Here is a 69884-nt window from a genome sequence, read left to right as displayed (position 1 = left end):
AACACTACCATATAGAGAACACTACCATAGAGAAACACTACTATAGAGAAACACTACCATAGAGAAACACTACCATAGAGAAACACTACCATAGAGAAACACTACCATAGAGAAACACTACCATAGAGAAACACTACCATAGAGAAACACTACCATAGAGAAAACACTACTATAGAGAAACACTACCATAGATAGAAACACTACCATAGAGAAACACTACCATAGAGAAACACTACTATAGATAGAACACTACCTAGATAGAAACACTACTATAGAGAAAACACTACTATAGAGAACACTTCTATAGAGAGAAACACTACTACATAGAAGAAACACTACTATAAGAAAACACTACTATAGAGAGAACACTACCATAGAGAAACACTACTAGAGAAACACTACTATAGAGAAACACTACTATAGAGAGAAACACTACTATAGAGAAACTACTATAGACAAACACTACTATAGAGAAGAACACTACTATAGAGAAAACACTACTATAGAGAGAAACACTACTATAGATAGAAACACTACCATAGATAGAAACACTACTATAGAGAGAACACTACTATAGAGAAACACTTCTATAGAGAGAAACACTACTATAGATAGAAACACTACAATAGAGAGTAACACTACTATAGAGAAACACTACTATAGAGAGAAACACTACTATAGAGAAACACTACCATAGATAGAAACACTACTATAGATAGAAACACTACCATAGAGAGAAACACTACCATAGATAGAAACACTACCATAGATAGAAACACTACTATAGAGAAACACTACCATAGATAGAAACACTACCATAGAGAGAAACACTACCATAGATAGAAACAATACTATAGAGTAACACTACTATAGAGAAACACTACTATAGAGAGAAACACTACTATAGAGAAACACTAACATAGAGAAACACGACCATAGAGAAACACTACCATAGAGAGAAACACTACTATATAGAGAAACACTACCATAGATAGAAACACTACCATAGAGAGAAACACTACCATAGATAGAAACACTACTATAGAGAAACACTACCATAGAGAAACACTACCATAGATAGAAACACTACCATAGAGAAACACTACCATAGAGAAACACTACCATAGAGAGAAACACTACTATAGAGAGAAACACTACTATAGAGAAACACTACCATAGATAGAAACACTACTATAGATAGAAACACTACCATAGAGAGAAACACTACTATAGAGAACACTACCATAGATAGAAACACTACTATAGAGAAACACTACCATAGAGAAACACTACTATAGAGAAACACTACTATAGAGAAACACTACAATAGATAGAAACACTACCATAGAGAGAAACACTACAATAGAGAGAAACACTACCATAGAGAAACACTACAATAGATAGAAACACTACCATAGAGAGAAACACTACAATAGAGAGAAACACTACCATAGAGAGAAACACTACAATAGAGAGAAACACTACCATAGAGAGAAACACTACTATAGAGAAACACTACCAAAGAGAAACACTACCATAGATAGAAACACTACCATAGAGAGAAACACTAATATAGAGAAACACTACCATAGAGAAACACTACTATAGAGAAACACTACCATAGATAGAAACACTACCATAGAGAAACACTACCATAGAGAGAAACACTACCATAGAGAAACACTACTATAGAGAAACACTACTATAGAGAAACACTACCATAGATAGAAACACTACCATAGAGAAACACTACCATAGAGAAACACTACCATAGATAGAAACACTACTATAGAGAGAAACACTACCATAGAGAAACACTACCATAGATAGAAACACTACCATAGATAGAAACACTACTATAGAGAGAAACACTACTATAGAGAAACACTACAATAGAGAGAAACACTACCATAGAGAAACACTACCATAGATAGAAACACTACCATAGAGAAACACTACCATAGAGAAACACTACTATAGAGAAACACTACAATAGATAGAAACACTACTATAGAGAAACACTACCGTAGAGAAACACTACAATAGATAGAAACACTACTATAGAGAAACACTACCATAGAGAAACACTACCATAGAGAAACACTACCATAGATAGAAACACTACTATAGAGAGAAACACTACCATAGATAGAAACACTACAATAGAGAGAAACACTACCATAGAGAAACACTACCATAGATAGAAACACTACCATAGAGAAACACTACCATAGAGAAACACTACTATAGAGAAACACTACAATAGATAGAAACACTACTATAGAGAAACACTACCATAGAGAAACACTACCATAGAGAAACACTACCATAGATAGAAACACTACTATAGAGAGAAACACTACCATAGAGAAACACTACCATAGATAGAAACACTACCATAGATAGAAACACTACTATAGAGAGAAAACACTACTATAGAGAAACACTACAATAGAGAGAAACACTACCATAGAGAAACACTACCATAGATAGAAACACTACCATAGAGAAACACTACCATAGAGAAACACTACTATAGAGAAACACTACCATAGAGAAACACTACCATAGATAGAAACACTACCATAGAGAAACACTACCATAGAGAAACACTACCATAGAGAAACACTACCATAGATAGAAACACTACCATAGAGAAACACTACCATAGAGAAACACTACCATAGAGAAACACTACCATAGATAGAAACACTACTATAGAGAGAAACACTACCATAGAGAAACACTACCATAGATAGAAACACTACCATAGAGAGAAACACTACAATAGAAACACTACCATAGAGAAACACTACCATAGAGAAACACTACCATAGAGAGAAATACTACTATAGAGAGAAACACTACTATAGAGAAACACTACCATAGATAGAAACACTACTATAGATAGAAACACTACCATAGAGAGAAACACTACTATAGAGAAACACTACCATAGATAGAAACACTACTATAGAGAAACACTACCATAGAGAAACACTACTATAGAGAAACACTACTATAGAGAAACACTACAATAGATAGAAACACTACCATAGAGAGAAACACTACAATAGAGAGAAACACTACCATAGAGAAACACTACAATAGATAGAAACACTACCATAGAGAGAAACACTACCATAGAGAGAAACACTACCATAGAGAGAAACACTACAATAGAGAGAAACACTACCATAGAGAGAAACACTACTATAGAGAAACACTACCATAGAGAAACACTACCATAGATAGAAACACTACCATAGAGAGAAACACTACTATAGAGAAACACTACCATAGAGAAACACTACTATAGAGAAACACTACCATAGATAGAAACACTACCATAGAGAAACACTACCATAGAGAGAAACACTACCATAGAGAAACACTACTATAGAGAAACACTACTATAGAGAAACACTACCATAGATAGAAACACTACCATAGAGAAACACTACCATAGAGAAACACTACCATAGATAGAAACACTACTATAGAGAGAAACACTACCATAGAGAAACACTACCATAGATAGAAACACTACCATAGATAGAAACACTACTATAGAGAGAAACACTACTATAGAGAAACACTACAATAGAGAGAAACACTACCATAGAGAAACACTACCATAGATAGAAACACTACCATAGAGAAACACTACCATAGAGAAACACTACTATAGAGAAACACTACAATAGATAGAAACACTACTATAGAGAGACACTACCATAGAGAAACACTACTATAGAGAAACACTACAATAGATAGAAACACTACTATAGAGAAACACTACCATAGAGAAACACTACCATAGAGAAACACTACCATAGATAGAAACACTACTATAGAGAGAAACACTACCATAGATAGAAACACTACAATAGAGAGAAACACTACCATAGAGAAACACTACCATAGATAGAAACACTACCATAGAGAAACACTACCATAGAGAAACACTACTATAGAGAAACACTACAATAGATAGAAACACTACTATAGAGAAACACTACCATAGAGAAACACTACCATAGAGAAACACTACCATAGATAGAAACACTACTATAGAGAGAAACACTACCATAGAGAAACACTACCATAGATAGAAACACTACCATAGATAGAAACACTACTATAGAGAGAAACACTACTATAGAGAAACACTACAATAGAGAGAAACACTACCATAGAGAAACACTACCATAGATAGAAACACTACCATAGAGAAACACTACCATAGAGAAACACTACTATAGAGAAACACTACCATAGATAGAAACACTACTATAGAGAAACACTACCATAGAGAAACACTACCATAGATAGAAACACTACCATAGAGAAACACTACCATAGAGAAACACTACCATAGAGAAACACTACCATAGATAGAAACACTACTATAGAGAGAAACACTACCATAGAGAAACACTACCATAGATAGAAACACTACCATAGAGAGAAACACTACAATAGAAACACTACCATAGATAGAAACACTACCATAGAAACACTACCATAGAGAGAAACACTACAATAGAGAGAAACACTACCATAGAGAGAAACACTACTATAGAGAAACGCTACCATAGAGAAACACTACTATAGAGAAACACTACCAAAGATAGAAACACTACAATAGAGAGAAACACTACAATAGAGAGAAACACTACTATAGAGAGAAACACTACTATAGAGAAACACTTCTATAGAGAGAAACACTACCATAGACAGAAACACTACTATAGAGAAACACTACTATAGAGAGAAACACTACTATAGAGAAACACTACTATAGAGAAACACTACTATAGATTGAAACACTACTATAGAGAGAAACACTACTATAGATAGAAACACTACCATAGACAAACACTACTATAGAGAGAAACACTACTATAGAGAAACACTTCTATAGAGAGAAACACTACTATAGATAGAAACACTACAATAGAGAGTAACACTACTATAGAGAAACACTACTATAGAGAGAAACACTACTATAGATAAACACTACCATAGATAGAAACACTACTATAGATAGAAACACTACCATAGAGAGAAACACTACCATAGATAGAAACACTACCATAGATAGAAACACTACTATAGAGAAACACTACCATAGATAGAAACACTACCATAGAGAGAAACACTACCATAGATAGAAACACTACTATAGAGAAACACTACTATAGAGAAACACTACTATAGAGAGAAACACTACTATAGAGAAACACTACCATAGAGAAACACGACCATAGAGAAACACTACCATAGAGAGAAACACTACTATAGAGAGAAACACTACCATAGATAGAAACACTACCATAGAGAGAAACACTACCATAGATAGAAACACTACTATAGAGAAACACTACCATAGAGAAACACTACCATAGATAGAAACACTACCATAGAGAAACACTACCATAGAGAAACACTACCATAGAGAGAAACACTACTATAGAGAGAAACACTACTATAGAGAAACACTACCATAGATAGAAACACTACTATAGATAGAAACACTACCATAGAGAGAAACACTACTATAGAGAAACACTACCATAGATAGAAACACTACTATAGAGAAACACTACCATAGAGAAACACTACTATAGAGAAACACTACTATAGAGAAACACTACAATAGATAGAAACACTACCATAGAGAGAAACACTACAATAGAGAGAAACACTACCATAGAGAAACACTACAATAGATAGAAACACTACCATAGAGAGAAACACTACAATAGAGAGATACACTACCATAGAGAGAAACACTACAATAGAGAGAAACACTACCATAGAGAGAAACACTACTATAGAGAAACACTACCAAAGAGAAACACTACCATAGATAGAAACACTACCATAGAGAGAAACACTAATATAGAGAAACACTACCATAGAGAAACACTACTATAGAGAAACACTACCATAGATTGAAACACTACCATAGAGAAACACTACCATAGAGAGAAACACTACCATAGAGAAACACTACTATAGAGAAACACTACTATAGAGAAACACTACCATAGATAGAAACACTACCATAGAGAAACACTACCATAGAGAAACACTACCATAGATAGAAACACTACTATAGAGAGAAACACTACCATAGAGAAACACTACCATAGATAGAAACACTACCATAGATAGAAACACTACTATAGAGAGAAACACTACTATAGAGAAACACTACAATAGAGAGAAACACTACCATAGAGAAACACTACCATAGATAGAAACACTACCATAGAGAAACACTACCATAGAGAAACACTACTATAGAGAAACACTACAATAGATAGAAACACTACTATAGAGAAACACTACCGTAGAGAAACACTACTATAGAGAAACACTACAATAGATAGAAACACTACTATAGAGAAACACTACCATAGAGAAACACTACCATAGAGAAACACTACCATAGATAGAAACACTACTATAGAGAGAAACACTACCATAGATAGAAACACTACAATAGAGAGAAACACTACCATAGAGAAACACTACCATAGATAGAAACACTACCATAGAGAAACACTACCATAGAGAAACACTACTATAGAGAAACACTACAATAGATAGAAACACTACTATAGAGAAACACTACCATAGAGAAACACTACCATAGAGAAACACTACCATAGATAGAAACACTACTATAGAGAGAAACACTACCATAGAGAAACACTACCATAGATAGAAACACTACCATAGATAGAAACACTACTATAGAGAGAAACACTACTATAGAGAAACACTACAATAGAGAGAAACACTACCATAGAGAAACACTACCATAGAGAAACACTACTATAGAGAAACACTACAATAGATAGAAACACTACTATAGAGAAACACTACCGTAGAGAAACACTACTATAGAGAAACACTACAATAGATAGAAACACTACTATAGAGAAACACTACCATAGAGAAACACTACCATAGAGAAACACTACCATAGATAGAAACACTACTATAGAGAGAAACACTACCATAGATAGAAACACTACAATAGAGAGAAACACTACCATAGAGAAACACTACCATAGATAGAAACACTACCATAGAGAAACACTACCATAGAGAAACACTACTATAGAGAAACACTACAATAGATAGAAACACTACTATAGAGAAACACTACCATAGAGAAACACTACCATAGAGAAACACTACCATAGATAGAAACACTACTATAGAGAGAAACACTACCATAGAGAAACACTACCATAGATAGAAACACTACCATAGATAGAAACACTACTATAGAGAGAAACACTACTATAGAGAAACACTACAATAGAGAGAAACACTACCATAGAGAAACACTACCATAGATAGAAACACTACCATAGAGAAACACTACCATAGAGAAACACTACTATAGAGAAACACTACCATAGAGAAACACTACCATAGATAGAAACACTACCATAGAGAAACACTACCATAGAGAAACACTACCATAGAGAAACACTACCATAGATAGAAACACTACTATAGAGAGAACACTACCATAGAGAAACACTACCATAGATAGAAACACTACCATAGAGAGAAACACTACAATAGAAACACTACCATAGAGAAACACTACCATAGAGAAACACTACCATAGAGAGAAACACTACTATAGAGAGAAACACTACTATAGAGAAACACTACCATAGATAGAAACACTACTATAGATAGAAACACTACCATAGAGAGAAACACTACTATAGAGAAACACTACCATAGATAGAAACACTACTATAGAGAAACACTACCATAGAGAAACACTACTATAGAGAAACACTACTATAGAGAAACACTACAATAGATAGAAACACTACCATAGAGAGAAACACTACAATAGAGAGAAACACTACCATAGAGAAACACTACAATAGATAGAAACACTACCATAGAGAGAAACACTACCATAGAGAGAAACACTACCATAGAGAGAAACACTACAATAGAGAGAAACACTACCATAGAGAGAAACACTACTATAGAGAAACACTACCATAGAGAAACACTACCATAGATAGAAACACTACCATAGAGAGAAACACTACTATAGAGAAACACTACCATAGAGAAACACTACTATAGAGAAACACTACCATAGATAGAAACACTACCATAGAGAAACACTACCATAGAGAGAAACACTACCATAGAGAAACACTACTATAGAGAAACACTACTATAGAGAAACACTACCATAGATAGAAACACTACCATAGAGAAACACTACCATAGAGAAACACTACCATAGATAGAAACACTACTATAGAGAGAAACACTACCATAGAGAAACACTACCATAGATAGAAACACTACCATAGATAGAAACACTACTATAGAGAGAAACACTACTATAGAGAAACACTACTATAGAGAGAAACACTACCATAGAGAAACACTACCATAGATAGAAACACTACCATAGAGAAACACTACCATAGAGAAACACTACTATAGAGAAACACTACAATAGATAGAAACACTACTATAGAGAAACACTACCATAGAGAAACACTACTATAGAGAAACACTACAATAGATAGAAACACTACTATAGAGAAACACTACCATAGAGAAACACTACCATAGAGAAACACTACCATAGATAGAAACACTACTATAGAGAGAAACACTACCATAGATAGAAACACTACAATAGAGAGAAACACTACCATAGAGAAACACTACCATAGATAGAAACACTACCATAGAGAAACACTACCATAGAGAAACACTACTATAGAGAAACACTACAATAGATAGAAACACTACTATAGAGAAACACTACCATAGAGAAACACTACCATAGAGAAACACTACCATAGATAGAAACACTACTATAGAGAGAAACACTACCATAGAGAAACACTACCATAGATAGAAACACTACCATAGATAGAAACACTACTGTAGAGAGAAACACTACTATAGAGAAACACTACAATAGAGAGAAACACTACCATAGAGAAACACTACCATAGATAGAAACACTACCATAGAGAAACACTACCATAGAGAAACACTACTATAGAGAAACACTACCATAGATAGAAACACTACTATAGAGAAACACTACCATAGAGAAACACTACCATAGATAGAAACACTACCATAGAGAAACACTACCATAGAGAAACACTACCATAGAGAAACACTACCATAGATAGAAACACTACTATAGAGAGAAACACTACCATAGAGAAACACTACCATAGATAGAAACACTACCATAGAGAGAAACACTACAATAGAAACACTACCATAGATAGAAACACTACCATAGAAACACTACCATAGAGAGAAACACTACAATAGAGAGAAACACCACCATAGAGAGAAACACTACTATAGAGAAACACTACCATAGAGAAACACTACTATAGAGAAACACTACCAAAGATAGAAACACTACAATAGAGAGAAACACTACAATAGAGAGAAACACTACCATAGAGAGAAACACTACCATATCCCTCCTACAATATTAATAATACAAATATGGCTGCCCTGTAGTTAAGTTATTAGACCTACACATTCCATTCTAGTGTTGTAATTCTATCTTTATGGTGTGTACCGATCTGAGTCACGGCACCAATGTAACCGGTCGGCTTGTGCTGTACTCTTACTGTGTGTGTGCTCTCTCTCTCTCTTTCTCAGCAGCCAGTGCAGACAGCGGCGGCCAGGAGGGCTGGACGGGGACCCCGCTGATGATGCGTGGGGGCAGGAGGAAAGGGATGGGGGGAGCTCTCGGGGTCCAGGGGTCCACACGGCTGCAGCAGCCCAGGGACAGGGTCCTCCGAGCCAGGAGTCAGGAAGCCATGGAGGGGGGAGAGACCTCCCCTACAGAGAGTGAATCCTCTGACCAGGGTGAGTGGGCTGAGGTGACTGGGTGGAGGGGGAAGATGACCTCCTCTACAGAGATTGAATCCTCTGACCAGGGTGAGTGGGCTGAGGTGACTGGGTGGAGGGGGAAGATGACCTTCCCTACAGAGAGTGAATCCTCTGACCAGGGTGAGTGGGCTGAGGTGACTGGGTGGAGGGGGAAGAGACCTCCCCCACAGAGAGTGAATCCTCTGACCAGGGTGAGTGGGCTGAGGTGACTGGGTGGAGGGGGAAGATGACCTCCCCTACAGAGAGTGAATCCTCTGACCAGGGTGAGTGTGCTGAGGTGACTGGGTGGAGGGGGGGAGAGACCTCCCCTACAGAGAGTGAATCCTCTGACCAGGGTGAGTGTGCTGAGGTGACTAGGTGGAGGGGGAAGATGACCTCCCCTACAGAGATTGAATCCTCTGACCAGGGTGAGTGGGCTGAGGTGACTGGGTGGAGGGGGGGAGAGACCTTCCCTACAGAGAGTGAATCCTCTGACCAGGGTGAGTGGGCTGAGGTGACTGGGTGGAGGGGGAAGATGACCTCCCCTACAGAGAGTGAATCCTCTGACCAGGGTGAGTGGGCTGAGGTGACTGGGTGGAGGGGGAGGGGTAAGAGGGAGACAGGGAATGATAAGGTTGGATGAGTGGGACAGGGTGGCTCTCTTCTCCAGCCAGGTCAGGTACTCAACACACTGTACCCTCCACTCAGCACACTGTACCCTTCACTCAGCACACTGTACCCTCCACTCAGCACACTGTACCCTTCACTCAACACACTGTACCCTTCACTCAGCACACTGTACCCTCCACTCAACACACTGTACCCTCCACTCAGCACACTGTACCCTCCACTCAGCACACTGTACCCTCCACTCAACACACTGTACCCTTCACTCAGCACACTGTACCCTCCACTCAGCACACTGTACCCTCCACTCAACACACTGTACCCTCCACTCAACACACTGTACCCTTCACTCAGCACACTGTACCCTTCACTCAGCACACTGTACCCTTCACTCAGCACACTGTACCCTCCACTCAACACACTGTACCCTCCACTCAGCACACTGTACCCTCCACTCAACACACTGTACCCTTCACTCAGCACACTGTACCCTCCACTCAACACACTGTACCCTCCACTCAGCACACTGTACCCTCCACTAAGTGTGGAAGGCACCTCTAACCTGTCATCAAGCTTGTAAACAACCTTCTTCATTAGTCAACTACTTCTATAGAGCACAGGATGCATTTACATTACACTGTCTCATGCACTCTATACACAAGTTTGGGAATAAAACACACACACACACACACACACACACACACACACACAGACACACACACACACACACACACACACACACACACACACACACACACACACACACACACACACACACACACACACACGCAGAAGGCTGCCACTCGTGCCCTCGTGTGAGTTTTGTTAATTTGTTAATTCATCTGAAAGTGATCCCTGTCAGTGTTCAGAGGTGAGTGAGAACGTGTTGATGAACGCCTCGTAAATGACAAGTGGGGTCGGCAGCGCGCGGACACCCGACACCTCTGCTTGTGTGTGTGTGTGTGTGTGTGTGTGTGTGTGTGTGTGTGTAAGAAGCTAGGCCACAGCTGTGTACAGCTGCCTGTGAGAGGCTCTGACAGGCCATGGAGACAAGCAGGCTGGACCACAGAGCAGTTACAGGCTACAGAGACACACACACCACGTGCACTCAACACAAGAGCACATACACACGCACACGCAAGCGAGCTAGCATATGCATGCAAACCCACACACACACACAATCAGTCAGGTCCCAGTCCCAGAGAACAACAGTCAGAGCTCAGTACTCCAGACACACTTCAGGTCCCAGCCCCAGAGAACAACAGTCAGAGCTCAGTACTCCAGACACACTTCAGGTCCCAGCCCCAGAGAACAACAGTCAGAGCTCAGTACTCCAGACACACTTCAGGTCCCAGCCCCAGAGAACAACAGTCAGAGCTCAGTACTCCAGACACACTTCAGTTCCCAGCCCCAGAGAACAACAGTCTGAGCTCAGTACTCCAGACACACTTCAGGTCCCAGCCCCAGAGAACAACAGTCAGAGCTCAGTACTCCAGACACACTTCAGGTCCCAGTCCCAGAGAACAACAGTCAGAGCTCAGTACTCCAGACACACTTCAGGTCCCAGTCCCAGAGAACAACAGTCAGAGCTCAGTACTCCAGACACACTTCAGGTCCCAGCCCCAGAGAACAACAGTCAGAAGCTCCTGGTATCTCATCATTATGAATGGTTATTTGTTTTCCTCCAGGAAGACAACAAGATAACGAGGTAATTGCTAAACGTTAGAATGTAGAAAACAGGTTTTGGGGAAATACAAGCCTCTAAATATTTTCTAATGATAAGCAAAGGAAGTCTGTTAGAGGAAGTGGATAGGCTGGATTTAGACACAGTAGTGTGTATGTTGTTCTCTCTTTAGAAGAGGAGGAAGAGGAAGTGGATAAGCTGGATTTAGACACAGTACTATGTATGTTGTTCTCTCGTTAGAAGAGGACGAAGAGGAAGTGGATAGGCTGGATTTAGACACAGTACTATGTATGTTGTTCTCTCTTTAGAAGAGGAGGAAGAGGAAGTGGATAGGCTGGATTTAGACACAGTACTATGTATGCTGTTCTCTCTTTAGAAGAGGAGGAAGAGGAAGGAAGTTATGACAGTGACGAAGGACAAGACATCAAAGCACAACCCTCCCGAGACGTCTCATCACGCTCCACCGTGACTGGTCCATCCCCCTCGTCTGTCGTCAAGCTGGAGGCCAATCAGAAAGCCCGGAACAAAAAAGAGAGGCAGGAGCTTTACGGTAAGAAGACAAGCTTGGTGTGTGTGCGTGTGCGTGCGTGTACGTGCGTGTGTGTTACGCTGGTTCAATTCTGTCACCAAAATGAAGAATCTTTGACATGGTTACAATGTTTACTAAATATTTGTCATACACAAGTACTGATGCTCACAAGGTACATGGTACTATAAACATCTATACCCCCTAACATCTATACCCCCCTAATATATATATATATATTAGAATTATAATAATCTCCAGGAGAAGCATCTGTTTTATTTTAGTCTGTGGGGTCGTTACTGGTCTTAAATCTTCTCTAGTTCCTGATTGAGAGAAAAGAGAAGGGAACACTGGTTCAGGACTGATAATATACACTATCTGTTAGTCGGTACCTCATCGACTTTTAGTTCCTACCTTACTATTTCAGAGAGCACATTGACTCCCCTATCACTGTCCCTCTACACTCATACCTGTCTACCACTGACTCTCTACACTCATACCTGTCTATCACTGACTCTCCACACTCATACCTGTCTATCACTGCCCCTCTACACTCATACCTGTCTACCACTGCCCCTCTAAACTCATACCTGTCTACCACTGACTCTCTACACTCATACCTGTCTATCACTGCCCCTCTACACTCATACCTGTCTACCACTGCCCCTCTACACTCATACCTGTCTATCACTGACCCTCTACACTCATACCTGTCTACCACTACCCCTCTACACTCATACCTGTCTATCACTGCCCCTCTACACTCATACCTGTCTACCACTGACTCTCTACACTCATACCTGTCTACCACTGACCCTTTACACTCATACCTGTCTACCACTGACCCTTTACACTCGTACCTGTCTACCACTGACCCTCCACACTCTAACCTGTCTATCACTGCCCCTTTACACTCATACCTGTCTACCATTGACTCTCTACACTCATACCTGTCTACCACTGACCCTCTACACTCGTACCTGTCTACCACTGCCACTCTACACTCATACCTGTCTACCACTGACCCTTTACACTCGTACCTGTCTAACACTGACTCTCTACACTCATACCTGTCTACCACTGACTCTCTACACTCATACCTGTCTATCACTGCCCCTCTACACTCATACCTGTCTACCACTGACTCTCTACACTCATACCTGTCTATCACTGACTCTCTACACTCGTACCTGTCTATCACTGCCCCTCTACACTCATACATGTCTATCACTACCCCTCTACACTCATACCTGTCTACCACTGACCCTCTACACTCATACCTGTCTACCACTGCCCCTCTACACTCATACCTGTCTACCACTGCCACTCTACACTCATACCTGTCTATCACTACCCCTCTACACTCATACCTGTCTACCACTGACCCTCTACACTCATACCTGTCTACCACTGCCCCTCTACACTCGTACCTGTCTACCACAGCCACTCTACACTCATACCTGTCTACCACTGCCACTCTACACTCATACCTGTCTACCACTGCCCCTCTACACTCATACCTGTCTACCACTGCCACTCTACACTCATACCTGTCTATCACTACCCCTCTACACTCATACCTGTCTACCACTGACCCTCTACACTCATACCTGTCTACCACTGCCCCTCTACACTTGTACCTGTCTACCACTGCCACTCTACACTCATACCTGTCTACCCCTGCCACTCTACACTCATACATGTCTACCACTGACACTCTACACTCATACCTGTCTACCACTGCCCCTCTACACTCATACCTGTCTACCACTGCCACTCTACACTCATACCTGTCTATCACTGACCCTCCAAACTCATACCTGTCTATCACTGACACTCTACACTTGTACCTGTCTACCACTGACCCTCTACACTCGTACCTGTCTACCACTGACCCTCTACACTCGTACCTGTCTACCAATGACCCTCTACACTCGTACCTGTCTACCACTGCCACTCTACACTCATACCTGTCTACCACTGCCCCTCTACACTCGTACCTATCTACCACTGACTCTCTACACTCATACCTGTCTACCACTGACCCTCTACACTCGTACCTGTCTGCCACTGACCCTCTACACTCATACCTGTCTACCACTGACCCTCTACACTCGTACCTGTCTGTACCTGTCTACCACTGACCCTCTACACTCATACCTGTCTACCACTGACCCTTTACACTCGTACCTGTCTACCACTGACCCTCTACACTCGTACCTGTCTACCACTGACTCTCTACACTCATACCTGTCTACCACTGACCCTCTACACTCATACCTGTACCACTGAACCTGTACACTCATACCTGTCTGTACCTGTCTACCACTGACCCTCTACACTCATACCTGTCTACCACTGACTGTCTACACTCATACCTGTCTTTTCTTCCTGGCACTAATTTTACAGATTGTGGCTGTTTTGAGGAACTTGCAAAGACTGTAATATGAGGTTATTTTACCTTTAGTTGAATGCACTAATTGTATTGTAAGTCACACTGAATTTGAATGCTAAATGACTAAAATACTAAATGCAATTAGTGGTGTATTACTAAATATAAATCTTGATTGAACCATGCAGGTTCCCAGAGTCTGTCCGGGGCAGAGGGAGAGGTGAAGGTGAGGAAGAGGGCCCCCTGTAGGCTTGGCATGGTCACTGCAGCCAAGAAGCACCCAGAGTACCAGGACCCGTCAGAGGGGGTGAGGAGGGCCGGCGGACCCAGGCCCCAGGAGCCTCGCCGGGAGAGCCTAGGGACCAGGGGCAGCCTCTACCGGAGGACCATGGGGCCGGTCACCTTCCCCACCACCAGTGAGAGGCTGAAGAGGGCCACACGCAAGAACAACATGCTGAGGGGACCCATTAACAAGGTTAGTGTTAAGGACGTCACCCTGCTTGCTTGGCGAGTATCGCTTCCTCCTGTTTCGGCTCATACTAAGGCTCTAACCCAGGACCTCTGCCTCACAAAGACACCTGACCGCCCTCCTGAAGAGTCTTACCCAGTCGCTCCACCGAAAAGCTAGCTATTCACAGGGTATGTCCTAGAGATCAGGATTATTCACTCATTGATATGCACCTGAGTGATTTGTATGTGATGTATGGAATCAATCCAGGTGAAGGTTCCCCTAGGTACAGTGGTGGAAAAGTACTCAATTGTCATACTTGAGTAAAAGTAAAGATACCTTAATAGAAAATGAATCAAGTAAAAGTGAAAGTCATCCAGTAAAATACTATTTGAGTAAAAGTCAAAAAGTATTTGGTTTTAAATGTACTTGAGTATCAAAAGTAAATGGAATTGCTAATATATATATTTAAGTATCAAAATAAAACGTCAAAATAATTTAAAATACCTAATATTAAGCAAATCATACTGCACAATCTTCTGTTTTTTTAATGTACGGATAGCCAGGGGCACACTCCAATACCCTGTGTTTAGTGAGTCCACCAGATCAGAGGCAGTAGGGATGACCAGGGTGTTCTCTTCATAACTATGTAAATTTGACCATTTTCCTGTCCTGCTAAGCATTCAAAATGTTACTAGTTGTTTTGGGTATCAAGGAAAATGTATGGAATAAAAAATACATTATTTTCTTTAGGAATGTAGTGAAGTAAAAGTAAAAGTTGTCAAAAATATAAATATTAAAGTAAAGTACAGATACCCCCAAAAAATGACTTAAGTACTTTCCACCACTGCCTAGGTACAGATCTAGGGTCAGCTTCCCTTCTCCAAATCCTAACCTTAACCATTAGTGGGGGGAAATGCTAAACTGAACCAAGTTACAATGACACAACTTCAATCTCTTAGAACATGTGAAGTTAACCAAGAGTGTGATATACTCTTAGAAAAAAGGGCTCCAAAAGGGTTCTTCGGCTGTCCCAATAGAAGAACCCTCTGGGGTTCCATGTAGAACGCTCTGTGGAAGGGGTTCTACATGGAACCCAAAATGTTTCTACCACAAAACAAAAGCGTTCTATCTGGAACCAAAAGGGGTTCTTCAAAGGGTTCACCTATGGGGACAGCCGAAGAACCCTTTTAGGTTCTAGATAGACCTTTATTATCTAAAAGTGAATATTTTGAAACATTTAGAATTTAGACAATTACACAACTTCAATCTGTAACTCAATCTCTCATAACCATGACATAACCTGCCGCCTTTCTCTCCTCACACTGGGATGATTCATACTGTAGCACTAACTAGCCATGCAGAGATCCACACACACTCGCACACTCATTTACTCACTCACTCACACCTCTCTTCCTGGTCACATGTCACAGAGGAGAAGTTGCTGGTCAGACGGTGTCCAGTCACCTCAGAGTGATGACAACACTTGCAGGGGGAGGAGGATCCGAAACAAACAGGTAATCAGAATCACTCAATCGGCCCTCATTGCTCACCTCTGACCTCTAACCTTTCATTTGGCTGATCTGATTTACCATTGGTAGGTCCTATATTCGTAGGCTATATGACGCTATATGTATGTACCGGTATGTCAAAGCATTTAGCATATCACCATGGATATAGTACCAGGCCACATCCCACTCCCTCCCTGCTGAGTAACTGTGTGAAGGGGGGTGGGGGGCAGGTAATGGGGGGACTGGGGGAGTGTGGATCGCACCTTTCTATGTGGAAGAGTGAAACTATGTCAGGGAAAATTATTACCTCCAGGGGATATACTGTACATGTAGTGTTTAGTGTCAATCTCTGAGTTACATGCTAACTAACTACCTCTCTGTCTCTCTCTGTCTACCCCCCCCCCCCAGCCCAAGGGCCGTGCAGTGAGCCGTCTACTAGAGAGCATGGCGGCGGACGAGGGCTTTCAGATGGACGAGGATGATAGCAGCTTCTCCGAGGGGGATGAGGACAGTAACCCATCATACCCTCACAACCCCAGGAGTCCACTAGGTGAGGAGGGAACACAGTCACAGTTTTGTATTGCTATACTTCTGGGGACCAAATAATTGATTCCCATCCAAAGTCCTATTTTCCCTAACCTCTAACCCTAAATCTAACTGTAACCCTAAACTTAACCTTAACCCCAAACCCCTAATCTTAATTCTAACCCTAATTTCACCCTAACCCTAAACGTAACCCCTAAGCCTAAAATAGCATTTTTCCTTGTGGGGACCGGAAAATGTCCCCACTTGTCTGAATTTTCCTCGTTTTACTATCCTTGTGAGGACTTCTGGTATCCACAACAATAGTTAAACACACACACACACACACACACACACACACACACACACACACACACACACACACACACACACACACACACACACAAGCAAGATAGGAGGCAACAAATATGCACTTCCATACACACTGTTGATGTGTGCTGTCTTTCATTAAACAACTGTGTACGCCTTACCCAGCAGCCCCCAGCTGTGTCCTGACCAAACAGCTGCTGACAGATGGACTCAGGGTGCTGATCTCCAAGGAGGATGAACTTCTGTACGCAGCCCGGGTCCACACACTGGAGCTGCCTGACATGTAACTATACCTTTACATTTCAGTCATTTAGCAGACTCTCTTATCCAGAGCAACTTACACACACACACACACACACACACACAGTATATACAGTATCAGCCACTACTACCTCAGTGGCTGGGAGTCATGGTTGTTGGTCTTCTCTGCAGTGAGTGACTCAGTGTTGGCATCTTAACCTCTCACTCCAGAAGGAGTCCACACCCCCTGCAGAGCGCTCTCTCTTCCTTACACTCTCATTCTTTCTCCCTCTCTCCTCCTCCTCCCTCTCTCTCCTCCTCCTCCTCCTCCTCTCTGTTACATAACTCCATGTCTTCTCTCACCCAGCTCACTCTGAGCAGAAGAGTGTTGATAATGCTGCTCCGGCAGCAGGCAATAAAAAGTGGAACGGGGGAGTGGGACAGTGACACGTGAAACCAGGCAGGCATAATACCCACACAGCTGAAAATAGTTTTCTCTCTCGCTCCCTCTTCCCCTCTCTCTCTCTCTCTCTCTCTCTCTCTCTCTCTCTCTCTCTCTCTCTCTTTCTCTCTCAATCTCTCAATCTCTCAATCTCTCTCAATCTCTCTCAATCTCTCTCAATCTCCAGCTACAGCATTGTTATTGATGGGGAGAGAGGAAACCGCCCCAGAATCTACTCACTGGAGCAACTGCTGCAGGAAGCGGTGAGTTCAGTTCCTACCCCCTCTTTAGAAAACAATAGTTCCCCCCACACCTAGACCTCTGGGATGTGGCCACGCTGGACTAACTCACTCTGGATCCTCCTCAATCCCTCTCCCTTCCTTCCTCTACTGTCCTCTCCTCTTCTCTACTGTCCTCTACTGTCCTCTCTTCACCTCTACTGTCCTCTACTGTCCTCTCCTCTACTGTCCTCTCTTCTCCTCTACTCTACTCTCCTCTCCTCTACTGTCCTCTCCTCTTCTCTACTGTCCTCTCCTCATCTTTACTGTCCTCTACTGTCCTCTCCTCTGCTTTCCTCTCTTCTCCTCTACTACCCTCTCCTCTCCTCTACTGTCCTCTACTGTCCTCTCCTCTGCTTTCCTCTCTTCTCCTCTACTGCCCTCTCCTCTCCTCTACTGTCCTCTCCTCTACTCTCTTCTCCTCTACTACCCTCTCCTCTCCTCCACTGTCCTCTCCTCTACTCTCTTCTCCTCTACTACCCTCTCCTCTCCTCTACTGCCCTCTCCTCTACTCTCTTCTCCTCTACTACCCTCTCCTCTCCTCTACTGCCCTCTCCTCTACTCTCTTCTCCTCTACTGCCCTCTCCTCTACTCTCTTCTCCTCTACTACCCTCTCCTCTCCTCTACTGTCCTCTCCTCTACTACCCTCTCCTCTCCTCTACTGTCCTCTCCTCTCCTCTCTTCTCCTCTACTACCCTCTCCTCTCCTCTACTGCCCTCTCCTCTACTCTCTTCTCCTCTACTGCCCTCTCCTCTCCTCCACTGTCCTCTCCTCTACTGCCCTCTCCTCTCCTCTACTGTCCTCTCCTCTACTGTCCTCTCCTCTACTGTTCTCTCCTCTACTCTCTTCTCCTCTACTACCCTCTCCTCTCCTCTACTGTCCTCTCCTCTACTCTCTTCTCCTCTACTACCCTCTCCTCTCCTCTACTGTCCTCTCCTCTACTCTCTTCTCCTCTACTACCCTCTCCTCTCCTCTACTGCCCTCTCCTCTACTCTCTTCTCCTCTACTACCCTCTCCTCTCCTCTACTGTCCTCTCCTCTACTCTCTTCTCCTCTACTGCCCTCTCCTCTCCTCTACTGTCCTCTCCTCTACTACCCTCTCCTCTACTCTCTTCTCCTCTACTACCCTCTCCTCTCCTCTACTGCCCTCTCCTCTACTCTCTTCTCCTCTACTACCCTCTCCTCTCCTCTACTGCCCTCTCCTCTACTCTCTTCTCCTCTACTACCCTCTCCTCTCCTCTATTGTCCTCTACCCTCTTTGAGTTTCTGTGCCCGTGTGTGTGTACGTTAAACCAAGTCACTGTGTAGGGATAATCCCTCTAGCACCTGCTCCAGACGATGCAGACTTCCCCTCCTGGTAACACAGGCTGCCCATACTGATGGAGACACAGGCTGCCCATACTGATGGAGACACAGGCTGCCCATACTGATGGAGACACAGGCTGCCCATACTGATGGAGACACAGGCTGCCCATATAAAGGGAACACAGTGGTGGTTCCTGAGTTAATGAAGCAATTAACATCCCATCAGGCTTAGGGTCATGTATAAAAATGACACGTTGCCCATTATTTTGGCTACCATGGCTAGAAGAGATCTCAGTGACTTTGAAATAGGGGTCTCAAAGGAGCACAGGGGGTTTAAAAGGTGTGTGTGTGTGTGTGTGTGTGTGTGTGTGTGTGTGTGTGTGTGTGTGTGTGTGTGTGTGTGTGTGTGTGTGTGTGTGTGTGTGTGTGTGTGTGTGTGTGTGTGTGTCAGTCACCAGATCTCAATCCAGTTGAACACTTATGGGCGATTCTGGAGCAGTACCTGAGACATCGTTTTCCACCCAATTATGGATTTTCTTGTGGAAGAATGGCGTCGCATCCCTCCAATAGAGTTTCAGACGCTGTGCTGTGGGCCCAACGCCCAATTAAGACACTTTATGTTGGCGTTTCCTTTATGTTGTCAGTTACCTGTAGAGCTAGCAGAACATATAAAGGACAGCTCAGGGTCATGTTCATTAGGCCCCAACGGGAAGAAACCACACTGAAAAAGGGAGGGATTACCTGGACATGTGCAAGAAGAAACGCTCATTTGCGAAGCGCTTAAAAAACAAATATGTTGCGTTCTCTAATGAACACGACCCTGCTAATGATGAGCAGGGTAGGATAGCAGCCTTAGCCAGAGAAAATACATAGCAGATACCAGTTATTATTTCAATAAAACGGACAATCTCAACCCTCAGATTTTCTCTTTAGCACCTGGGTTTGAGTAGCGGCGTGTGTGTTTGCTGTCTGTAGTTCCTGATGGTGCTCCAGGCTAAGCTAACGTTACAGTTTATCTCAGACATCAGTGAAATGAAGCCTAATTATACACTGTAAACCACAGGGCATTCTTGGCTGGCATTCATTTGCGTTTCGCTGTGTAACTTGTTCAAGCCAGCTTACTCGTTCCTGTGTGTGTGTGTTTTTCCTGGGAGGAAAGCTCTGCTGATGTTTATTGTAAACTGAACTGTGACTTTTGCCCCACATTCTGATGACATCCTGGTGCTACGGCTCAGTGGCAGCTGGGTCATCTCATAACAGAGACCTCAGACCCACAACACACACACACACACACACACAGACACACACACACACATACACACACACACACATACACACACACACATACACACACACACACACACATACACACACACACACACACACACACACACACACACACACACACACACACACACACACACACACACACACACACACACACACACACATACACACACACACAGACACACACACACACACACACACACAGACACACACACACACAGACACACACACACACACACACACACACACACACACACACACACACACACACACACACACACACACACACACAGACAGACACCACATACACACACACAGACACCAGACACACAGACACCAGACACAGACACCACACACACACAGACACCACACACACACACACACACACACACACACACACACACACACACACACACTGTAGAAAAAGACCATGGAGTTGGTGGAATAATCCTTTAATTCATTGCCACTTACTCAGCTGGGCCAGGGGCGCTTTAATTAGGTCAGGTGGAAATGTCCGACAGATCTCCACTCCATAAAAGGAGGAAATCACCATCGCCTGATCGCGCTGCTTTCTCTTCCTTCACTCTGTCAAATCCAGAAGTTCTGTGCATCCATGAATCCACGTAAGTCCACCGACTCTGTTAACCTTTCATCTGAACTATCTGTTGCGATCGGGAGTGTGGGCCATCAGTTGTTGTTGGAGTTATTATCGCGGAGCGCGGCTTGGAGCGCACGCTTCAAACATTTTGTGTAATGTGAATGGTCAATGATAGGCCAATTATGTAATTGGTATGGTTAATATGTAATGGAATTCCGTGTACACATGAAGACACTTGAAAGGGTGAAATAAGAAAGTAATTGTTTGTTGAACTGATCGGCTCTGATATCCAACTAATGGTGTTTATAGATTGAATAACCGATCACTGTTTGTATTATTCTTTCATGATTTATGATAAATAGTTACGAGCCTAAATTACTCACCGATGATTCCTATTGACTTATTAATGAACTGGATTGTTGAATTCCCTAAATGATGTTAACCATGAATGATTGTTATGATTAGATCTTTGTGATGATGGATTTGATTGGATACACGTTATTCTGTTTCCTTTGTTATGCAGCACAGACTACTCAGTAAATATACCACTTTATGGTTAAAGGAATTCCTGCCTCAGTCTCATCCATTTCTCTGTCACCTGACCCGTGACCACCTGTTCACCCTCACTGTCAGTCATCTTACCTGTCCAGCTACCCACACAGATTTCACTAATCTTTCAATGGTCCTTCGAGCTGGATGATGACGGAACCAAAGACAGGTGGAAAGGGAATGAAGGGGGAGAAGGAGGAATTGTCTCCACTGGAAGGAGGGATAAAGGAAGAGAGAGCAGCGGAGGGAAAGGTCCTGGAACAACGAAAAGGTCCAGGAGCTAAGCCTAAAGTAACAAAGGCTTCATCCTCAACCACCAGTAGTACCAGGAGAACCAGGCAAGCACCTGGTTATCTTAAGGATTATGTGGTCGAGTTTCCCACATCCAAGGGCAAGCCCACCAGAGCTCAAAGTGGTGATGGATCAGCTGTACGTTTCAGCCATCAGCCATCCCCTCTGGGCCAAGGACCAGAAACTGCTTTGGGATGGGAAAGTGTTCTACAGGAAGAACCTATGGAGGTAACTCTCACCGCACAGGTCGACCAGCTTCCTGAGGCAGGCTCCGCTCACCCCTTAACTGAAAGGAAATCGTCGAGGCACTCTAGACGGAGTGAGAGTTCGACCAGTGGATACCCCTTTGGATGTGGACATGGCAGCCGCCATTCACTAGCCCTCAGCGAATCACAGACCGCTGCCCTACAAGAGAGGATGAAACTATTAGCGTTGGAGGAAATTGAGCGTCAGATTGAGGAGGAACGACAGGCTGACGAACGATGTCACCTATTGGATGTGCAAGCCCGTAGAGCTCTACAGGAAAGGGAATTCATTGCCAAGGACCTGGCACAGCAGCGACGGCACCATCAAGCAAGAAGGGAATTGGAGGAGGCACGGATGGTCTCATCCTTCCTGGAGAGGAACGAACAGGGAGCTGACCTGACCACCCTTCCAGATGGACCTGACCTGTCTGCCTTTCTTTCCCAATCTGCCCCTCTGGTACAGCATGGCGCACAGTCCCCGGAGGCTCCAAGGTCAACAGCCAACATGGAGCACGGGGGACAGACCACTCCGCAAACGCCCTCTAGGCCAGTGACAGAAGTTAGCATTCCTCCATCTGGACAAAGCATCACTGCTTCGCCTTTCCGCCAATTACCAACCACGGCAAATCATTCCTCTCGTCCAGGGCCTGGACCAGGCCAGTCCTCAGACGGCAGGTGGGAGGGCTCTCACCCAATTCCGGCTGCCACCCATGGAGGGTCTGGGACAGTAGGGGACAGGCCCAATGAGGCCACAGTGGGCTCATCAGAAGTCCCGGGTTTATCCTTCACGCAACCAGAAGATGGAGCCAACATTATGAAACTGCTAGTAGCCTCAGCCTATGGAATTCCCAGACCCAAACTGCCATACTTTGAGAGCGGAAAGGAGAGTGAATTTGTCCTTTTGGAAATGGCATTGGAGAGCCTACTGGGTATTCACAGTCATCTGTCAGAACGCTACAAGTACCAAGTACTAATGGATCACTTGCGGTTTCCCAGTGCATATAAGCTGGCCCAATCCTTTATGCACTCCGCAATACCATACACTGCCTCTCTCCAGGCCCTGAAAGCGAGATATGGTGAGCCACGCCAGCTAGTCCAGAATGAACTAAACACCATCCTGAACATGTCTCCAATTAAAATGGGCGACCCTGCTGCCTTCCAAGAGTTCTCCCTGGCTGTCCAATCCCTGACCTCGATGCTCCAATCCGTTGAAGGAGAAGACGGGAACGAGCTGAAATGTGGCTCCCACGTGGACAGGCTTCTTAGCAAGCTTCCAGCGTCCCTCAGAGACAGTTTCGTTGAACATTGTTTGAACAAAGGCATCCTGAAAGAGGGCTTGAGAAGCACCTATGCTCTCAGAGACCTAGCCGCATGGTTGCAGGTGAAAGCGAGGGCGAAGAGCATCGCTCACCAGGCCACAATCTCAGCCATAGTCTACAGGGGAAGGAAGGAGTTTGAACACCAGGAGGGACAGAAAAGGCCAACTCCCACTACTATGTATTTAAATAGTGAAGCTGAGGAGGAACCCAGGAAGAAGACCCCTCTCAAGAGCAAGAACATCAAATTTCAGCCTTACTGCCCATATTGCAATAGTAAGGGGCACTTCCTTGGCTCATGCCCCAGGGTAAAAAAGCTCACTCAACCTCAATTGAAGGCTTGGATCACTTCAGGCGAGCGATGCTACAAGTGTGCCCGTAGCCATAAGGCAGAGACCTGCACATTGAGGAAACCCTGCAATCGCTGTACGGAAATCCATCTCACAGTGTTGCATGATGTAATTCCCCAAGCACAGAAAGAGCAGAGTATGCTCATGGTAGGAGCTGTAAAGGAGCTCTACCTCGACCAGCAGAACCGGTCTCCAAGGGTCATGTTGAAGGTGGTCAAGGTCACTCTGTGGAGTGGAGGGAGAAGAATTGATACATTCGCCATTCTAGATGATGGGTCTGAACGAACAATCATTCTCCCGGCGGCCACCCGACAGCTTAACCTGGAGGGGATCCCCGAGACCCTTAATCTCAGAACGGTGCGACATGATGTTATCCAAATGAAAGGCTCTGCTGTGACCTTCAGCATTTCCCCTTCAGGAAACAGGGACGTGACCTATACTATCACCAATGCCTTCACGGCGGATGGCCTGAATCTTGCAGAGCACTCCTGCCCGGTAAGTGTTCTACAGAAACAATATCCTCATCTCCGAGGATTGCCTCTTCCTAGCCTGGCCAGAGTAGCTCCACTTATCCTGATTGGGTCAGACCACCCACATCTCATCACCCCGACTGAGCCTATACGAGCTGGACCAGAAGGCGGGCCCGTTGCTGTCCATACATCCTTGGGTTGGGCTGTGCAAGGTCCAGCCCATTTACTTCTCTCCACCCAAGCTGTACAGTCACAGCAAGTCCTCTTCACCAGAAGCAATCCAGCTCCATCCCCCTGTCCAGCTACTGACCTCCTTCGGAATGTTGAGATGCTATGGAAGATGGACACCTTCTCCAACCGGAAGCTACAGGAGGTCACTCGCTCTAAACAAGACTCCTATGCATTAGACCTCCTGGAGAAGCACACCACCACCACTGAAATGGATGGCGTTCGGAGGTACGCAACCCCACTGCTACGGGTGCCCAACCATCCTCCTCTGGCAACCATGACGCGGGCTGTACTCCCACTATTGCGTGGAACGGAGCGACGCCTGGTGAAGAATCCTGAGCTTGCTGAAGTTCATAACCGAGAGATTCATAACCTTGTAAAGGCAGGCTATGTCACCAAAGTGACAACTCAAGAAGAGGGAAACGCACTCAGCGAATCCTGGTATCTCCCTCATCATGTTATCCAGCAACACGGTGGGAAGTACAGACTTGTCTTCAACTGTTAATTCCAAGCTGCTGGTCAAAGCCTGAATGACTGTCTACTCCCCGGACCAATTTTAGGTCCTTCCTTGCTCAGTGTACTTCTCCGGTTCCAGCAGCACTCTACAGCCATCAGTGGAGACATCAAAGCCATGTTTCATCAGATTCGTCTGCTGCCTTCCGACACTACACTGCTCCGGTTCATATGGCGAGATATGGAATGAGACGCAGAGCCCACAATCTACGAATGGCAAGTACTCCCATTTGGCACCACCTGCAGTCCTTGCTGTGCCATATACGCTCTGCAGAGACACGCACGGGAGCACCCAGACAGTGACCCAGAAGTATGGGATTCAGTGGAAAATGCCTTCTATGTGGATAACTGCTTACAGAGCGTCCCATCCACGGCTGAAGCGAAAGCATTCCTTGACAAAGTACGGAATCTCCTGTCCAAAGGGGGATTTGAGGTTGAAAGTGGGCGAGTAAGAGAGCGGAGGTTATCCAGCACCTCCCGCCACAAGCCAGGTCTAGTAGCAGTGAACTATGGCTATCGCAGTATGGCGCTCACCCACAAGAGCCCACTCTAGGATTGAGATGGAGCTGCATACCGGATACCCTGGGGTACAAGCACCGCTCCGCCCTGAGTACCGAAACCCCCACTCTGCACACCATCTATCGGACCCTGGCCAGTCAATACGATCCCCTTGGGTATATTCTGCCATACACAACCCGGGCCAAAGTCTTAGTCCAGGACCTGTGGCAGACCAAGAGGGACTGGGATGAACCAATCCACCCGGCTGACCTAGTGGAACGATGGATCTGTTGGGAAACAGAGTTATCGGAGCTCTCTGAAGTCCAAATGCCAAGATGTTATGTACCACCCTGTGCTGACCAACTGGGATCATGCCTGGAACTGCATGTGTTCTGTGACGCTTCAGAGCGAGCTTATGGGGCGGTTTCCTATCTAAGAGTGGAGGATAAGGCAGGCCACATCCATGTATCCTTCGTCATGGCCAGGTCCAGGGTTGCACCCAAGAAGCAGTTGTCAATGCCTAGGCTGGAACTCAGTGCTGCCCTTTCCGGAGCCCAGTTGGCATCAACCTTGCGAGCCGAGCTCACCTTGCCAATCCAAAGGGTCATCTACTGGAGTGATTCAACTACTGTATTGACCTGGCTCAAGTCGGAGTCTTGCAGGTATAAGGTGTTCGTCGGAACTCGCATTGCGGAAATCCAAGACCTAACAGAAGTCCAAGACTGGAGGTATGTTGACAGCGTAAACAATCCTGCTGATGACGTTACTCGTGGTAAAACACTTAAGGAACTGGCTCAACCCCATCGCTGGAGTTTGGGGCCACCATTCTTGTCCCAACAAGAGAACGAGTGGCCGACAGCCCCCAGGCGTGCAGCCCCTCCGCAACCAACTGAAGCTCATGAGTTAAGGAAATCCACCCAATGCTACAGCATCTCTATGGAACCAACAACAGCTCTCCATGACATGACACAATCCCAAACCCTGCCGGATCTGATCACCGCCACAAACCAGACCTCAGATGGGGTGGCTTCCATACCCACCTCCCTCGCGGCAGAAACACTACTCCTCCAGCATGCACAAGCAGTTAGCTTCCCTGAGGAGCTAAAAGCTCTGAAAGCCGGTAGGGAGGTGGCTAAGGACAGCCGTCTTCTCTCTCTGGCCCCAGAATATGATCGAATCCTTGGAGTGATCAGAGTCGGAGGGAGGCTGCGCCAAGCAGAAGTTTTGGATCCCGACGCTATCCACCCAATTATCCTTGACTCCAGACACCCTAGTACCAGGCTCCTCATCAAGAGTTATGATGAGAGGCTTCTCCACCCAGGGCCAGAGAGAGTCTATGGGGAGATGAGGCGGAAGTACTGGATACTTGGACGACGAGGAGCCATTCGTAAGCACCAATACGCCTGTGTGGAATGTCAGAGATGGCGGGCCAGAGCCACGGTGCCCAAAATGGCAGATTTACCCCCTGCTCGCTTGCGCCTCCTCAAACCACCCTTCTGGTCAACAGGAGTGGATTGCTTTGGCCCCTTGACGATCAAGTTAGGTCGTCGAGTGGAAAAGTGCTGGGGCATTCTATTCAAGTGTTTGACCACTAGATGTGTCCACCTGGACCTACTGGAGAGTTTAGATACTGAAGCGTTCCTCATGGCCCTATGGCGGTTTATCTCCCGACGGGGGAAACCCTACGAGATCCTGGCTGACAGAGGTACAAACTTCAAGGCAGGAGAAGCCAGGTTGGAGGAAGCCTTCCAAGCCATGGAACCCAGCCTCCAGGATCAGCTGATGGAGCAACAAATCTCATTCAAATTTAACCCTCCAGGAGCTCCTCATTTTGGCGGAACATGGGAGCGAGAGATCAAATCTGTAAAGACGGCCTTACGAGTCGTACTGGGGGACCAAACTGTCACGGAAACTGTCTTGCGGACTGTCCTGATAGAGGTGGAAGGGATACTGAACTCCAAACCCTTGGGATATCTCTCTGCAGACGTCGCTGACCCCGATCCGGTTACACCGAATATGCTCTTGATGGGACGCCGAGATGCATCACTTCCTCAAGCCATGTACGCTGATACCAACCTCGTTGGCAGGCGCCGGTGGCGACACAGCCAGATCTTGGCTGACCATTTCTGGGCCCGATTCATTCGGGATTACCTACCAAGTCTACAGCACAGAGGGAAATGGCGGAGAGAAATGGCCAGCCTGGAAACTGGCCAAGTCGTAATGATGGTGGACCCTCAGCTGCCTCGAGCCTCCTGGCCTGTGGGCCGTATCACTAAGATCATGCCTGGGACCGATGGTCGTGTTAGATCGGTGGAGATCCAGGTAAAGAACCGGACATATATCCGGCCAGTTGCCCGACTAATTCCTCTCCCTGAGATGACAGAGGACGGGGAGCAATGAGCCTTTTTTGAGGAGTGTGGAAATTAACCAATTTCCGGGGTGGCTGTAGAAAAAGCCCATGGAGTTGGTGGAATAATCCTTTAATTCATTGCCACTTACTCAGCTGGGCCAGGGGCGCTTTAATTAGGTCAGGTGGAAATGTCCGACAGATCTCCACTCCATAAAAGGAGGAAATCACCATCGCCTGATCGCGCTGCTTTCTCTTCCTTCACTCTGTCAAATCCAGAAGTTCTGTGCGTCCATGAATCCACGTAAGTCCACCGACTCTGTTAAACTTTCATCTGAACTATCTGTTGCGATCGGGAGTGTGGGCCATCAGTTGTTGTTGGAGTTATTATCGCGGAGCGCGGCTTGGAGCGCACGCTTCAAACATTTTGTGTAATGTGAATGGTCAATGATAGGCCAATTATGTAATTGGTATGGTTAATATGTAATGGAATTCCGTGTACACATGAAGACACTTGAAAGGGTGAAATAAGAAAGTAATTGTTTGTTGAACTGATCGGCTCTGATATCCAACTAATGGTGTTTATAGATTGAATAACCGATCACTGTTTGTATTATTCTTTCATGATTTATGATAAATAGTTACGAGCCTAAATTACTCACCGATGATTCCTATTGACTTATTAATGAACTGGATTGTTGAATTCCCTAAATGATGTTAACCATGAATGATTGTTATGATTAGATCTTTGTGATGATGGATTTGATTGGATACACGTTATTCTGTTTCCTTTGTTATGCAGCACAGACTACTCAGTAAATATACCACTTTATGGTTAAAGGAATTCCTGCCTCAGTCTCATCCATTTCTCTGTCACCTGACCCGTGACCACCTGTTCACCCTCACTGTCAGTCATCCTACCTGTCCAGCTACCCACACAGATTTCACTAATCTTTCACACACCTTCCTCCAAGGAGACAGGAGAGGATTGTGTGTAGAGGATAACCTGGTGGTTCCTCAATTGTTTTTGCATCATTCCTACTTGGTATACTTTAGTAACTAGGAGGATCTTCTCACTGCTCCTTGATATACTTTAGTAACTAGGAGGATCCTCTCACTGCTCCTTGATATACTTTAGTAACTAGGAGGATCTTCTCACTGCTCCTTGATATACTTTAGTAACTAGGAGGATCTTCTCACTGCTCCTTGATATACTTTAGTAACTAGGAGGATCTTCTCACTGCTCCTTGATATACTTTAGTAACTAGGAGGATCTTCTCACTGCTCCTTGATATACTTTAGTAACTAGGAGGATCTTCTCACTGCTCCTTGATATACTTTAGTAACTAGGAGGATCTTCTCACTGCTCCTTGATATACTTTAGTAACTAGGAGGATCTTCTCACTGCTCCTTGATATACTTTAGTAACTAGGAGGATCTTCTCACTGCTCCTTGATATACTTTAGTAACTAGGAGGATCCTCTCACTGCTCCTTGATATACTTTAGTAACTAGGAGGATCTTCTCACTGCTCCTTGATATACTTTAGTAACTAAGAGGATATTCTCACTGCTCCTTGACATACTTTAGTAACTAGGAGGATCCTCTCACTGCTCCTTGACATACTTTAGTAACTAGGAGGATCTTCTCCCTGCTCCTTGATATACTTTAGTAACTAGGAGGATCCTCTCACTGCTCCTTGACATACTTTAGTAACTAGGAGGATCTTCTCACTGCTCCTTGATATACTTTAGCAACTAGGAGGATCTTCTCACTGCTCCTTGACATACTTTAGTAACTAGGAGGATCTTCTCACTGCTCCTTGATATACTTTAGTAACTAGGAGGATCTTCTCACTGCTCCTTGACATACTTTAGTAACTAGGAGGATCTTCTCACTGCTCCTTGACATACTTTAGTAACTAGGAGGATCTTATCACTGCTCCTTGACATACTTTAGTAACTAGGAGGATCTTCTCACTGCTCCTTGATATACTTTAGTAACTAGGAGGATCTTCTCACTGCTCCTTAATATACTTTATTAACTAGGAGGATCTTCTCACTGCTCCTTGATATACTTTAGTAACTAGGAGGATCCTTGCCAAGTCATCAATTTAATAAACTTTATTGATCTCCAGTGGGGAAGTAGCGTGCTCATGACTGTCACTCTAGGCATCGTGGCTGCTAGGACAACACCACACACACACACACACACACACACACACACACACACACACACACACACACACACACACACACACACACACACACACACACAGTGCTCAATCTTTCTCGTCTCTCTCTCTCTCTCTCACAATCACACTAGTATCCTTTAGTCAAAATCCTAACGATCTGTCTCTCCCTGACAAACATTTCTCAACTGGTGTTAAAGTGGGGGTTTCCCCTAAAGCCCAGTTGCATAGTCAGTCCATCAGTGCCCTACCCTTGGCAGCTGTGTCGTCCACTTTGTAATGTGTGTGTGTGCCTTCCGCTGTGTAGTGTGTGTGTGTGTCCGCTGTGTAACGTGTGTGTGTACATATCCGCTGTGTAAACAGCTGTCAGATAGCAGCTGTTCATGATTACACCATACTTCCACTTTCTTGTCTTTCAATTCTTCCAACAGCCATTCCATGAATACCTCCTACACCAAGACCCCATGTTCAACAGCCTTTCATGAATACCTCCTACACCAAGACCCCATGTTCAACAGCCTTTCATGAATACCTCCTACACCAAGACCCCATGTTCAACAGCCTTTCATGAATACCTCCTACACCAAGACCTCATGTCCAACAGCCTTTCATGAATACCTCCTACACCAAGACCCCATGTTCAACAGCCTTTCATGAATACCTCCTACACCAAGACTCCATGTTCAAAAGCCTTTCATGAATACCTTCTACACCAAGACCCCATGTTCAACAGCCTTTCATGAATACCTCCTACACCAAGACCCCATGTTCAAAAGCCTTTCATGAATACCTCCTACACCAAGACCCCATGTCCAACAGCCTTTCATGAATACCTCCTACACCAAAACTCCATGTTCAACAGCCTTTCATGAATACCTCCTACACCAAGACCCCATGTTCAACAGCCTTTCATGAATACCTCCTACACCAAGACCCCATGTCCAACAGCCTTTCATGAATACCTCCTACACCAAGACTCCATGTTCAACAGCCTTTCATGAATACCTCCTACACCAAGACCCCATGTTCAACAGCCTTTCATGAATACCTCCTACACCAAGACCCCATGTCCAACAGCCATTCATGAATACCTCCTACACCAAGACCCCATATCCCCTGAGCAGAGCCTGAGGTCCCACTCACACATATATGTATTCATGTGCGTGTGTGCGCAGAAACACACACAACCATGAACACACAAACACACCACCAAAACACACACATCCACACGCCCGCCTATACCCCACACATCATCAGTCAAGGGACCCCTCTCCATGGCACCTGTAAATGAAAACATCCTGAAAGGGGCTCCAGTGAGTGGCGGATGCTGGGCCCTGGCTGCATTGTCAGGGAGGAGAATCTGGCAACCTGCTATCACAGTCCCCCCATTCATCTCCTCCTTAGTATTACTTCAGTCAGGATCTACTGCATCACAGCTTCCGCTCCTTTCAGCTGTGACTGGCACATTGGCATGAGATAGTGCTGCTTGGCGGTGTGGCACAGTGACCAGCCCTGTGTGTGTGTGTGTGTGTGTGTGTGTGTGTGTGTGTGTGTGTGTGTGTGTGTGTGTGTCTTGCTGTCTCTCTGTAATGAATCTTGCTTGACTCAGTGTCTGTTTGACTTTCAGGTCCTGGATGTGCGTCCAGAGACAGAGTCGGTGCTAGCTGAGGGGACGAGGGTGTGTGCCTACTGGAGCGAACGCTCTCGCTGCCTATACCCAGGCAACATACGCCAAGGTGAGACATACTGGATCACTTTCTCTGTGTCCGCATTCGTCCATTTGGGTTATTATTTATTTGATTCATTTAGCAATTTATTCACTTTGACTATTTCGCTAACAATGCCTGTGGTTCCTCTTTAAATGTGTCTATACTTTCTGCTGATGCAGGTGGTTCAGGGGAGGAGGGGAAGCAGGGAGGTGTAATGGTGGAGTTTGATGATGGAGACAGGGGGAGGATCTCCCTCCTAAACATCCGCCTCCTCCCCCCGGGATACCAGATCCACTGTGAGTGTCTCTTTTTGTATCACTCTGTCATCCACCTTCTATGCTTACAGGGTTAGTAACCATACTAGACCTTCTCATTACAATTATTATGAGACCTTATAAGAAACCTTCCAGTCACATTATGAATCATGGACAATATCTTGCTGCATTTTAGACATTACCATGACTTTATTGACCAACTCAGTGGCCTTGACGTTAGTGTCTGCCCTGTAATTGGAAGGTTGGTAGTTCGATCCCTAGCCAAGGCATAACAAAGCCCGAAAAAATGGGCCCCAATGCGCCTCTGCGTGGCACTGAGCATTAAGGAGATAGATTTGGGGGTAAGGCCCTGCGATAGACTAACATCATGTCCAGGGGGTGTACTTGTACATCAAGCTGCCTCACGCTACAGAAACAGGAGATAGGCTCCTACTCCTATGAGCCATTCCGGCTCACACTAGCCAAGGCTACTCACTTATACGTATTACTTATGACAGTGATTATGCAGGTGTATGTTAGAGATGTATTAACCCCCACCTCCACTTCCTGTCCCTCTGTAGGTGCGGAGTCGTCCCCTGCCCACCTGGTGACTAGCGGCCGGGCGGCTCGGAGGAGCTTCAGTCTGGAAAAAGCCCCCCTGAGTGAGAGAGTCTCGGAGAGACAGGCCAGCACAGAGCCTGTCAGGAGACGACCAGGTCAGACAAGATCATCTACCTACATGCTTTATATCCACTCTGTTTAAAAAACAAATGGTAGTATATTTAGCCTAATGGGACGCAGAAAAAGTGTGTGTCATTCATTTCTTGATCTTGTAAAGGTATATGTAGTGTGGACTGATTGGTGACTTACCAAACATTCAATTGGTTTGTATTCCAGGGAGACCCAAAGGTTCAGGGAAGAAGAAGAACCTGTCAGACAGCTCCAATAAGAACGCAGCCCCTCTGCTCAGCTGGCCGGCTGTGGCCGTCCCCAGGAAGAGGGCCTGTGAAAATCTGTTCCAGCTCAACGGGACTCCCAGGAAGGCCCTGAGGGGGACGAGGGAGGCCCACCTGTTCCCCCTGCCCCCGGCCCCTGTCTCTGCCCCGACCAAGGGCCTGTTCAGCAGCAGCTCCTTCGAGGTTGACTCCTTCAGCAGCATCGCAAAGGGCTACTCCTCCTTCTGTAGCACCCAGCCCACCGGCATGACCCTGGGTTCCAGGACCGGGCCCTATGTCCAGAGACGGAGGCCCGGCGAGGTGCCGCGGAGCAGCAGGAAGAGCGGTCAGGAGTTCCTGGTCAAACTGGATCACGAGGGGGTGACTTCACCCAAGACGAAGAACAGCAAGGCCCTACTGCTGCTGGGCGGTGGCTCTGGGTTCGGGGCCAAAGGCGTGGGCGGCCTGCCCAGGCCTGAGGCCTACTCCCACCCAGTCCTGCTGGTCAAGGACAACAGGAAGGGAGGTTCAGCCTCGAGGGCTGAGCTCCTCCTTAAGGGTGCCCCTCCTCCACAGAGGAAGGCTTCTCCCTCCCTGGCTATGGGGGAGTACGGTGTCGGCGAGCTGGGTCTCAGCTGCCATCGTGACTGCCACAGCTCCTACTCAGACCTGGAAGACGAAGAGGAGGAGGAAGAGGAGGAGAGGAGGAGGAGAAGGGCGGCTGCGCTGGCCACTGCAGCCTCTGGAGGCCTGAGGACGGTGGGAAGCTTCCTCTCGCGCCTCTCTGTCTCGTCCTCTTCCTCTGGTTCCTCAAGTTCGTCCAGCTCAGGCTCCATGTCCAGTTCCAGCCTGTGCTCCTCGGATAACGACTCGTCCTACAGCTCGGAGGATGAGGAGAGCTCCACGCTGCTGCTACAGAGCTGCCTGTCCTCCCACCATGGCCTGCTGCAGTCCCCCGAGCCCCCGGCTGCAGCCGGACCCCACCAGGGCCAACAGTCCTTCGTGGCCAAGGCCATGGCTGTATCCAACACCAAGGGAGGAGGAGCCACCAACGACCACAGTGCCAACAACAAGCTTCTCAAAAGGAAGGAGTGTGGCAGCTCGTCGCCCTCCAAACCCCCCAGAGACCTGGTGAAGAGGCAGAGGATTATCCCCGATGATGCAGGACCAAGACCCAAGATGAACACGTTCCTACCGGGAAGACAGATGTGGAGGTGGTCGGGGAACCCCACTCAGGTGAGACGGGTTGATCTTTTTAAAAACGGAACAATTCTGTGGTCGTTAAGTTTATGCCAATCTATTCCTGCCCCAATCCTTCCCCAATCCTCCATATCATAGTTACATGAGACCCTAACTCTCTCACAATCCTCCATATCATAGCTACATGAGACCCTAACTCTCCCAATCCTCCATATCATAGCTACATGAGACCCTAACTCTCTCCCAATCCTCCATATCATAGCTACATGAGACCCTAACTCTCTCCCAATCCTCCATATCATAGCTACATGAGACCCTAACTCTCTCCCAATCCTCCATATCATAGCTACATGAGACCCTAACTCTCTCCCAATCCTCCATATCATAGCTACATGAGACCCTAACTCTCTCCCAATCCTCCATATCATAGCTACATGAGACCCTAACTCTCTCCCAATCCTCCATATCATAGCTACATGAGACCCTAACTCTCTCCCAATCCTCCATATCATAGCTACATGAGACCCTAACTCTCTCACAATCCTCCATATCATAGCTACATGAGACTCTAACTCTCTCACAATCCTCCATAGCAGAGGTACATGACCTTTAGAGCCGCACTATTGACCAGAGATACAAACTACTTAAGGTGACTTTAAGCACACCTAGACTGGTATTCAATCCAACACAAATAATCAACCTGTGCACTGAGGGTGACTTATAAAAGTGATTTCTCCTTGAGCTGACAGCCACGTAGTTTACAGCAAACAAACAAGCTTTTAAAAGTTTATCCTATTGAACAGGACGTTTATCTGAGTTGGATTGAATCCCACTCCCTAGTTCCTAGACATGACTGTGTGTACTGAGTGTTCCTGCGTCTCCACAGAGGCGGGGGCTGAAGGGGAAGTCCAAGAAGCTGTTCTACAAGGCCATCGTACGGGGAAGGGACATGGTGCGAGTGGGCGACTGTGCCATGTTCCTCTCTGCCGGGCGGCCCCACCTACCCTATGTGGGCCGCATCGAGAACTTCTGGGAATCGTGGAGCTCCAGCATGGTGGTGAAGGTCAAGTGGTTCTACCACCCAGAGGAGACCAAGTTGGGCAAGATGCACCGCGACAGCAAGGTACATCCACATTCAGGTTTAGACCACTCTATTGCCATTTGGGTTGTAAAATCCTGGTTTTAGGAACTGGGCATCCTTCAACTGGGTTTTCTGGAAAACCTGTGAATTTTAGTTGGGAATGTCCCTTGATGTTGAACAAGCAATAAAAAATCTGTTATTATACCAATCGTAGTGCACAGGTTGTTCATCTGTTTGAAACGCGACCATAGTGTAACATTACAGGGGATAGCAAGATTTCATAGTCTTTTGGTGTCTCGGCATATTATGGTTTCAGAGTTGAAGTCGATTGAAAATACTGACATTTGCTTCTCTCTCTCTCTCTCTCTCTTTCTCTCTCTCTCTCTCTCTCTCTCTCTTAGCACGCTCTGTATCAGTCGTGCCACGAGGACGAGAATGACGTCCAGACAATCTCCCACAAGTGCCAGGTGGTGAGCCGCGAGGAGTATGAGCACATGACCCGCGGCCAGAAACCCAGCAGTAGCGTGACCACCCAAGGCCTGTACTATCTGGCTGGCACCTACGACCCCACCAGCGGTCAACTGCTCACTGCTGAGGGGGTGGCCATCGTCTGCTGAGTTGAGGACATCTTGTCCTGAGGATACTACTGAACCACCCATCTGATGGGTCTGATGGGAAATGAAGGTGAAGGTCCCCGCAGCTTTGCCTGAAGGTGCCCATGGCCTGACTCAGTCCGTAGGAGGGTTCCCAGATGGGTCAGTCCTGGAGGAAGTGAAGGTCAAGGTGCCTGTGGCTTTCCCTGAAGGACCCCTGGCCTTAGTCAGTGCTGACTAGTGGTGGACGTCAGGGCCAAGGCAGGGCTGTCCCCTGTCTACACTGGATATCTCAACACACATGGCTGCTAGACTGGGGTCTAGTTAAAAGAAGGGGAGGGGGTAGCCATTCACAGCAGTGAACCCCATTCTGCTCCCACCCTCACTGGGTAACTGAAGACAAAGATCTGGGTCCTGAACAACCAGGATCCAGGAGGTCAATGACACCCGACTGACTTTCCATTGGTCCAACTTAACATCTCTTTAGTTTAGACTGAGGATGGCATGTTTGAGGGCCGGTTTCACGCCTGATCTTTACACCACTCACCCATCATAGGTCACCAAATTAGAGCTGAACGTAGGTTTGGATTGGACAGCTCAAAGCACCATTAGGACCAGGCCAGGCCTGTGGTTGCCTCATTTCAGCTGAGTGCGTGAGTGAGTGAGGTATGGGATGTAGTCTCCATAGTTTGTCTTCGTGATTCCAGGGATGTTAAAATATGTATAAGATATCGATGATAAAGATGTAAATATTTGGAATAATTTTTCCAGTCAAGCCATACACTTCAGTACCTCTTGTCTCTCTTATGGATCAGGTGTATACTGTACAGGTCAATTATCTGTTGTTGTCTATATGTATATAACAACTATTTTATATAGAAGTATATATGAAAGGTATCTTTCCATGTTTTTTTATTGATTTATTTTTCTATGAGGGGTGAATATGGCTCTTTGTGTTTTTCTTTGGGACGATGAGCTGAAGATGTAAAGGTGTTGCACTACACATGACCTGCTGAGAGAGCGAGACAGACAGACAGACAGACAGACAGACAGACAGACAGACAGACAGACAGACAGACAGACAGACAGACAGACAGACAGACAGACAGACAGACAGACAGACAGACAGACAGACAGACAGACAGACAGACAGACAGACAGACAGACAGACAGACAGACAGACAGACAGCACAGAAATGAGAGAAGGATATGACAGGAGAGGTCTCACTCTCTCAGAGAGAGGAGCCATCCTGTTGAAGTGTAAATGTGTCCTTAAATGTGTTACTTTCCACATGTGTTATTTTGTTTTATAACCATCTTTATTTATGTACTTTTCAGTTGTTCCTCGCTACATAGCAGATCCACGTGGACTGCATTCACGGGTTACAAAAGAATACTATTAACAAGTGAGAAATACAGATATTTACATATATTTATTTTTATTGGTATTGAAATACATTCTAATATTGCCCTGGCATCACTTTAACTATGCCATTGTGGCATGCTCTCCACATTATTCAATTCAAAATGAGTTGGTCTGCATATGCAGGTGTATAGAAGCGCTATACTTCAAGTACACATTTGGACCTGTAAAAACCAAAGCTTCTACTCTGTAAGATCTTCATGAAGTACTATTGAAGTAGTACTTACTGAAGAACATCAAGCAGCTGTGTTATTCAGAGATCACTGGGAACTTAATAATCAAACTGTTTCTCCCTCTGAGAATACAAGACATCCCCCTATGTGCATATATGGCTTTGCTTTGTGACAATGGGTTTTCTTGCACACATACCTGTAGCTCTGTGAGGTCCAAAGTCCCTGTGGCCAAAATGCATCAGTGACCTGAAACAGGTGGCTGATAAGGTCATACCAAGGTCAAGGTACTGTCAACATCAAAAAAAGGTTTGAGTATTGACAATTTGTTGGAGATTCATCAGTTGGGTTTATTGATTAATTAATAGACATGCCTCTTAATTAGAAACACACATGCACTCAATGTTAACGGTGAAGGACAATCAAATTCCCAAAGCAATGGATATAGTTTAAAAGGCTCACTTAATCAAAGTATTGCTTTTAAATGTTTTATTTTATTTTGTGCCAAATACATTTTGTCTCAGTCTCTGTCGTTTTGATATGCAATCCTGACTGTATTTTTATGTTCTTACAGTTTTTTATTTGCTCGTCATCAACCTTTATTTATTGTCAATGTTGCTGTTTGCTCGTCAAGCCAAGATCTCTCTATGACAACGTGATGTTGTTTCTCCATGTGATGTCACATTTGGATTCGTTTGGTCTTTGAAGAGGCCGCGCAGTAAAAAGGAATACAGGAACACTGGATTATTCTCATCCATAAACCTCTCTGAATAACTTGATGTTTGAACCGGACCCTCCTGCTCTCTGTCTGTGGTGGCGTGACTGACTGACTAACTGACTACATCGCAGACGTTTCATTGCATTAACCAATAGTTATGCGCCATGTCATCGACTGCACAGTCCGACATCAGATTGCTATGTCATATGATGTGGTTAGCAGATATGTTAAACATCTACACGAGTGTTGAGATCTGGCAGGCGTCTGCAATTTAGTCAGGCAGGAACGCCACCTATGACTCTGCACCCCGGGTTAGTTCCCGGGCTGTATCACAACCGGCCGTGATCGGGAGTCCCATAGGGCGGCGCACAATTGACCCAGCGTCGTCCGGGTTAGGGGAGGGTTTGGCCGGGGTAGGCCGTCATTGTAAATAAGAATTGGTTCTTAACTGACTTGCCTGGTTAAATAAAGGTTAAAAAAAGAAGGGAAAAAAGCTCCATCTCAGGGTCCCTCAGTGTCTGTGACTCTAACTTCCTGAAAGATTGAACTCCCATTTGTTTCAAGCAACATTTTTTAACGGTCTAAGGCCGAGATGTGTGTGTTTGTGTGGCCGGGATGTTTGTGTGTGTGTGTGTGTGTGTGTTTGTATGTGCATGCATATGTATGTTTGTGTGTGCTTGCGTGCAAGATACTGCATGCCTGTTAAGAGGCCACTGGATATGATGAAATTAGAATGTAGTTTTGGAACTCCCGTGTCTTCACTTGTATAGCGAGAAAGACAGCCTTAGCATTTTGTTTGGAGGCCAGGTGCTATACTAAGATGGCTCAGAGACGTTGCATTGAAGTTCAGTGATTGGGCAGAATATTGCAAAGGCTCATGGGCCAAAGAAAATCAGGATGCAGGAGCATCTTTCCTTTCAACTCACTTTTGGTTATAAGGGAATGGAAATATAAGGTGTGAAAGGTATGCAGTGTCTCATAGAGTTGTTACGGTAAATATTAACATCATTTTGACATGTGTTTATTATGATTATTATTTTAATATTGTTAAATTGAATTATCTCCTGCTATCAATGTTATAAAGACATGTAGATGTGTATAGCAAGTTTGGGGGTGAATGTTTTACAAAAAAATACTTTAATAATATAAATCTGTAAAAACTGTTTTAGTATCAAGATTTTTTTATCTGGGTTATGAATAAATATCACAACTTAAAATTACGTATTATTTGTATTGCTAATTTATACACCTATGTCTGGATGATAATGAATATTTTTTCTTGATGAATTCTTTGATAACAATATGAATTAGCCGCTAGTGCTGTCCTTTATTGGCCCCAAAAAATCTTGATCATTGGTGCTGGTGAGACTGCTCTGTTTCGACCAATGAGAAGGATGCTCTATGGTGGAGCCTGGAGTGTCTTGCACCACCTTCCATGACTAACACGGATGTAGTGAGTAGTGTACTCACAGTATGATGAGTGCAAGGTTGGGGTCAATCCCAATTTAATTTCAAATTCCAATTAAATTCTTGAATTCACTAATGAACTGGAGAATTTACTTTGAAATCAATTTGAATTTCAACAATGTTCAAGTTTTGGAATTGGAATTGAATTGGACTTGGTCTTTTTGTTTTAAATAATTTTAACTTGTACCTCTATAATTCCAGTATACTGTATGTAGGCTGCCTGAACCGTGACATGATGAGCCTGAAACCCTGGGGAAATTTAATTGGAATGGGAATTGTTGGGGATAATATTGAGTTGGGAATTGAATTATTGGAATTTACCTAACATTGGAATTGAGAGGAGTTGAATTATCTCTGAATTCCAAATCTGACCTGGAATTTGAATTGAATTAAATGGAATTTCCAGGGAGAGGGAATTGAATTAGAATCAAATCTGTGGAATTAACCCCAACCCTGGAGGAGTGTCTGTGTGAGATTTCTCTTTCTCAGTCAGTTATCACCACACTGAAGACCCGTGGATTTGCACATACAGTTCTAACAATTGAATTAAAACTGTTCAGTACTCAGTCAGTCAGTGTTTTCACTCTGTTCTGCTCTCAGCACTGCCTCAAGGTCCAAGCTAAGGTGTCACCCACATCCCACCAGCCATACATAGGTCTACCATATCTGCACATTTGTGCGTTTCCTCAACAACTTGACAAAGACAATCTCCGTCACCAGACTCAAGTGAGATAACTTCGCTGTCATTACCGGAGGGTGGGCACAATATGGGTCACTGACCTTTCTATCCGAGGGGCCTGGGGGTCCAGCGCCACATTTCCCTCCCCCCAACTCCTCCCCCAGACCTCCCCCACCTCCTCCCCTCCCCCAGACCCCCCCCCACCTCCTCCAGACCTCCCCCACCTCCTCCCCCAGACCTCCTCCACCTCCTCCCCCCTGGCTCAGACGGGGTTAATGAGACATCAGTCATCACAATCTCCACCAGTGGCCCCCAGTGAACCCAAACACTGTCTGCTGTTTACTGTGAGCAGCCCTTTGTGTGCTAACCATGGCCACTGTCCCATGTCCAGGCCAGGGCTCGCTCTGCGTCATCACTGTAGGTGTGGTAGGAGCTGGCTGGCCGAATCACCGTGGGGGTGGAGGGTGAAGGGTAATCACCAAAGGGGTGGGAGAGGCGCCTCAAGTCACCTCTCCGTGCTCCAAAGATATAAAATCAAAACAAAGACCTTTGAGTTCATTACAGGCTTGGGTAACTTCATGACAACATGTGTTCGAATATAAACCTTAGTAGCCTGCAGTACATTTTGTTATACAACCCTAAAAGCACAAACAGTGATCCATTTTGTTCACAAGGGGTCAAAAGCTTCCATTTCTAAACCCTTTTTTTGGACTTTGTCAAGCAACTAGTTACCGACATAAAACACAATTTACCATATCTTCTGTGTTAATATGGAGGAACGAAAATAAAATCTCTCTTTTGTATAGTAATGGTGCCTATATCATCCATATCGGGGGCTATCGTACATCGTACCGGTATGTCAGATGAGCTCACTTGCCAATTTCTCAGACTAAGTATCACAGAAACAAAACACTGAATGAATAACAAAAACTTTTCCTGACAAGTTGCTATTGATGATATTGATAAAAATAACTGTTCAACCTGTGAAAAACATACAAAAATGTATATTTCTTTTAAATAAATGTGTAAAAATATATGCTTATTTTGGGGAATTAAAACCATTTGCTTGAGTAACAAAAAATCCACGGAAAACCACTAATTCTTATAATTTACAGTGTTAAATAACACTAATATGTGAGAGCAATATTTTTTGTGATTTCTTTTCATTTTGTCATTATAATAAGGTTGGTAGCAACATGTGAAAATCGTTGTGGAAATCTGTTATGGCTCAAGTCGACTACAAAACCCACAATGGAATGCTCTCTCTATGGGCTGGCTAGATAGCTAGCTAAACAAACTCCACTGTCAATTTAGGAGTCTACAATCTCACCATGTTCAACCTGCAGATCGATGTGCCTCGCAGAGTGGTGTGACATTCGCAACAGCCATGTACGGCAGCAGGCAATGCCCCCTGGACTGAAGAGGCAGACAAATAGGTGAAATGTGGTGGACCCTCTGTTAAATTACACATTTTTCGAGGTTGGATATATCGCAAAAATATGATCAGTGACTCATTAAAGAGAAGACAACCTCCTGTGTCATGACATCGGCCAGTATTGAAATCTGACATGTATGATAGACGTTTTCGCGATCTAAAAGTCATACTCCTATTAACTTCCAGTGTAGTGAGAGAGACTTCATCTCAATGCTACGTCATACCAGACACATTTCTGCCTGCTTTAACGGCAATAGCTCAGATACACATGAAAACTTGAAATGACCCCGGGAATCAATAGAACATCACTCAGAGATGTACAAAAACAATATAACGTTCAAAATGGGTGAATCTTTCCTTTAATAAAATTAATAGTGTTACAGCTTGACAGGGTGACTCAGCAAGGTGCTGGAGGAAGTGAACGTGGCAAATGTATCATTCAAACACTGACTCTGACTGGGAATTTATTCAACCAAGAGTTACTGAAGCACACAACTCCTACAGAATCTTAAAATATGTGTGTGTGTGTAAATTTGGACAAATCTCCCACAAGTTATAAAGTATCGTCCTCCTAATAGTCCATAGTGTTAGTCTATAGTGTTAGTCTATCACTTGTTTCTCCTGCCATGGCCTAGATCCAGCCATGACACCCCTAATCCATCTCTCTGTTGCTCACTACCAGTTGCTTGTACAGATTCTGTATCGGCTATGCTAGCTGAGCTTTCCACAGCATTACATGGGATTACTGTCTCTCCTCGCAACATATGATGTTCACATGCTTATGCAATGATGTAGCACTCTGTTGACACTCTATTGACACTAGACCTGGGTTAAAATACTATTTATTGTATTTCAATTACTTTCAAATACATTTTAAGGAAGTATTTAAAATGGGAATGTATTTGGATAAACATTTTGAAGACTAATCTTTTCTCCTACCTCTTCCTCCACTCCACTCTCCTCCCTCCACTCTTCTCCTCCCCTCTCTTCTCACTCTGTATGCAGACTCGTCTCAGAGAGCGTTGCTCGGTGTCAACAGGAGGAATGCTACCCTGCACAAATATCCACACCCCATAAATGTCTCGACCCCTGCCTGACCCTGTCTGACCACCGACCAGCTGGGGGTTGAGGGGGGGGGTTAGCGCTTTTACGATGATGAAGTTATGTGAAGGCAAGTCTATGTATTTACATGCCAATTACTTGTCCACTAGGGCAATTCGTGTGATTGTTAACATCTAGTACAGTGGTTCGCACAGTGGGACCCCTGGGGGAACTTGGCCTATCCACTGCAGGTACTTGAGAAGACTCATGAAACCATAGGCCTACTGCTAAAATGCACAAAGGGGTACGACAGGGGTACTCTGGACAGAGAAAAATTCAGTTGGTGGTACAGTAACCGAAAAAGGTTGGGGACCACTGATCTAGTAGGCTCATGACAAGGGTGTTGGGGACGGGCTTGAGGATGAGGATGAAACCCTGAGCTACGGCTCCAAACATTGGGGGTTCAATTCCAGTTCTAGGCACTGTTTAATTTTGTATTTTTTAATTCTCAAGGTTCGTTTTAGTTTTGATGAGTGAATGACAGCACTGTCGTTGCGTTCTACTAGTCTTAGTGGTAGTAGTGGTAGTCTAAGTGGTAGTAGGGGTAGTAGTATTAGTCTATAGTGATAGTAGTGGTAGTCTACAGTGTTAGTAGTGGTAGTAGTGCTAGTCTATAGTGTTAGTAGTGGTAGTAGTGGTAGTCTATAGTGGTAGTAGTAATAGTAGTGGTAGTAGTGTTAGTAGTGGTAGTCTATAGTGGTAGTAGTGGTAGTCTATGGTGTTAGTAGTGGTAGTAGTGGTGGTCTACAGTGTTAGTAGTGGTAGTAGTGGTGGTCTACAGTGTTAGTAGTGGTAGTAGTGGTAGTCTATAGTGGTAGTAGTGGTAGTAGTGGTAGTCTATAGTGTTAGTAGTGGTAGTAGTGGTAGTCTATAGTGTTAGTAGTGGTAGTAGTGGTATTCTATAGTGTTAGTAGTGGTAGTAGTGTTATTCTATAGTATTCGTCTATAGTGGTAGTAGTGGTAGTAGTGGTAGAAGTTGTAGTCTATAGTGTTAGTCTGTAGTGGTAGTAGTGGTAGTCTATAGTGTTAGTAGTGGTAGTAGTCGTAGTCTATAGTAGTGGTAGTCTATAGCGCTAGCAGTGTTAGTAGTGGTAGTAGTGGTAGTCTATAGTGTTAGTAGTGGTAGTAGTGGTAGTAGTGGTAGTCTATAGTGTTAGTAGTGGTAGTAGTGGTATTAGTGGTAGTCTATAGTGGTAGTAGTGGTAGTAGTGTTTGTAGTGGTAGTCTATAGTGTTAGTAGTGGTGGTAGTCTATAGTGGTAGTAGTGGTAGTAGTGGTAGTCTATAGTGTTAGTAGTGGTAGTAGTGGTAGTAGTGGTAGTCTATAGTGTTAGTAGTGGTAGTCTATATTGGTAGTAGTGGTAGTCTATAGTGTTATTAGTGGTAGAAGTGGTAGTCTATAATGGTAGTAGTGTTAGTAGTGGTAGTAGTGGTAGTCTATTGTGTTAGTAGTGGTAGTAGTGGTAGTCTATTGTGTTTGTAGTGGTAGTAGTTGTAGTAGTGGTAGTAGTGGTAGTAGTGGTGGTCTACAGTGTTAGTAGTGGTAGTAGTGGTGGTCTACAGTGTTAGTAGTTGTAGTAGTGGTAGACAGTGTTAGTAGTGGTAGTAGTGGTAGTCTATAGCGTTAGTAGTGGTAGTAGTGGTAGTCTATAGTGTTAGTAGTGGTAGTCTACAGTATTAGTAGTGGTATTAGTGGTGGTCTATAGTGTTAGTTGTGGTAGTCTATAGCATTAGTAGTGGTAGTAGTGGTAGTCTATAGTGTTAGTTGTGGTAGTAGTGGTATTAGTGGTAGTGTACAGTGTTAGTAGTGGTAGTAGAGGTAGTCTACAGTGTTAGTAGTGGTAGTAGTGATAGTAGTGTTTGTAGTGGTAGTCTACAGCGTTAGTAGTGGTAGTGGTGTTTGTAGTGGTAGTCTACAGTGTTAGTAGTGGTAGTAGCATTAGTAGTGTTCGTAGTGGTAATCAAATGAAATTGTATTTGTCACATGCGCCGAATACAACAGGTGTACACCTTAAGTGTAGACCTTAAGGGAAATTCTTACTTATGAGCCCCTAACCAACAATTCAGTTAAAAAGAAATACGGAAAAGAATAAGAAATAAAAGTTACAAGTAGTTAAAGAGCAATAGTAAAATAACAATAGCGAGACTATATACAGGGGAGTATCAGTACAGAGTCAATGTGCGGGGGGCACCGGTTAGTTGATGTAATATGTACATGTAGGTAGAGTTATTAAAATGACTATGTATAGATGATAACAACAGAGAGTAGCAGTAGAGTAAAAGGGGGGGGGGTGCAAATAGTCTGGGTAGCCATTTGATTAGATGTTCAGGAGTCTTATGGCTTGAGGGTAGAAGCTGTTCAGAAGCCTCTTGGACCCAGACCTGGCGCTCTGGTACTGCTTGCCGTGTGGTAGTAGAAAGAACAGTCTATGACTGGGGTGGCTGGAGTCTTTGAAGATTTTTAGGGCCTTCCTCTGACACCGCCTGGTATAGAGGTCCTGGATGGTAGGAAGCTTGGCCCCAGTAATGTACTGGGCCGTTCGCACTACCCTCTGTAGTGCCTTGCGGTCGGAGGCCGAGCAGTTGCCATACCAGGTAGTGATGCAACCAGTCAGGATGCTCTCAATGGTGCAGCTGTAGAACCTTTTGAGGATCTGAGGAACCATGCCAAATCTTTTCAGTTTCCTGAGGGGGAATAGGTTTTGTCGTGCCCTCTTCACGACTGTCTTGGTGTGCTTGGACCATGTTAGTTTGTTGGTGATGTGGACACCAAGAAGCTCTCAACCTGCTCCACTACAGCCCCGTCGATGAGAATGGGGGCCTGCTCGGTTCTTTTTTTCCTGTAGTCCACAATCATCTCCTTTGTCTTTATCACGTTGAGGGAGAGGTTGTTGCTTATGCAATGATATGGCACTCTGTTGACAAATACTATTCATTGTATTTCAATTACTTTCAAATATATTTTAAGGAAGCGTTTCGATTTTTTTTGTTATACAAGTAGTTGAAAATGGAAATGTATTTGGATATACATTGTCAAAAGTATTGGCATGTAACGGCTGTCGGAAGAGAGAGTAGACCAAGGTGCAGCGGAGTTAGTGTTCATCATGATTTTAATTTAATAAAGAACACTACACAAAACAAAACGAGAAAACTGACAGCCAAACAGTCCTGTCAGGTGCAAAACACTCAACAGAAACAATTACCCACAAAACCCAAAGGAAAAACATGCTCCTTATGTGTGACTCCCAATCAGCAACAACGAACTTCAGCTGTGCCTGATTGGGAGCCACACACGGCCCAAAACAAAGAAATACAAAAAAACCTAGTAAACGAACATAGAACGCCCACCCAGTGTAACACCCTGGCCTAACCAAAATAAAGAACAAAAAAACCCTCTCTATGGCCAGGGCGTTACAACACTCTTAATATTAACATTATATTTTCATATACAAATATTTAAATAGTCAAGTATTTGAATCCAGGTCTGGTAGACTCAGTAACAACTGCAAATCAAATCAAATTGTATTGGTCACATACACATGGTTAGCAGATGTTAATGCGAGTGTAGCGAAATGCTTGTGCTTCTAGTTCCGACCATGCAGTAATATCTAACAAGTAATCTAAGAATTTCACAACAACAAAGGAATGAATAGGAATATGTACATATAAATATATGGATGAACGGCATAGGCAAGATGCAGTAGATGGTATAGAGTACAGTATATACATATGAGATGAGAAATGTAGGGTATGTAAACATTATATACAGTGGCATTGTTTAAAGTGACTAGTGATACATGTAGTACATCCAATTTTTAATTATTAAAGTGGCTAGAGATTTGAGTCAGCATGTTGGCAGCAGCCACTCAATGTTAGTGATGGCTGTTTAACAGTCTGATGGCCTTGAGATAGAAGCCATTCAGTCTCTCGGTCCCAGCTTTGATGCACCTGTACTGACCTCGCCTTCTGGATGGTAGCGGGGTGAACAGGCAGTGGCTCGGGTGGTTGTTGTCCTTGATGATCTTTTTGGCCTTCCTGTGACATCGGGTGGTGTAGGTGTCCTGGAGGGCAGGTAGTTTGCCCCCGGTGATGCGTTGTGCAGACCTCACTACCCTCTGAAGAGCCTTACGGTTGTGGGCGGAGCAGTTGCCGTACCAGGCGGTGATACAGCCCGACAGGATGCTCTCGATTGTGCATCTGTAAAAGTGTGTGAGTGTTTTTGGTGATAAGCCACATTTCTTCAGTCTACTGAGGTTGAAGAGGCACTGTTGCACCTTCTTCACCACGCTGTCTGTGATGTGATGTGTAGGCCGAGGAACTTAAAACTTTCCACCTTCTCCACTACTGTCCCATCGATGTGGATAGGGGGGTGCTCCCCCTGCTGTTTCCTGAAGTCCACGATCATCTCCTTTGTTTTGTTGACATTGAGTGTGAGGTTAAAGTCCACGATCATCTCCTTTGTTTTGTTGATGTTGAGTGTGAGGTTATTTTCCTGACACCACACTCCGAGGGCCCTCACCTCCTCCCTGTAGGCCGTCTCGTCATTGTTGGTAATCAAGCCTAACACTGTAGTGTCGTCTGCAAGCTTGATAATTGAGTTGGAGGCATGCATGGCCACGCAGTGATGGGTGAACAGGGAGTACAGGAGAGGGCTGAGAACGCACCCTTGTGGGGCCCCAGTGTTGAGGATCAGCGGGGTGGAGATGTTGTTTCCTACCCTCACCACCTGGGGGCGTCCCGTCAGAAAGTCCAGGACTCAGTTGCACAGGGCGGGTTCGAGACCCAGGGTCTCGAACTTAATGACGAGTTTGGAGAGTACTATGGTGTTAAATGCTGAGCTGCAGTCGATGAACAGCATTCTTACATAGGTATTCCTCTTGTCCAGATGGGTTAGGGCAGTGTGCAGTGTGATTGCGATTACGTCATCTGTGGACCTATTGGGGCGGTAAGCAAATTGGAGTGGGTCTAGGGTGTCAGGTAGGGTGGAGGTGATATGATCATTGACAAGTCTCTCAAAGCACTTCATGATGACGGAAGTGAGTGCTACGGGCGATAGTAGTTTGGCTCAGTTACCTTAGATTTCTTGGGAACAGGAACAATGGTGACCCTCTTGAAGCAGGTGGGAAGCGCAGACTGGGATAGGGATTGATTGAATATGTCCGTAAACACACCAACCAGCTGGTCTACGCATGCTCTGAGGATGCGGCTAGGGAGGCCGGCAGCCTTACGAGGGTTAACACGTTTCAATGTTTTACTCACATTGGCTGCGGTTAAGGAGAGCCCGCAGGTTTTGGTAGCGGGCCGTGTCGGTGGCACTGTATTGTCCTCAAAGTGAGCAAAGAAGTTGTTTAGTTTGTCTGGGAGCAAGACATCGGGGTCCGAAACGGGGCTGGTTTTATTTTTGTAGTCCGTGATTGACTGTAGACCCTGCCACATACCTCTTGTGTCTGAGCTGTTGAATTGCGACTTTACTTTGTCTCTATACTGACGCTTAGCTTGTATGATTGCCTTGTGGAGGGAATAGCTACACTGTTTGTATTCGGTCATGTTTCTAGTCGCCTTGCCCTGGTTAAAAGCAGTGGTTCGCGCTTTCAGTTTTGCGTGAATGCTGCCATCAATCCACGGTTTCTGGTTGGGGAAGGTTTTAATATTTGTCGTGGGTACAACATCACCAATGCACTTGCTAATAAACTCGCTCACCGAATCAGCATATACATCAATGTTGTTGTTCGACGCTATCCGGAACATATCCCAGTCCATGTGATCGAAGCAATCTTGAAGCGTGGAATCAGATTGGTTGGACCAGCGTTGAACAGCCCTTTCGTGTTATAGTTTCTGTCTATAGGCTGGGAGCAACAAAATGGAGTCGTGGTCAGATTTGCCGAAAGGAGGGCGGGGGAGGGCTTTGTATGCATCGCGGAAGTTAGAATAACAATGATCCAGAATTTTGCCGGCCTGGGTCGCGCATTCGATATGCTGATCAAATTTAGGGAGCCTTGTTTTCAGATTAGCCTTGTTAAAATCCACAGCTACAATAAATACAGCCTCAGGATATGTGGTTTCCAGTTTACATAGAGTCCAATGAAGTTCTTTCAGGGCCGTCGAGATGTCTGCTTGGGGGGGGATATACACGACTGTGATTATAATCGAAGAGAATTCTCTTGGTAAATAATGCGGTCGGCATTTGATTGTAAGGAATTCTAGGTCAGGTGAACAAAAGGACTTGAGTTCATGTATGTTTTTATGATCACACCACGACTCGTTAATCATAAGGCATACACCCCCGCCCTTCTTCTTACCAGTGAGATGTTTGTTTCTGTCGGTGCGATGCATAAAGAAACCAGGTGGCTGTACTGACTCTGATAACATATATAGAGTGAGCCATGTTTCCGTGAAACAGAGAATGTTACAATCTCTGATGTCTCTCTGGAGGCAACCCTTGCTTAGATTTAATTTACCATGCTGTCAAGAGACTGGACATTGGCAAGTAGTATACTAGGTAGCGGTGGGCGATGTGCCCGTCTACGGAGCCTGGCCAGAAGACCGCTCCGTCTGCCTCTTCTGCGGTGCCGTTGTTTTGGTTGCCGGCTGGGATCCGATCCATTGTCCTGGGTGGTGGACCAAACAGAGGATCCGCTTCGGGAAAGTCGTATTCCTGGTCATAATGTTGGTAAGTTTACATTGCTCTTATATCCAATAGTTCCTCCCGGCTGTATGTCATAAGACTTAAGATTTCCTCGGGTAACAGTGTAAGAAATAATACATAAAAAAACAAAATACTGCATAGTTTCCTAAGAATGCGAAGCGAGGCGACCATCTCTGTCGGCACCGGAAGCAAGACATGTATGATCTGGTGTGTTTTATTTTTGTTTCCAGGTCAGTCTGTGTTAATCCCTCTTTTTTTTCAGACTCCCTTCTCCCATCTCTCCTCATCCACTCTGTTCACTGTTACGCCTCTGTTAAGACTCAGCCACTCCAGCTGAAAGATGGATGAGAATAGATGCTGAAGGACAAAAACAGGCCGGGAACAAACAGAGTTGTGGTACTGTTTAAGGATGATGCTATGTCTACCCAGCTGAAGTTTGCCCTTAGGCCTGGATACTGGGAATGAAGGTTTGATTAGGACCTCATATATCTTAGATCTCTGGTAAACACAATAATCTGTATACCAGCAACATGACAAATTAACAGGTTATTTCAGTAATTGTGACTCTCTTAGATAAAAATAACCATACATGAATTATAAAATATAAACACTGAGTGTACAAAACATGACATAGACTGACCAGGTAAACCCAGGTGAAAGCTATGATCCCTTATTGATGTCACTTGTTAAATCCACTTCAATCAGTGTAGACAGGTTAAAGAAGGATTTTTAAGCCTGGAGACTATTGAGACATGGATTGTCTATGTTGATTTAACTAGGCAAGTCAGTTAAGAACAAATTCTTATTTACAATGACGGCCTACCCCGGCCAAACCCTAACCCGGACGACACTGGGCCAATTGTGCGCCGCCCTATGGTACTCTGGCAGTTGTGATACAGCCTGGCATCAAACCAGGGTCTGTAGTGACGCCTCTAGCGCTGAGATGTAGTGCCTTAGACCGCTGCGCCACTCGGGAGCTACTAACACTATGTGCCATTCAGAGGGTGAATGGGCAAGACAAAATATTTGTGTTTTTGAACGGGGTATGGTTGTAGGTGCCAGGTGCACCGGTTTGTGTCCAGAACTGAAACGCTGCTGGGTTTTTCACGCTCAACAATTTCCCGTGTGTATCAAGAATGGTCCACCACCCAAAGGACATCCAGTCAACTTGACACAACTGTAGGAAGTATTGGAGTCAACATGTGCTTAATGTTTTGTACACTAGAGGGAATGGTCAACCAAGCAAATAGCACAGAGAGAACAAGAGAACAAGAGCACACTGTAAGAGTCTATCCCTTACTGAGATTGGCTAGCTGTTGGATGTTGGTGAGAGATCATGAAGCCTCTGATGTCTGCCAGGGAGGCTCCTCATGTCTAGGACTCTTGCCTCCTGGCTGTGGGTGCTGTAAGTGGCCCACAGTGGGTGCTGTGTAGCTTCGCTCTGCTACGGGACTTTAATAATAGTGGACGACTGCTAGTCAGAGTTGTGAGGCTATCATGGGAAATTATAAGGCTGTTCTTTACAAGGTGGCTCACAGCGCCACTTCAAGGGTGTAGCTCTCCTGTTGGAAGTCACAAAGGGGATCCCCCTGCCGGACGCTGCCTAATAGCCCTCTATCACCTCTCAGGGTCTGTGTTTGATCACGCTCATTTGAATACCCCCTTTCACTCTGTCGGCGACAGGTTACAAAATGACACCGGGGAAACTTGACGGAATGAGCCCTAGTGGCCTCCAAACCTCCAATGCTGTCACCTGCACAAAATCTGTCAGTGGCCCCTGGCCCTGTGGGAACCAACAACGGCCAAAAGTTATGGGCTGTCATAAAACACCCTGAGTCCCCCTCTCGTACTGTCCCGTGGGTAAGTGGTGGGACAGCTGGAAAAGCAGCCACACCTCGTAAATAAGGAAGAGGGGCCTGTGGCTGTTAGGGCTGTTACAGGCTTCCTTCTGAACCGGCAAGGCCAGTGAGACTGGAGCAATTAACGGCAACCCTTCTACAATCTATTAGCCTAGGGCTGTTCATAGATACTTAAACGTGTCGTGCGTTTTTTATTCTTGCTATGCATGGCCGTGTGGCCGTGCATGACTCCAACACCATTACCAACTTTGCCAATGACACAACGGTGGTGGGCCTGATCACCAATGACGATGAGACAGCCTATAGGGAGGAGGTCAGAGACCTGGCAGTGTGGTGCCAGGATAACAACCTCTCCCTCAACATGGGCAAGACAAAGGAGCTGATCGTGGACTACAGGAAAAGGTGGGCCGAGCACGCCCCCATTCACATCGACGGGGCTGTAGTGGAGCGGGTTGACAGCTTCAAGTTCCTCAGTGTCCACATCGCTAAGGAACTACCATTGTCCAAACACACCAACACAGTCGTGAAGAGGGAACGACCATGCCTCTTCTCCCTCAGGAGGCTGAAAAGATTTGGCATGGGCCCTCAGATCCTCAAAAAGTTATACAGCTGCACCATTGAGAGCGTCTTGACTGGCTGCATCACTGCTTGGTATGACTACTGCTCGGCATCCGACCCCAAGGCGCTACAGAGGGTAGTGTGAACGGCCCAGTATATCACTGTGGCAGAACTTCCTGCCATCCAGGACCTCTATACCAGGCGGTGTCAGAGGAAGGCCTTAAAAATTGTCAAAAACTCCAACCACCCAAGTCATGACTGTTCTCTCTGCTACTGCATGGCAAACGATACCGGAACGCTAATTATGGGACCAAAAGGCTCCTGAGGAGCTTATACCCCCAAGCCATAAGACTGCTAAATAGTTAACTAAATAGCTACCTGGACTATCTGCATTGATCCTTTTTGCACTTACTCTTTTTGACTCTATGCCCACACACTGGACTCTACCCACATACTCACACATACTTACACTGACACTCCAACACATACACACACATTCGCCACACACACACACACTTCCACACACGCTGCTGCTACTGTCTATTATCTATCCTGTTGCCTAATCACTTTACCCCTACCTTTATGTACATATCTACCTCAATTATCTCATACCCCATGCATATAGCCAAGCTATCATTGACTTGGTACAGGTACTCCATGCATATAGCCAAGCTATCATTGACTTGGTACTGGTACTCCATGCATATAGCCAAGCTATCATTGACTTGGTACTGGTACTCCATGCATATAGCCAAGCTATCATTGACTTGGTACAGGTACTCCATGCATATAGCCAAGCTATCATTGACTTGGTACTGGTACTCCATGCATATAGCCAAGCTATCATTGACTTGGTACTGGTACTCCATGCATATAGCGAAGCTATCATTGACTTGGTACTAGTACTCCATGCATATAGTCAAGCTATCAATGACTTGGTAGTGATACTGCACGCATATAGCCAAGCTATCATTGACTTGGTACTGGTACTCCATGCATATAGCCAAGCTATCATTGACTTGGTACTGGTACTCCATGCATATAGCCAAGCTATCATTGACTTGGTACTGGTACTCCATGCATATAGCCAAGCTATCATTGACTTGGTACTGGTACTCCATGCATATAGCCAAGCTATCATTGACTTGGTACTGGTACTCCATGCATATAGCCAAGCTATCATTGACTTGGTACTGGTACTCCATGCATATAGCCAAGCTATCATTGACTTGGTACTGGTACTCCATGCATATAGCCAAGCTATCATTGACTTGGTACTGGTACTCCATGCATATAGCCAAGCTATCATTGACTTGGTACTGGTACTCCATGCATATAGCCAAGCTATCATTGACTTGGTACTGGTACTCCATGCATATAGTCAAGCTATCATTGCTCATTGTGTATTTATTCCTATTTTAACAATTTATTTTTCTATTATTATCTTGAATGTTTTGTTGTATTCTGCATTGTTGAGAAGAGGCGTAAGCAAGCATTTCACATAAATGATTTTCTATATTTTCATAATATTTGAACTTCTAACATGAGCTTATGTCCTCAAAAGTGAGTACACTTCAGCAATGTATAGCTATTTTACCAGAAAGATGGGTTCCAGACCTTTCTAAAACAATTATTTTATTTTATTTATTTATTTCACCTTTATTTAACCAGGTAGGCAAGTTGAGAACAAGTTCTCATTTACAATTGCGACCTGGCAAAGATAAAGCAAAGCAGTTCGACACATACAACAACACAGAGTTAGTTACACATGGAGTAAAACAAACATACAGTCAATAATACAGTAGAAAAATAAGTCTATATACAATGTGAGCAAATGAGGTGAGATAAGGGAAGTAAAGGCAAAAAAGGCCATAGTGGCAAAGTAAATACAATATAGCAAGTAAAACACTGGAATGGTAGTTTTGTAGTGGAAGAAAGTGCAAAGTAGAAATATAAATAATGGGGTGCAAAGGAGCAAAAATAAATAAATAAATACAGTAGGGGAAGAGGTAGTTGTTAGGGCTAAATTATAGATGGGCTATGTACAGGTGCAGTGATCTGTGAGCTGCTCTGACAGCTGGTGCTTAAAGCTAGTGAGGGAGATAAGTGTTTCCAGTTTCAGAGATTTTTGTAGTTCGTTCCAGTCATTGGCAGCGGAGAACTGGAAGGAGACACGGCCAAAAGAGGAATTGGCTTTGGGGGTGACCAGAGAGATATACCTGCTGGGGCGCGTGCTACAGGTGGGAGCTGCTATGGTGACCAGTGAGCGGAGATAAGGGGGGACTTTACCTAGCAGGGTCTTGTAGATGACCTGGAGCCAGTGGGTTTGGTGATGAGTATGAAGCGAGGGCCAGCCAACGAGAGCGTACAGGTCGCAGTGGTGGGTAGTAATGGGGCTTTGGTGACAAAACGGATGGCACTGTGATAGACTGCATCCAGTTTATTGAGTAGGGTATTGGAGGCTATTTTGTAAATGACATCGCCAAAGTCGAGGATCGGTAGGATGGTCAGTTTTACGAGGGTATGTTTGGCAGCATAAGTGAAGGATGCTTTGTGGCGAAATAGGAAGCCAATTCTAGATTTAACTTTGGATTGGAAATGTTTGATGTGAGTCTGGAAGGAGAGCTTACAGTCTAACCAGACACCTAGGTATTTGTAGTTGTCCACATATTCTAAGTAAGAACCGTCCAGAGTAGTGATGCTGGACGGGCGGGCAGGTGCGGGCAGCGATCGGTTGAAGAGAATGCATTTAGTTTTACTTGTATTTAAGAGCAGTTGGAGGTCACGGGAGGAGAGTTGTATGGCATTGAAGCTCGTCTGGAGGGTAGTTAACACAGTGTCCAAAGAAGGGCCAGAAGTATACAGAATGGTGTCGTCTGCGTAGAGGTGGATCAGAGACTCACCAGCAGCAAGAGCGACATCATTGATGTATGCAGAGAAAAGAGTTGGCCCAAGAATTGAACCCTGTGGCACCCCCATAGAGACTACCAGAGGCCCGGACAACAGGTCCTCCGATTTGATACACTGAACTCTATCAGAGAAGTAGTTGGTGAACCAGGCGAGGCAATCATTTGAGAAACCAAGGCTATTGAGTCTGCCGATGAGGATGTGGTGATTGACAGAGTCGAAAGCCTTGGCCAGGTCAATGAATACGGCAGCACAGTATTGTTACTTATCGATGGCGGTTACGATATCATTTAGGACCTTGAGCGTGGCTGAGGTGCACCCATGACCAGCTCTGAAACCAGATTGCATAGCAGAGAGGGTGCGGTGGGATTCTAAATGGTCGGTAATTTGTTTGTTGACTTGGCTTTTGAAGACCTTAGAAAGGCAGGGTAGGATAGATATAGGTCTGTAGCAGTTTGGGTCAAGAGTATCCCCTCCTTTGAAGAGGGGGATGACAGCAGCTGCTTTCCAATCTATGGGAATCTCAGACGACACAAAAGAGAGGTTGAACAGGCTAATAATAGGGGTTGCGAAAATTTCGGCAGATCATTTTAGAAAGAAAGGGTCCAGATTGTCGAGCCCGGCTGATTTGTAGGGGTCCAGATTTTGCAGCTCTTTCAGAACATCAGCTGACTGGATTTGGGAGAAGGAGAAATGGGGAAGGCTTGGGTGAGTAGCTGTGGGGGGTGTAGTGCTGTTGACCGCAGTAGGGGTAGCCAGGTGGAAAGCATGGCCAGCCGTAGAAAAATGCTTATTGAAATTCTCAATTATAGCGGATTTATCGGAGGTGACAGAGTTTCCTATCCTCAGTGCAGTCGGCAGCTGGGAGGAGGTGTTCTTATTCTCTATAGACTTTACAGTATCCCAGAACGTTTTTGAGTTTGTGTTGCAGGAAGCAAATTTCTGCTTGAAAAAGCTAGCCTTGGCTTTTCTAACTGTCTGTGTATATTGGTTTCTAACTTCCCTGAAAAGTTGCATATCACGGGGGCTGTTCGATGCTAATGCATACAGCATTACTAGTTATTGTTCATGGCCACCTCATGAAAAATAACTACTTTTGGGTATGTCTATTTAGGAGGAAGTCTACATTTTGCTATAACGTTCTAGAGGTTTTAAGGTCCCCAGCAAAACCTTCCTGAACTGAGAAATCAAGAAAGGTAGATTAACGAAAGGTGCTTTGCTTTCTCCTGAGCTGGTCATCTATACAGAATGCCATGTATTCTCAGGACAGAGATGGGATGAGATAAGCTATGAGATGAGAGAGGTAAGTGCCTACTCCTAAGTACTGTTCACTAGGAAAGAAACTGAGGAAAACAGTAAGAAACGGAATGAAACACAATTAATTAATAGTGGTGCTATCTGTGCAGTTCCAAAGAGAACCACACTTTTTCATTTTCTTTTGCACAACATTTTTTAAATGTTTCTGTGCCTTGTTTTCTTGTTTCCTATATTTGGGCATAGCTCTCCCCTCTCCCCTCCCCTCTCCTTCTCCTTCTCCTACCCTCTCCCCTTTCAACTTCCCCTCTCCTTCTCCTCCCCTCTCCTTCTCCTCCCCCTCCCCTTTCTCCTCTCCTCCTCCCCCTCCCCTCTCAACCTCTCCTTCTCCTCCCCCTCCCCTCTCAACCTCCTTATCCTCCCCCTCCCCTATCCCCTCTCTCCTCTCCCCTCCTTCTCCTCCCCCTCCCCTCTCTCCTCTCCTCTCCTTCTCCTCCCCTCTCAACCTCCCCTCACTCTCTCTCTCTCTCCTCCCCTCTACCCTGCTCTCCCCTCTTCCATCCCCTATACCTTCCTCTCTCCTCCTCTCCCCTCCCTCCCCTCTCCCTCTCCCTCCTCTCCTCTCCTCTCCCCTCCCCTCCCCTCTCCCCTCCTCTCCCCTCCCCTCTCCCTCTACCCTCCTCTCCCCTCCCCTCTACCCTCCTCTCCCCTCCCCCCTCCCCTCTCCCTCTACCCTCCTCTCCCCTCTCCCTCTACCCTCCTCTCCCCTCCCCTCTACCCTCCACTCCCCTCCCCCTCTACCACGCTCTCCCCTCTTCCATCCCCTCTACCCTCCTCTCCACCTCCTCTCCCCTCCCCTCTCCCTCTACCCTCCTCTCCTCTCCTCTCCTCTCCTCTCCTCTCCTCTCCCCTCCCCTCCCCTCTACCCTGCTCTCCCCTCTCCCTCTCCTCTCCCCAGCTTGTTCCTGGGAGTGTAGTGTAGTTTACCCCTCATTCACAGCCAACACAGCTACCTTCCTGAAACCCATGGCTGTTTACACAGCATTCCTCCTCTATTGACAGTGTTGTCCAGCTCTCTGGTGCAGCTCGCTACAAACAGCTGTTCAGCTAAGAGTGAGTGGGCTGCTGTAAACCACACAGGGCTCTCATGAAGCTCCCAGATCTCAGCTCCTCTGATAACTGCCTGCGTGTGCTGGCATGGCTGGTACTGTTACCGCAGCACAGTGCACTGCCTCACACGCACACAACGCCCCCCCTTAACACACGCACACACTACGCCCCCCTTAACACACATACACACAGGTGTGCTAGATTAGGGTTGGAGCGAAAACCCACAGGACAGTAGCTCTCCAGGAACAGGTTTGGAGAGCCCTGATCTTGAAGGTATAGGAACAAGGCCACTGTCTCTACACTGAGTCAACAGAGTCGGACTGTCAAGTTATTACAGTAACAGACTGGGTCAGGGCCATGCAGACCATACTGCACTATGAATAGCCATCTCCTCGTGTGGGAGTTATCCCCCCCCTCCGTGTATTCAACCGCTCTTTTCCTCCTCCTCATCACACACACGCACACATGCCCACACACGCACACGTACAGACACACACAGCGCACTGCCTCACACGCACACACACACACACACTACGCCCCCCCCTTTAACACACACACACTACCCCCCTTAACACACACACTACCCCCCTTAACACACACACGTACACACACACACACACACACACACACACACACACACACACACACACACACACACACACACACACACACACACACACACACACACACACGTACACGTACACGTACACGTACACACACACAAGCAAATACACACAGCTGGTTGCTGGGTCAGGAAGAGAGGAGGAAATCTGAGAGAAAGGCCACCATCAACCTGAGTAGCAACAGGGACAGGAGACACCTCATTAATCACAATACAATGGCTTCTGTCTGGGGGGGGGGCATGGGAATATTGTAGGGACCTGTTTGTGTGTAAGCATGTTTACATATTTATGTGAGGGAGTGCTCGCATGTGTGTGTGATTTTGTGTGATTTTGTGCGTGCATAGGATGTGCACACGTGTGTGTGTGTGCGTGCGTGCGACCCGTGCATGCATGTGTTTGTGCTCCTGGGTTGTGTGTGTCTGTGTGTGTGTGTGTGTGTGTGTCTGTGTGTGTGTGTGTGTGTGTGTGTGTGTGTGAAACAATAACTCTCATACAGCAATATCAATCTGCCTGTCATGTATCCATGTAGCCATCTAAATCCCCCTCTATATAGAACACACATCAAGCTGGAATAGTGTAAAACTAATAAACACCTGTTTAACATAAACATAAACACTGAGTCTAAATGAATTGTTTACAAGGTTACCATAAATTAACATGAATCGTTTATGAGGTTTAATGTTTGATTTGTTACATTAAATAATTCAGTAATGACTTGAAAAAATTACGGCAATCATCCGTTTTTATCGGCAGTAAGAAACTGCCAGCCATTGGCTGCTAACAGTTGAGAACTGCTAGCTGACTGGCAAACACAAAAACAGTCAACAACTTCGGGAGTAGAGACCTTTAGAAAATAGCCTCTAGTGGTCAAAGTAAGAACTGCCGAACATGCACAGTCTCATACCCTGACTACGCCGCTCGCGTCGTGTGCGGGGGCGTTGCAAAATAAATGTAGGAATCTATGTTATTCAATTATTGCACCCACACTGCTCGCAAGCGTCAACGAGCGTCTGCAATGCCAAGGGCTAAAATAGAAGTCCTTTCTATTTCTGATGCAGATCACGCTGCAAGTCATGCCTCTCCCATCTCCTCATTGGTTTATAGAAGCAGGTACCCACGTGCCATTGAAAGATGAACTGTTGCCAGTTGTCGTGGTAATACTATGAAAGTTTAGATGCCAATCACCATATAAGTTAAACGATGAAAAGGCCTGGAAGGAGGAGTGATGACTAGAAACGATTCGGTTGACCATTTTTATATGTGGATTAATTGTCGGAGTAGAGGACCTTGTGCATTTCAGGTAAAATAACAACCTAATGTTTATATCCCAGGACAAATTAGCTAGCAACAGCAAGCTAGCTAAATAGGACAAATTAGCTAGCAAGTGCAAGCTAACTAGCTAAATTGCCTTAAATGTTTAATGCTTTTCGACCTGTCCCCAAATGAATGTCATTGGTTCAAAGTTTGTTTTGATATTTTAACCTGCGAGTCGTGATCGCGTTTGGGGTAGGGGGACAAAATAAATTTATGCACAATGAGCGCACGATGGCGGACGTGCACAGCCGGTTTGGTTTCCGTGTAAGGGGAGGAAAAATATTCTGTCAAAGAAAGGGATATTGAGACAAAAGAAACGAGTGTGTAAATGATAACACATTAGTGCAGAAAATGAAGACATTTATAAAAATTCTGGAAGTGAATGCTGGAATGAAATAAAATAAAGAAAAATACTATTCAAATGAGCAAAAGCTTTGTGCATTTAACAGGTACCAGGCGAGCCTTGTGAAGCTTGAGGGTGTCCAAGAGCAAAACAACCTTATGAAGCTTGAGGGTGACCTAGAGCAAAACAACATGTCCGTGTTCCTGAGAGACTCACCTTTCCATAGAGGGGTCATATTAGTGTGTAGCCCAAATTGTTCGGATGCTACAGACAGAAATTGGTAGATCGGCTGTACTGAGTTCAGACGAGTTCCGTGGTGCATGTGGGGGTTGTAGGGCAAAACCACATGTTCGTGAGTCTTGTCTTTCCATAGAGGATGCTACAGACATTTTCGTGAGAAAACAAATTTTCGGGATATCTCACGGTCTGACAAATAGTGCTGTTGCTCTGCCACCTTTCACCGGAGATGTGAAAGGCCAATATCAGAGGATGCAGTGGATTGAGATGCAGCCCATGCAAAAAAAGCAAATATCTCTAGTTTATACAGACATATTTCTAAGGGGAATTTTGTATGATGCTAATTCGATTTCCACGGCGCTGTGGAAATTTACTCTAGAGCAGTGGTTCTTAACCTGGGTTCGATCGAACCCCAGGGGTTCGGTGAGTCAGTCTCAGGGGTTCGGCGGAGGTCAAGACACACACCCGACTCATATGATTCGTGATGACACGCCCCGCTTGGCCATCATTGGCTGCAGGTGATCACGCAACATCGCTTGGCCTATCTGTGCTGCAGGGAATTTGGCGCGCTCAGTAGTCGAATTGTGACTGTCGTGATGGTACGTCGTGTGATTTCTTTCTTAATATTTTAATCCCTTCATACTAACTATGTCGAGCAAAAAAAGAAAGTGGCCGGACGAATATGTACAATATGGATTCACATGTATAACGGAACGTGATGAGAGTCAGCGTCCTAACTGCATGATTTGCAATGCCAAGTTGAGCAATTCTAGTCTAGCACCGGCAAAACTAAGAGAACACTTCCTTAAGCTGCATGGAGATGGACAATACAAGAACACAATGCTCGCTGAATTCAAGGTGAAGAGAGCCATTTTTCCAATTAAGAAGGGTTCGGTGAATGCGCATATGAAACTGGTGGGGGTCAGTACCTCCAACAAGGTTAAGAACCACTGCTCTAGAGGGTTAATGATATCTGTCTCAAATAGAAGCCTGTCTCTAATAAGTGTCGTGTTCAGTGATTGAAGCAAATAAACGCCTGGGCCATTTACGCTAGGTACTATGGTAGGTACTACTTTAGTGATGTTGTAGAAATTACCACTAAGGACCCCAAAGTGGTAATTTAAATCAGTTCTACCTAATTTCTATCAACATGTTAAATGTGCAACCAGAGGGAAAACAATTCTAGATCACCTGTACTCCACACAGAGAGACGTGTACAAAGCTCTCCCTCGCCCTCCATTTGGTAAATCCGACCACAATTCTATCCTCCTGATTCCTGCTTACGAGCATAAAATTAAAAGCAGGAAGCACCAGTGACTCGGTCTATAAAGAAGTGGTCAGGTGAAGAAGATGCTAAACTTCAGGACTGTTTCGCTATCGCAGACTGGAACATGTTCCGGGATTCTTCCGATGTCATTGAGGAGTACACCACATCAGTCACTGGCTTTATCAATAAGTGCATGGAGGATGTCGTCCCCACTGTAACTGTACGTACATTCCCCAACCAGAAGCCAGTGGATTACAGGCAACATTCGCACTGAGCTAAAGGGTAGAGCTGCCGCTTTCAAGGTGTGGGACTCTACCCCGGAAGCTTATAAGAAATCCTGCAATGCCCTCCGACGAACCATCAAACAGGCAAAGCGTCAATACAGGGCTAAGATTGAATTGTACTACACCGGCTCCGACGCTCGTCTTACGTGGCAGGGCTTGCAAACTATTACAGACTACAAAGGGAAGCACAGCCGCAAGCTGCCCATTGACACGAGCCTACCAGATGAGCTAAATCACTTCTATGCTCGCTTTGAGGCAAGCAACACTGATGCATGCATGAGAGCAACAGCTGTTCTGGACGATTGTGTGATCACGCTCTCCGTAGCCGACGTGAGTAAGACCTTTAAACAAGTCAACGTTCACAAGGCTGTGGGGCCAGACGGATTACCAGGATGTGTGCTCCGGGCATGTGCTGACCAACTGACAGGTGTCTTCACTGACATTTTCAACATGTCCCTGATTGAGTCTGTAATACCAACATGTTTCAAGCAGACCACCATAGTCCCTGTGCCCAAGAACACGAAGGCAACCTGCCTAAATGACTACAAACACGTAGCACTCACGTCCGTAGCCATGAAGTGCTTTGAAAGGCTGGTAATGGCTCACATCAACACCATTATCCCAGAAACCCTAGACCCACTCCAATTTGCATACCGCCCAAACAGATTCACAGATGATGCAATCTCTATTGCACTCCACACTGCCCTTTCCCACCTGGACAAAAGGAACACCTACGTGAGAATGCTATTCATTGACTACAGCTCAGCGTTCAACACCATAGTACCCTCAAAGCTCAATACCAAGCTAAGGATCCTGGGACTAAACACCTCCCTCTGCAACTGGATCCTGGACTTCCTGACTGGCCGCCCCCAGGTTGTGAGGGTATGTAGCAACACATCTGCCACGCTGATCCTCAACACTGGAGCCCCTCAGGGGTGCGTGCTCAGTCCCCTCCTGTACCCCCTGTTCACCCACGACTGCATGGCCAGACATGACTTCAACACCATCATTAAGTATGCAGACGACACAACAGTGGTAGGCTTGATCACCGACAATGACGAGACAGCCTGTAGGGAGGAGGTCAGAGACCTGGCCGGGTGGTGCCAGAATAACAACCTATCCCTCAACGTAACCAAGACTAAGGAGATGATTGTGGACTACAGGAAAAGGAGGACCGAGCATGTCCCCATTCTCATCGGCGGGGCTGTAGTGGAGCAGGTTAAAAGCTTCAAGTTCCTTGGTGTCCACATCACCAACAACCTAGAATGATCCAAACACACCAAGACAGTCGTGAAGAGGGCACGACAAAGCCTATTCCCCCTCAGGAAACTAAAAAGATTTGGCATGGGTCCTCAGATCCTCAAAAGGTTCTACAGCTGCAACATCGTGAGCATCCTGACTGGTTGCATCACATCCTGGTACGGCAATTGCTCGGCCTCAAACCGCAAGGCACTACAGAGGGTAGTGCGTACGGCCCAGTACATCACTGGGGCTAAGCTGCCTGCCATCCAGGACCTCTACACCAGGCAGTGTCAGAGGAAGGCCCTAAAAATTGTCAAAGACCCCAGCCATCCCAGTCATAGACTGTTCTCTCTACTATCGCATGGCAAGCGGTACCGGAGTGCAAAGTCTAGGACAAAAAGGCTTCTCAACAGTTTTTACCCCCAAGCCATAAGACTCCTGAACAGGTAATCAAATGGCTACCCGGACTATTTGCATTGTGTGCCCCCCCCCCCAACCCCTCTTTTACGCTGCTGCTACTCTCTGTTTATCTTATATGCATAGTCACTTTAACTATACATTCATGTACATACTACCTCAATTGGGCCGACCAACCAGTGCTCCACTAACTGGGCTATCTGCATTGTGTCCCGCCACCCGCCAACCCCTCTTTTACGCTACTGCTACTCTCTGTTCATCATATATGCATAGTCACTTTAACCATACCTACATGTACATACTACCTCAATCAGCCTGACTAACCGGTGTCTGTATATAGCCTCGCTACTGTATATAGCCTCCCTACTGTTATTTTTCACTGTCTTTTTTACTGTTGTTTTTATTTCTTTACTTACCTATTGTTCACCTAGTACCTTTTTTGCACTGTTGGTTAGAGCCTGTAAGTAAGCATTTCACTGAAGGTCTACATCTGTTTATTCGGGGCACGTGACAAATAAACATTGATTTGAAGTCAAGCTTAAATTAATTTATGTTTATTCACGCCAGAGAGATTACAGACAAACAGCACTTCATGTTTAGTCAGAAGCTCTGACAAGGTATTTCCCCCTCAGCATATTTATACTATTGCTACGAGTTACACAAAGACAGCCAAGTGCATCCTTTCTCAGCAAAAGCGTTTGCTCCCAGAGACCGGCTGCAGAAGAGGAGAACACTTGGCAGCCACAGGTTAACGGGCGTTCCGCCAATATTTTCACTTCCACTGAGCCGACCTGCAAACTTCAGACACCCTGTCTGTCTACAACAGGCACATTTCTAAGTATGCAACAGGTCAGACGTGAATAATAATTGAGATACAGTCAAATTCCACTACAATGCCATCCAGAGAATGCTAGGAGACAGTTGACTAATGCCAAAAAGACAATCATCACTTACAGCTGCCATGGTAACAGCACAGCAAATAGTAGCGGGGGGACACTTCAGAACAAAGTCGGCAACAATACTCAACAATGTTGTTAATTCATTATTGTAGTCTGATATTAAATCCATGACCTCAGCTGTGGAGGCAGCTAGAAAAACAGTTTCCTTTATGCTTGATACAGTCTCTCTTTCTCTCTCTCTTTCTCTCTCTCTCTCTGTCTCTCTCTCTCTCACACACACACACTCTCTCGATCTCTTGCTCTCTTTCTCTGCCCTCTATCTTCACATCCCCTGCTTGTCTGTCTGTCTGTCTCTCGCTCTCTCCACCTCCCCTGCCTGCCTGTCTCTCTCGCTCGCTCTCTCCACCTCCCCTGCCTGTCTCTCTCTCTCCACCTCCCCTGCCTGTCTCTCTCTCTCCACCTCCCCTGCCTGTCTCTCTCTCTCTCCACCTCCCCTGCCTGCCTGTCTCTCTCTCTCTCCACCTCCCCTGCCTGTCTCTCTCTCTCTCCACCTCCCCTGCCTGTCTCTCTCTCTCTCTCCACCTCCCCTGCCTGCCTGTCTCTCTCTCTCTCCACCTCCCCTGCCTGTCTCTCTCTCTCTCCACCTCCCCTGCCTGCCTGTCTCTCTCTCTCTCCACCTCCCCTGCCTGTCTCTCTCTCTCTCCACCTCCCCTGCCTGTCTCTCTCTCTCTCCACCTCCCCTGCCTGCCTGTCTCTCTCTCTCCACCTCCCCTGCCTGTCTCTCTCTCTCTCCACCTCCCCTGCCTGCCTGTCTCTCTCTCTCTCCACCTCCCCTGCCTGTCTCTCTCTCTCTCCACCTCCCCTGCCTGTCTCTCTCTCTCTCCACCTCCCCTGCCTGCCTGTCTCTCTCTCTCTCCACCTCCCCTGCCTGTCTCTCTCTCTCCACCTCCCCTGCCTGTCTCTCTCTCTCTCCACCTCCCCTGCCTGCCTCTCTCTCTCTCTCTCCACCTCCCCTGCTGTCTCTCTCTCTCTCCACCTCCCCTGCCTGCCTGTCCTCTCTCTCTCTCCACCTCCCCCTGCCTGTCTCTCTCTCTCTCCACCTCCCCTGCCTGTCTCTCTCTCTCTCCACCTCCCCTGCCTGCCTGTCTCTCTCTCTCTCCACCTCCCCTGCCTGTCTCTCTCTCTCTCCACCTCCCCTGCCTGTCTCTCTCTCTCTCCACCTCCCCTCCCTGCCTGTCTCTCTCTCTCTCCACCTCCCCTGCCTGTCTCTCTCTCTCTCCACCTCCCCTGCCTGTCTCTCTCTCTCTCCACCCTCCCCCTGCCTGTCTCTCTCTCTCTCCACCTCACCCTGCCCTGTCTCTCTCTCTCTCTCCACCTCCCCTGCCTGCCTTCTCTTCTCTCCTCCACCTCCCTGCCTGTCTTCTCTCTCATCTCCAGCCCTCTCCTGCCTGTCTCTCTCTCTCTCCCCTCACCTGCCCTGTCTCTCTCTCTCTCTCCTCTCCACCTCCCCTGCCTGTTCTCTCTCTCTCTCCACCTCCCCTGCCTGTCTCTCTCTCTCCTCCACCTCCCTGCCTGCCTGTCTCTCCTCTCTCCACCTCCCGTGCCTGTCTCTCTCTCTCTCCACCTCCACCTGCCCCCTGCCTGTCTCTCTCTCCACCTCCCCTGCCTGCCTGTCTCTCTCTCCACCTCCCCTGCCTGCCTGTCTCTCTCTCTCTCCACCTCCCCTGCCTGTCTCTCTCTCTCTCCACCTCCCCTGCCTGCCTGTCTCTCTCTCCACCTCCCCTGCCTGCCTGCCTGTCTCTCTCTCCACCTCCCCTGCCTGCCTGTCTCTCTCGCTCTCTCTTTATTTCTTTTTCACCTTGTTGAGGAGTATTTGCTCTACAGCAACAAACATGGGTTGAATTGTGGGAAATAGCACTGAGAAACAGATGAGATGAGTCAGCCAGGCGAGAGGAGGATCTGAGGCCTGCTAGTGTCCTATTGCACACACCTGTTCATGCAGGGACAGAGACAAAGAAGAGACAAGCACAGTTAGGCTACCCAATACCCTGAATACACACACACCTGTTCATGCAGGGCCAGAGACAAAGAAAAGACTAGCACAGTCAGGCTACCCAATACCCTGAATACACACACACCTGTTCATGCAGGGCCAGAGACAAAGAAAAGACTAGCACAGTCAGGCTACCCAATACCCTGAATACACACACACCTGTTCATGCAGGGACAGAGACAAAGTAGAGACTAGCACAGTCAGGCTACCCAATACCCTGAATATATACACACACACACACACACACACACACACACACACACACACACACACACACACACACACACACACACACACACACACACACACACACACACACACACACAGAGAGGATATCTATTGGCTCTCTCCTTTCAAACCCCTCTGTCTGAGTTGTGTGAATGTGTGGGTCAAACTGCCAGTCATTCTAGGGTATAAAAGAGTCTGCCCAGCTGCCAAGCCTCCAGCGCCGGCTGCCAAGGCCCCTAAACACGTCCTCCACTGTGTGTGTGTGTGTGTGTCCTCCACTGTGTGTGTGTGTCCTACACTGTGTGTGTGTGTGTGTGTGTGTGTGTGTGTGTGTGTGTGTGTGTCCTCCACTGTGTGACTCTCAGTTTATATTCAGCATTATAAAATATACTGACAGAACACTGAGTCATCCACTATGACTGACACCCTGACATATCATCACTGTAAAAGCCCCTGGGCCACAAAGCACTCCTTTGATCAGACATTTTGGAGACATCTTTCATTTCCTTAAAAACAAATCCACAGGGTTATAGTGATGGTGAAACTCGACAGCGCAAACTCAAAGCACAAAATGCACCTGGTGCAGAAGGTAAAGCCATGCTCATGTAACAGTGTTGCTCCTGTCCCTCTCCTCGCCCCGACCTGAGCTCCAACCAGGGACCCTCTGAACACATCCACACAATTCACCCACGAAGCATCGCTACCTATCGCTCCACACAAGCCACAAACCTTACAGAGCAAGGGAAACAACTACTTCAAGGTCTCAGAGCGAGTGACGTCACTGATTGAAACTCTACTAGCGCGCACCGCTAACTAGCTAGCCATTTGCAATGTATGTAAATGTAGGGTCAAGGGGATTGTAGTTTGAGTGTAGAAAAAAAAGGTTATGGGAGGGATTTCTATTCTAGCCCTACCACCCAAAGCGGAGGAGAAGAGCGCGACAGAGACAGAGGTGATAAATAGAGAAGGGAAGAAGGGTTTTAGAGAGAGAAAGAGAGAGAGAAAGGAAGAGAGAAAGAAAGAAAGAGGGAAAATGTAACTTAAATTGTCTAATTCAACTGTCTGATCCACACAGAGAATTCACTTCATGCCCTGTTTGGTCTCCATGGAGACCCTCCTGAGTGGGGATTATTTTCTCTGGTCTGACTGCTCCCGTCAACTCATGACTGGTATTCATTTTAATACTGTTTATGCTCCTCTGTTCTGATCAGATCAACGGCAGAAATAAGGCTGTGGTCAAGATCACCTAGGACACAAACCCTAGCAGTGAAGAGAGGTTGAGGCCAGTGTTTTCTTAATGTTCTCTTTGATTTGTCATTGGTTCTTTTGTCCATTCACATACAGGATCAATTCATGTCAACTCAGGGAGAGTCCAAGTATTATCTGCAGTGTTTTGGCTAACATGTCCTCTTCTCTTTCCCTATCCCAGAATACCTCTTTCATATGGCCAACATATCCTCTTCTCTTTCCCTATCCCAGAATACCTCTTGCATATGTCCAACATGTCCTCTTCTCTTTCCCTATCAAAGAATACCTCTTTCATATGTCCAACATGTTCTCTTCTCTTTCCCTATCACGGAATACCTCTTTCATATGTCCAACATGTCCTCTTCTCTTTCCCTATCACGGAATACCTCTTTCATATGTCCAACATGTCCTCTTCTCTTTCCCTATCCCAGAATACCTCTTTTATATGTCCAACATGTCCTCTTCTCTATCACAGAATACCTATTTTATATGGCCAACATGTCCTCTTCTCTTTCCCTATCCCAGAATACCTCTTTCATATGGCCAACATGTCCTCTTCTCTTTCCCTATCCCAGAATACCTCTTTCATATGGCCAACATGTCCTCTTCTCTTTCCCTATCCCAGAATACCTCTTTTGTATGGCCAACATGTCCTCTTCCCTTTCCCTATCCCAGAATACCTCTTTCATATGGCCAACATGTCCTCTTCTCTTTCCCTATCCCAGAATACCTCTTTTATATGTCCAACATTTCCTCTTCTCTTTCCCTATCCCAGAATACCTCTTTCATATGTCCAACATGTCCTCTTCTCTTTCCCTATCACAGAATACCTCTTTCCTATGGCCAACATGTCCTCTTCTCTTTCCCTATCCCAGAATACCTCTTTTATATGTCCAACATGTCCTCTTCTCTTTCCCTATCCCAGAATACCTCCTTTATATGTCCAACATGTCCTCTTCTCTTTCCCTATCACAGAGTAACACAGTCAGTCATATGTGAGAGAAACTGATATCTCAGTCTTCCTGGTTGAAGATCTTGCAGGCATTCGCCTAGGAAGTCCACCACCACGACGTTGAATGCATTAAAATTTAAACACACCAACCACCTGGGGGATAAGGCTTTGGCTCAGAGAGTCCAATGGCTTAAAGTTCATAAATACACCCACAGCTTCATATCTGTCTTATACTGCCTGGGGCAGTTGTCCATAATGATAGTGCCTCTCCATCTCCACTACCCCCCTCCTCGCTACCCCCCGGATACCCACTTCCTTTGGTATCCAAACCACAGAGCAGGAGTACTGGGTTTAAGATGGCCTTTATCAGTGGTCTGTCCAATGGTATCGGCTTACAAGACAGCACTCTGTCCTCACACACATTCTGGAAGTTTTAATAGGTGATCAGAGCAGCTGCTGCAGACGCAGTGCTGATTTACTGCCCCTCGTAGGGGCTTAATGACTACAGGAGGCAGACGGCTCTTCAGCCTTTGATGTTATATGATCAGGTGGCTCCCTTGGAAAAC

At 45.5% G+C, this 69884-nt stretch overlaps 1 protein-coding gene across 7 annotated transcripts; it reads left to right on the top strand.

Annotated features, from left to right (window-relative positions):
• Positions 1 to 9513: 9513 nt before the first annotated feature.
• LOC115207371 (BAH and coiled-coil domain-containing protein 1) lies at positions 9514 to 40416 on the top strand. Of its 7 annotated transcripts, none has more exons than XM_029774422.1 (13): positions 9514 to 9924; positions 12618 to 12788; positions 15345 to 15631; positions 17038 to 17121; positions 17524 to 17665; positions 18133 to 18250; positions 18837 to 18912; positions 32741 to 32849; positions 33002 to 33118; positions 33658 to 33792; positions 33974 to 35247; positions 36098 to 36334; positions 36694 to 40416. In XM_029774422.1, exons 1-13 carry the CDS (start codon positions 9621 to 9623, stop codon positions 36907 to 36909), a joined length of 3270 nt encoding a protein of 1089 aa, XP_029630282.1. In that variant the 5' UTR covers positions 9514 to 9620; the 3' UTR covers positions 36910 to 40416. The 7 variants fall into 7 exon arrangements, with proteins under 7 accessions (XP_029630282.1, XP_029630273.1, XP_029630265.1 ...); XM_029774413.1 differs by having other exon boundaries at positions 12615 to 12788; positions 18136 to 18250; XM_029774405.1 differs by having other exon boundaries at positions 12615 to 12788.
• The last annotated feature ends 29468 nt before the right edge of the window (positions 40417 to 69884 follow it).

This window comes from Salmo trutta, chromosome 1, assembly GCF_901001165.1.
Source record: "Salmo trutta chromosome 1, fSalTru1.1, whole genome shotgun sequence".
NCBI classification, from domain to species: domain Eukaryota; kingdom Metazoa; phylum Chordata; class Actinopteri; order Salmoniformes; family Salmonidae; genus Salmo; species Salmo trutta.
The sequence above is the reverse complement of the archived record's forward strand: the minus strand, read 5'-3'. Positions and strand labels throughout refer to the sequence as shown.

Excerpts from the sequence above, each read along its gene's own strand:
- LOC115207371 (XM_029774405.1), top strand. The coding sequence starts at position 9,621 with ATGGTGTGTACCGATCTGAGTCACGGCACCAATGTAACCGGTCGGCTT. Across the intron at positions 18,251-18,836 it reads ACACTGGAGCTGCCTGACAT|CTACAGCATTGTTATTGATG; the intron begins GTAACTATACCT and ends CTCAATCTCCAG. Across the intron at positions 18,913-32,740 it reads AGCAACTGCTGCAGGAAGCG|GTCCTGGATGTGCGTCCAGA; the intron begins GTGAGTTCAGTT and ends TTTGACTTTCAG.